Genomic DNA, 59,690 nt, shown 5'->3' with positions numbered 1-59,690 from the left:
ACGGACGAATGTCCTGGTTTAAGCTCATTCCTTTGATTCGCCGGATGCTTCTGCAACACTTTTAGGCATGGAGGAGAAAGAAGAAATGCTTGGGGGTATTTTCGGAATAATACATATAAATATATATCACTTGTTTGCACATGTTACATTAAGGGCATTTTTGTCACAAAAGTCACATTGGCAAAGCAATTGTTAATCACGCGCTGGGTTAACGGCCCCATTTGACAGAATTGGGGTAAAATGACAACGTTATAATATTATTGGGAGTTTTTAAAACTGGTTGGGGTTTTATGATCTGATAGTTTTGGGGGTTTTGAAAAAATTGCCCATTTTTAAATGTAGAACTGTAAAAAAAAAATTTGTGTCGCCAAAGCAATTTTTTATAAAATGAAAACACAAACAAAATTTATCTTTCCCTTTAGAATTAACCTTTCTTTCAATGTCATGGACCACAAAATAGCTCCATATCCTTCTCTTCCTTCAACTTTGATATACGTTGGTTTATTTGAGAAGTAATGAAAATTCAATATCAATTAATTTTAATTAAATGTATTTGATAATTTATGAAAAATGTATTAAAAATTTAATTCAGTTAATAAAAATTTAAAATTCACATTAAATAAAATTGGGAGTGAATTGAATAGACACTCTAACCTCTATTCGTGTGAGAGCTCGTATCCAACCCACACCTTCCTCTCCCCAGCCTTGACAGGTAAAATTTAAAAAGGTTTAATTATCAATTAAGTTTAGCATACTTAAATATGTTGCACACTTGCACCACTGATTTCACAATTTTAAAGTAATATGCAAAATTTTTACTTGTATTGTACGTGTTGATCATTAGTAAATGTTACATTTAGAAAAAGGTTAAGTGCACCTTGTTTTTTTGATGACCTGGTGAAGTGCACTTTACATCCTTGTTATATGCTCCAATAGTTACTTTTACGCCTAAATTTTAAAAAATGTACGGTGATTTAAAAATTATGCAAAAATCTCGCTCAAATCAATTTACCCACAAAATCTGACATAAAGCAATAGTAGTATGTCCGTTTCGCCTTTTTGACCTTTATGAAAATGACCTAGTGGTGCTTATTCTTGTTCGTTCTCTGTATATATTTTCCCTATAGCTTATTACTTGTATTTATTTCATCGTAGCAATGTATTTTCTCTTTCTTTCGGTTCCCACTTTCTATAATAACCTCTCGTGACATTACCTTCAACTTTAATGTGTCAGGTAAAACTTATTTGTATTTTTTTTATAAAGAAATTAGGAGTTTTTTTTTTTCACATGATGGGATTGATAGGCATTGTAAAGATATCACAAGGGTGTTAAGTGCATTTTTCTTTTTTTAAAATAATGTGAAAATTGTATATATAAGAATAATTTGGTCAATGTATTTTTTTAATGTGGCGGGGAGGAACTTATTTGCACATTTTTTCAAATTGGATGTGTACTTTTTGTGCACATGAGGGAATATTATATGCATTGTAAGGATATCATGAGAGTCTTGAATGCACTTTACCCTTTAAAAAACCTTGAACGAACTTGACCACCAAAGCGGGTATTATGTTATGTTTGTAGCTTGAAATTCGTGTGCAAGAATTAGTTTTCTTTTCCAAATGGAACTTTCTAAATGGCCTGAATGAAATTGTTTTTTATTGGGATGCTTCTATTTTATAGTGGTATATTTAATAATGTGAGAATGGTCTATATTCTCCAATTTAACTTTTTTTTTATTTTTTTTCCCCTCATTCTTCACTTTTTGTTTCCCTTATTCCTTGCTTATTTTTCCTTATCTGTCAATATGGGTCTCCATCTTCCCTATTTACAACTTTTTTTCTCTTCTCCACTCAATGCCCATTAACAATTTTCAATTTCATTATAAGATTTTGAACACGCTTTTAATTTTTTTCTAAATTAGCTTCTATTATTCTTTAACTTATATTATTTTGTAATTTTATTGATTTTTTTATCATAAATTGTATAGTTTGTTTGTGAGTTGTGAACATTTTTATTTATATGGTTGAATGTCTAATAGAAAATATGAATATATAAAAAAATTAAGAAGAAAAGAAAATTACATAAATTAATTCAATCTCAAAAAGGAGATATTTGATAAATTTGTTACTAATAATAATGAAAACATAAAAAAAAAATTAAAAATTCAACAACTGAACAACCAAATCTTCTAAAATAATTAGAAAATAATACAATAATAGTAAACCAACTCTATATTAGTGACTTCATTCATAATGATAATCAGATTTGTGATACGAAAAATCTTTATAAATAACAAATTTTTTGGAAGAAAGTGAAATAAGGAAAAAAAAAAAATCTTAATTAAAAGGTTACTTTTATATTTTTGGCCAAGGCTTCAAATTACATTGAGCCGACCCTGCTCTCCATCTCTTGTGTGTAGCAATTCACACTTTTCGTTTGAGAGAGTGGATTGACAGAGGTCAACGCCGGAGGTCGGCACTTATAGTAATTATTAATATTAATATTCATATCATAATATAATTAATAATTAATAATTGATTAATATTAATATTATAACTGATTTGCCCCTTGGAACTAAACCCAAGCTATAATGTGAGAGTGAGAGTGAGAGTGGGAGCAAGGTATTTTTTGGTCATTTGACAACAAATAAGGGTAGTCTTGGTATTTTATTTTGTTACTCACTTCTAAGTTGACTAAGACCATCTCCAATGCAAAATGTCATTTTTGCATGCCAAATCTATATTTTGAAAGAAGTTGCAGTATTAAAATGTTATATTTTAGTAATTCTGCTCCAATAGTGCATTTAATGTAAAATTCTATTTTTTGACACAACTACCATTAATTAGCAATTCTACTCCAATGGTGCATTTCATGTAAAATGCTATTTTTTTACACAACTATCATTATTTTTCAATTACCATTTCCAACTATCAATTCTCAACAACCATTTTTTTTTTTTTTTTGTTTTTTTGTGAATGTTTGTATTTTATTTAACTTATTTGCCTTATTAAAAAACTATAATAATAATAATAATAATGATCAAATCCAACTTAATCTTGAAATTTAGGCAACTTTTTGGATTAACAGACACATATATATATATATAAACACAGACATATATATACACACATATATACCAACATTAACATATATATACACACAAGCACAACACCAAACTACAAAATCTATAAGAATCATAAATTCAAAACCCATATATTTCAGTTTGACGGAAGCAATAGCAATAGCTATAGTTTGTGTTATATTTGACACAAGATTTGACAAAATTATATTTTGGCAACCCATTTAACAACACAGGAGAGCCCATCCTAAACCCACCTACTATATTTTGAGATTAACATCCCATTTGACAATCATTGGAATTGCTCTGAGACATAGTTATTTGCAGGGGAGATTTGGTAAAGTCAGCCGGACCTCATGAAAGGTTGACCAACTTTGTTTTACAAGTTTAAGCCCTAGATAATACGTTGTAATTAAAATCCCGAGTGGGTGTGGGAAAATATCAAAATAATGAGCGTCTCTTAGTTAGAGGTACCATGTAGGAGAATTAGTGTCCCCCTAAATTACTAAGTATGTACCCCCCCCCCCCCCCCCCCCCCCCAACTCTTCAAATTCTTATAAATTTTAATTTTTTAATAAGTTACATTCCAATTTCCCTTTCGTCAATCAAATCCTAGTTTTTTCGCTTCAAAATTCTCTCATTTTTTTTTTCTTTTATTTTTTTCTTCTTTTTTTCCGTGTACCTTTTTTTTATTTTATTTATTTAGATTTATTGTTGTAATTTTATGAACTTAATGTGTTTAATTTCATGCATCATTTTCAAAATAAAACTATAATTTTTTTATGTTTTTTGAATTTTTTTTTTTAATCAAGTACATTATGCCTCCCTAAGATTAAATACGGGCTTTAACCCTGCCCCTTGGTTGTTGTACCTCATACGTTTTTCTCGGCTTCCGTTTGGTTAGATGGAAATAAACAAGAAATAGAAAGTGAAAGAAAGTAAAGTGTATGAAAAGAAAAAAGATTTTCTAGCATACATTTGGTTTAGCATAAAAATTTATCTAAGAAAATTATAGAAAAATATTAGTTTGTTAGTTTGGATAGTATGAAAGTGAAAAGAAAGTAATTATACATACTAAAACTACCCTTATGAGGTAAAATGACGAATTATTAAATTCAAATATATAATTGTTTATATTCATTTATATTTAGAATAAGGCTTCATAATATTTTCTTTAGGAAAACTAATTATTAGTTTAAGATAAATAAGTTAAAAAAAATAAAAAATTGGAGATAAAGCAGCAATACTACTCTTTGGGAGAAAAATTAAATATTTCACCGTATAAAATATATATATATATATATATATATGTATGGGTTATGAGTGGATAGAATTGCAACGTAGAACAGACAATTAAAATAAAATAAACTTTTTATTTAGAAGCAGGATCTATTTTGAACAATTTTACCCAAATTATCATTGATATTATGTATATATAACTTTATAATTTGCATTGGAACTTACCTCATAATAGAAATAGAAGATAATTTTTAGAAAACTTTGCACGATTAAATTACTGGGTAAAATATAAACTACAAATAAATAGGCACCTTCTTTCACATGAAAATAAAAATTTTAAAAATTTTATTTCCTTTATTTTCTAGCTATTTCCATCTTATCAAACAAAGCCCTAATGTTTCGTTTGGTAGGAGAGAAAAATAAAATAAGCTCACAATTTACTGTATTCATTCATTAGGAGGGAATTAGGAAAGAGAAAGTTTTGATTTAGGATAGTAGTAATTTACTGTTTTTGTATATCTTCTCTCTTTTCTTTTTTTCATATTTGGAGGAATAAAAATTTGTAAATAAAGAATGATGACGTATCCTCTTATTATCTTTTCTCTCCCTGTATCCTCTGTACTGAACTAATAAAGTTTGTACATTCTTTTTAATATTCCCTCCACACCTTTTCATTTCCATAATTGCAATATATATATATATAAATATATTTAAAAAAGGACAAATTTTAAAATTTTAAAAAATAGATAAATTTGAAATTATATATCTAGAAGAATCTCAAAAAAAAAAAAAAAACCCAGCTAAAAATTGTGCAGTACAATGTATCTCGAATGGATAATGATTTTAGAGCAGATGCAATGCACCGAATGGGATAATCGAATGGTGCTCTTTGATTAGATTATTGAAGTGACTCAGCTTCAAATGAACAATCGCTTTATAATAAACCTTCTAATAGTCACATTAAAGGTTCATTATAAACGTGATTTAAATTTTACTTTCTTTTGTTCTTTCGTTTTTGTGAGGGAATGTAAAGCAAATATCCACGCGAGGAACTCTTTATTTCACCACCGCCAATAATAATTCACAGAAGTCAAGAGCAAAGACATTACCTTAATTATTGCATTCAGAAAATCGACAAGACCACATGCAAGAACTAGATTCCCGATTTAAATTATTAAATTTAAAATTGTGCTAATTACAGTCGGGACAATAATAACATACAAGTACTGGATCCCAGAAGTGCAATACCTTAAATAAAGACACATTTAAATTCAACAAGATCGAAAAAGGAGAGTTTGTTTGATTTGTAAATATGAAAATAATTTTTTATTCTCGAAAAATTGAAAATTATACAAAAAAAAAAAAAATTTATTTGATTCAGTTTTTTTAAAATTATTTTTCTGAAAACTCAATTATAAAAATATGTATTTTCAAATAATAATTCTCTGTTTTCTAATTTTTTAAAAATTATTTTTAGAATTATAAACCAAACAAACTCCAATTTTTTACAAATTTCAATCGAAATTCTGAACCCAAACAATTGCATTGACACAGGCGGTGGAGCCGAACCCGGCTTCGGATTCCACCAGTTGATGCAAGTCCGCGGTCCGAGGGGGTAAATGGCAATGTCCCATCTTAAAATGGAGGACCCATTGCATGAGGTATGTTATCCCTTCGGACCCTTCCATTATATATATATATATATAGGGTCCCTTATTAGCCTGTACACGTTTCCGCATATGGACAAGTTCTACTTTATTGCTTTGAAAAAATAATACAGTATATGACCCAATTTGGAGTTATGCAATTGTTGTAGATAATTGATATACAGTATATAAAGATTGTACACAGAGTGTAGGACACCAAATGATATAAATTTTGAATACTGATTTGATTTGTCCTTGGTAGATTGGTTCAAGTTTTAACCTGTAGACCATATAATTATCTGGAAAAAGAATGGTGTTAAATTAACTTGTATACCAATTCATCTAGTGTAGGATCAGACTTGAGAATTTTATTTTTTATTTTTTAAAATCAAGTTTCCATCCCTAGTCGCTTAATTAAAAGAGTAATGTGTTGTTTGAAAACTATTATCACTTAAAACAGTAAACCTTACTTAAAATAGAATCACAAAAACAGTAAACCTTATTTAAAATGGAGTCACAATAACAATAAACCTTACCTAAAATGGAGTTTCTTTTTAAGTGACGGAGACATCATTTATCACTGAACGTTAATTGCTAAAAATTCAAAAAATACTTAAAAAATATTTATTTTTAATTACTACTTAAAGACTTGGCACCTAAAATTTAACTCTTAAAATTTTATTTATATAATTTTCAATTTTATAAAAAAAACAAACACCTAAGCCATCTTGTTAAAACATCCAATAATGACCATTTCGACTGCTAGAAGTCCAAATAGTGGGGCAAACGCGATTTTCAATATAATTTCGATAAGTCCAGCTTGGCTCATAGAGACCTATTATGTTCTTGATTGTAAATCGTCAGACTAATATTATAGTCACTAGTTTTGCTCTTGACATAAATCGAATTTGGTCCACCTTTACCCCATATTTTGCATTTTCAATGTTACATAAGTTGTCTAATTTTTCAAATTTTTTGTTATATATTTTTCATTTCATTTTCATTTTCATTCCTATATACCATACACAACATTATAAAATTTTAAAGTCTCGACGAACACGTTAATTGTTACTTCATCAAAAAGCAAAAACGACATTCTTAAAGATTTGCTTTGTATCTCTTGGTAAGATTTTTTTTGAATGGTTATCTCTTGGTAGGATTGAACTCCTTTACAGGGGCAGACGGTAGCATTCAAGTAAGAAATTTTTTTCCCTTAGAAATTTATTTCCCTTTCCTACTCGGATCGAAAACCTACCCTTCATTAATTGTAGTTTATGTGAACGTTTGGTACTGCTCAAACTTTTTATTACTCCGTAGATTCTAAGTCCCTATGTACAATGTACGTGTACAAACAATGTTGTTTTAATGTAACGAAACATATACATGATTTTAAACAAATAAGTTTGATCAAATATTATATTCAATTGCCTCAGGGGTTTGGCAGAGTTGGTAAGGCAACGGCCTGGGGTGCCATATGTCCCAAATTCGAGCCCGTCCATCTCCATTATATTTCCTGACTGAAATTAGTGTTGAGGTGTGGGACCGTAAACAGAATCCCCATATTTGTAACTTAGGGTGGGTCTTGAAGGAGCCTTACTTAGGGGAGTTCCTGGTGCCATAAAAAAAAAAAAAAAAAAATTATATTCAATCATTTTTCAAAAATAACTATCACTCACGTTATAAATGTTTAGTTCAGTTTTCACTTACATTCCAAAAGTTACTTTTCAAGTATTATATATCTTTTTGCATATAAAATTACATTGCTAACCTTCTAACTATATGCTGGCTTAAAAAAAAAAGAGTTGAAATGACTTGAATACCTTTTGACCTTCATTAAATAAATTTAAAATTATTCTATATATATATATATATATATTTCTCATTATTTACACCAACCAAATTATAATTATAAATTTATAATTATTTTTAAAACCAAATTTGTAATTATAAACTTATAATTATTTTTTAAAACTAGCCAATTTATAAATATATATAAACCAGCCAATTTATATTATATATCTATATATATATATCACCATGTACACAAAAAAATATATGTTTATGGAGAAAAGAGCGAGACGAAGAGTTTTGGGGTGACAGAGTAGAAAATGAGAGTAATTTGGTTATTTCAGGATTTTAATATTTTAGATTAAAAAAAAAAAAAAAAAGAATAAATTTGTCATTTTGTACCTTTTTAATCGAAAAAATAACATAAAAGTAAATTAGAATATGAATTATAGTTAATTTCAAAAAATATTTGATCAAATATGAGATAGTAACATTAAAATTAACCTATATACAAATATGCAAAAAAACCCTTTGTGATGGCATGCTTAGTTGTTTTTTTGTTTTTATGTATCTCGATGGTAGAAAAGTGAAAATTGGCACGTAAAATTAACCCTAAAAATTGACAACACGAGCACGACTGAGATGCTTTTACAGGTGTAAATTTCCTTTTGCAAAGATTACTGCTACGTTAAATGGAATTCTGTACATTGTTAGACAAAGTTCAAAATTTTATTATTCTTTTTTTCTTCCTCCCATGTCTTGGTACTATTAACGCCAGCAATAATAGTCTGACATTATCTTGGTTGGTTGCCAACTCTTGTACTCTCGTCAGTCATAATTTCAGGCCTTCGTTAAAAATATCTACCCACTCAACCATCACAAATGATTTCAAATTTTAAATAACTGAACAAAATATATATATATATATATATATATATATTTATGTGCAATGCTTGGGTCCTGCCTTATCAGGACAAGATTTGTCCTCCAAGCTGACTTGGCCGAATAGGAATTTGCCACATCTCCATTCTTCAAAATACCCAACAGCCGACTTTAGACTTGCCGACTTCCTCATCTTCGCCGGCAGCTTCGCCGGAACCTCACCCGACGCCGGCTTGGTGTCAGTTATCGTCCTCCAACAACAGGGTTTTCTGGTGTTTCTGGTGTCAGTCATCGTCCTCCCTGAGACGATGGGGTTTTCTGGTGGTTCCTTCAACGGCGGCCGATATATATGAGTCGGCAGCGAAGGCTTCGGAGCTGAGAGTTTGCGGCGGCGAATCGAGGAGGAGACGAGAGAGATCCGGCAGAGAGTTTTGAGATCGAGGGCTCGGCCGTGATGGAGCCGGTCGGCGGTGAGCTTGCCGGTGGAGGGCTCGGCTTCGGATGATGGCGGCCATGATAGGCGCGGCTGACTGACAATGGCAGTGACGGGCTGACTTTGGACGGTGGCGAGGACGGCTCGGCTAAGGACAACTCGGATGTGGAGAGCTCGGCCGTGAATAATCTGACTGGCGGTGGCGGTGGCGGTGGCGATGGCAGACCGGTGAGGACGAAGATGGTGTGGGCTTGCGGCGGTGCTTGGAGAGAAGAAGAGAGGAAGAACTGAAGCAGAGAAAATGGGTTTGTTTGATGGATTCTACTCCCAATTTGATTCAGTATGACAGGTGTCAAGTTTTCATAGGCTGGAGGACAAATCTTGTCTTGATAGGACAAGATCCAAGAATTGCTTTTTATTGATATATATATACTGTTACATACACACTCACCAAGAGATAAAGATATACTTGATTTGATATAAAGTCTAAATTTATATCTCTGCCCACTCAACCATCACAAATGATTTCAAATTTTAAATCACCGACCAATATATATATATATATATACTGTTACATACACACGCACCAAGCGATAAATATATACTTGATTTGATATAAAGTCTAAATTTATAAAAATTTGACAAAAATATTTTACTACAAGTTTGTTTGGTTAGCGTGAATTAAATTTTTTTTTTTTTTTTAGTTTAATTAGCAAGATATTAATTTTTTTTAAATAAAATAAAATTCTCGCATATGATGATTTTTCTCTAAAATAATTCTCACATAAAACATAGAAAAGTTTTCACTTTTCCGGCCACAACCGTCGTTTTATATTTCATTTTTCTATTCTGTTCCAGGACTATTTCTCCATCATGGCTACTTCTTTTAGCAAACTCGATATAGATCTACATATAACCAGTTTAGATATAAATAATTATATTATTATTTTAATAATCATCGCCAATAAAAAAAAATAAAAATTAATAATCCATATCTTACTAACCCTTTGCTAAAATAAAAAATTGAATATACAGATTATTCATTTAACACAAATTTATTTATTTTTTTAGTATTTGAAATTGTAAGAGTATTTTGGTAAGTAAAATTAATCATTTTTTTTTCTTTTCCGTACTATAAAAACTAACAAAATAATATTTTCTCACACTTTCATTAAAAACATTTCTCCTAACCAAGTGAATGATGGAAATTTAATTTTTTTTACCAACCAAACGGGCCTTATAGTAAAAATAGAAGATTACAAATTTCAACCCCAAATCCTATGCATCTCTCTTTCTCTAAAAAGACCCCCACCTGAACTCGTGGTTCGGGTCACCTTGTTTATTCAGGTTGTAGACCTGGTCGCCTTTCGAACTTGGCGGTGGTGTGACAGTGTGACATTGGATCAATGACTGAGTTTAGCCTGATATCATTTGTAACGAATGGGTGTTTCGTGATCCGATTTAAAAGTTTAAGCTATTATATGGGGCTAACACCCAACCCATATATATCCATTCATTTTTTTTTTCGAATTCGATGTAAAACAAGCAATTTCTTGTTACATCTACTTCGCTATATAATTGATAAATTGTTTTAATTGAAAAAATTAAAGTGTGTGCCTAGGGATAAATGCATGGTACGAGTCCCGAAATTGGAATTACAAGATAGGAGTATAAGTTTAGCACGAATAGTAACAAAGTTGGGGATTTTGTAGAGGTTTAGCACGAATAGGAGCAAAGTTGGGGATTTTGTAGAGTCAAAAGAATCGTAGAGGCAATAATTTTGATACAAATATTTGATTATTTGTATTGTGGACTTTGTTGGAATTCAATTAATGAGCTTGAAACTTAAAAGACATGTAACATGTGGCTCACTTAAATGTCTATAAAATGTGGTGGAGATGTGGACGGAGAGATTATAGACAAGTCACTCAAATCCAAACATGTCCCAAAAAATAAAAAAATTCAATTATTCACACCCACCGTGATTCACTTTGCCCTAAAGCTGTGATGGGTTGAGGTTGTACTGCCGAGCATAATTAGAACATTATATATATATATATATATATATATATATATATATATTTCAAAACTTTAGAACATTAAATTCAATTCTACACAATTCCAGTTAAATATAATGAAATAGTTAACAATTACAGTCATCAATTTTGTTAGTGCTCAAGTTATAAATATGAATAATCATGGAAATAAAAGCTCAATAATAAATTATTGATTTATGTATATTTTTAAAACTAATTGGAAAGTCGAGGCGAAACATATTTTGACTGTCATTTCCAAAACCACCGCTAATATGATTAAAATGAACTTTGTGAGTTAGTAGAAGTTGTGTGAAGTGTTTGATCTCAAACGAAAGATCTTAGGGTAAATAGGTCTAGCTTGCTTTTTTGATTAAATTTTAAATTATTTTAATTTTACAAAATTAAAACTAAATAAAAGATAATAAATTAAAGTACAGTGAAAGGTGATACCATGATTTTTTTAATGTGAAAATCTCATAGGAAAAAATTCATGAAGCCTAGCCTTTTCGGATGAAACAATCCACTTTCACTAAGTAAAGTTACACCAACTCAGTCTCAAACCCACAAGATATTGTCAAGAACTAGTTGTAGAATAATTTAGATTGATTCCTGCGACTCTTCGTCTAGTTGTTGTGGATTTCAGGCTTACTATTCAATTCTTGTATATTGGTAGCTAGAAGAACTATCCCATTTGTGGTAATTAATTTGCCTTCCTTGCAATCACGAATATGAAAGAAAAAAACAAAACCTATATCATTCTTTTCATTTTATATATTGGTCATAAAATGAAATATATAAAGTTATTTGGGTCTCATGTAGGGAAGAGTGTTCATTGGGAGATATATTTTTTTAATTAATTTTATGCGAGTAAAAATTGACTTAATACCATGAAATTGTTGCACTTCACTTTGACTCCAACACGACTGAAACAACAAAGCACAGAGTTAAAAGTCAAATTGAATTAACTTTAAGTCTTTCACTGATTCAGTAATTGGCCGAAAGAATTTTACAAGTTGAGTCTAATATTATATAGCATCAAGAGGATATCTTGAGATTTTTTTATAATTGCGCAAACCTATCCTCTTATTATAACAAAATTACAATACATGTTTTTTTTTTTTCAGCAAGTTTTCTAACAGATTTCTCTCTATTAGTGGTCATCAACGAATTTTTTTTTTTTTTTTGCAAAGGTCCACAATTTAAAATTTCATAATATCAACTATGCCCTTATCCTTGTAAAACCAATTTTAATTTTAAACTTTATCAAAAGTATGGCTATAACTTAGGACCATGATAGTAAAACGACAAGTCCCATAATGCTATGATGCGACAAAAATTTATGACAAAACAGATCAGTCTATAAATAAAAATATAAAAATAAAAATAAAACAAAAAAAAAGCATCTTTGTAATTTCAATAAACTTCAAGAAGATAAACATGTTTAACCAATTCACTAGTATATTTACATGTGTCACTAGTATATTTACATGTGTGTGTAAATTTTGTTCATACATCCAATGATGTTTGAATTTTTGACCTACTTTAAAAAAAAAATTACGACATGGTATAATTTGATCATTGACCCAGTGATATATTTGTAGGTAATTTTCACGTGCCTGCAATGAATTTATCTAATGGAGAACATGGCCAAATTCATGGCCCCCATCTCTCTCGTCTCTCATCTATATAAGGACAGCTTGGCCTCAACAAGTGACATATCTTAGCCAAGACACCCTTCTCTACCAAGTGGCAACCAAAACAATGATGTTGAAAGCACCAGTGGTTCACCAGTCAAGCCAGTCTGCTAAAACCCTATTCCCAATATGGCACAAACCCTTCCTCTCCGGCAACCAAACCGCTTCTTCTTCCCTCCGGCCGAAGCCGGATTGCCGTAGAACCCAAAAGAACTTTCGTGTCAGCTATGTTCCCGGCAACATTAAGGCCGTAGCAAGTGCTACTGAGAAGTCCGTTCGCGTTAAAGCTGCTGTTACCGCCAAACGGAGTGGAACTATATTGGCTGATTTGATTGGTCGCACTTTCACTTTGGAGCTTGTTAGCTCTGTGGTCGATCCTAGTAAGCATTTTTATTTTCTTTTATTAGAGTAACACAACTATTATCTTTGTTTTATTCGATTCGTGGTAGGGGCATCTTGCACAGGTTCGTTGATTATCAGAAAAACAAAATCTTTGTTTTTTGTTTTCTACACCAAGTAAATTCTTTTCTAGATTTCGAACCGTGTTCAAAAGGTTGAAGTATAAATAGACTTCAAATTCAAACAGCAACAGGCTTGTAAGGACTGGTATTTATTTTTGGTTTTCTCGTTAAAGATTGAACGCTTCAAATTATTCTTTGTTTGAAAAAGAAAAAGTTAAATTTACTCTCTAAAATTGGGTCGTTTATAGAACATTTTTTTAGATATTTTTCTAACTTTTTTTCTTTTCTTGTTCTCAATAATGACAATTCCAAACAAAAACCCCATAAAGTTCTTACGTTCCTACATTTTTTCCCGAAGTGTGTATGTTTTTTCAACATATCTAACTACAATTTTTTTTTTTTTTTTTTTTTTACAGATCTCAATTATTACACTCAGCTAAGACTTGCCAAAGTCTTAATTGGGTGCTATATAGATATCATGTATGGTTCATAGTTATCAAAAAAATTTAATTTCAAATTATTTGATCAGCTGTAGTAATTTTAGTGAATTAATTTTTCAAAATTTAACAAATGTTTTAGTAGTGTAAAACCCACATGGAATATGCAAAAAAAGAGAATGCGTTTGGGAGTACGAAATTCGTGGTATAAATTTAGAATTAGAAGATATTAGTTAAAATTTTGAGTTAAATTTATTTTAATCTCAATTTTAAAACAATGATTCGGTACACCAAAACATAACATAATAATAATTCGTTTTTTATTAGTGCGCTTATTTTGAAGCTTCTCCATTGATTGGAGTGAGAATCCATCAATCTACCAATTGGGTCATGACATTTTTCGCTTAGTGTCATCCTTTCAGCTTGCAAATGAGAGGGTGGTCCATATTAAATGTCACCAGCATTTCTGATTTTTGTTTTTTTTCATTACAAGTCAAAATTTGATTGATGCACTGAATATATAAAAAGTGGCAAATTAAGCCATCTCTATTAAACTTTTAAATCAATCCAGAGAAAAGAAAAACCTAAAGGTCATTGTGTTGAAAATATTTACACCCTCAACTTTCAATATATATATATATATTTACACATTTTTCTATCCACATGCTTATCATGCGTGTCAAAGTAAAGTCACTGACTGGACCCAACTACTGACGATGGTGAAAATGAAAGTTGACAATGACTAAATTGAAGAGTACATCATATATATATATATATATTAAAAAAAGAAAGAAAGAAGAGGGTACATCTTATTGGTTCCTTTTCCCTTTCTTTCAATTTAGCTAAGTGATTTTTTATTTCTTTGATTTTCCAAAACCGAGCTCAAAAGTAAGGATCTATTTGATTTAATTTTCTAAAAGTAGATATTAATAATTGAAAAAACATAAAAATATTTTCAGAGATATATAAAAAATAATTATATGAAAACAATCATTTTCTTTTACGTTCTTCTGATTTTTCATTTTCATTAAAAAAAAAAAAATACTAACAAAACTATTATCAAAAACTAAACCAAATCTGACCTTAATTACATACGAAACTAATATTTGTTTCCGATCATTTATTGTTTTGAAGAGACGGGACAGGAGAAGCCTCCGATCAAGGTGCATGTTAAACGGGCCAGCGATGATGATGAAGATGAAGTGAAGTATGAGACTGAGTTCTCAGTTCCAGGAGACTTTGGACAAATTGGTGCAGTGTTTGTACAAAATGAACACAGCAAGGAGATGTATCTCAAGAACATAGAGCTAACTGGTTTCGCAAATGGCCCTGTTCATGTCACATGCAATTCCTACGTTCAGCCAAATTCTGATAGTTCCGATAAAAGGATCTTCTTCTCCAATAAGGTGAGACCATTTTCTAACCACACACACACAAAGTAATATCTTCTGCTAGTATATACATACATACATATATATATATATATATATTGTATTGAACTTTGCTCCTTAGTGTAACATATGATAATATGTTAATAATAGTCTATATTTGTTGGTCTGACAAGGTACAGGTTATGAATTTTGCAATTACTTATTCCTTACAACTATTACTAGAACTTGAAAAACAGTGTCTATATATATATTTTTGTATAGAAGTGGTCCTAGCGATGGATTGATTGGACCATTTTGCAAGATTCTAAGTAGTGGTCACGAGGAAGAAGATATATAGGGTAAAGAAGAGAATATGATCAACCACATCAATATGTATCGTCACATAGTAAAGCGTTCCACAAATTTTGTCCCTTAATCGACTAGGCTGTATAGCACCATCATGATGAAAGTACGGCAGACTGAGGTTACATAAGAACTGAAACGAAAAGAAAGAGCTTATGCTTTTAGATGTGATAGGTCAGTCAAGCCATTAATTATTATATACAATTAATTATTACTTTATGGGGTCCACTAATACATACCATATACGTATCTATTACGTATTGTTTAGCCGTGGTCCATATATTGTTGTAATAACCCTAACAATGGATTGATGGGACCATTTGGTTGTGGTCACGAGGAAAATACAAGGGTGGAAATATTATTAATGGAGTATTCAGGATCATATCTCTCACAACCACCATCATCATTGTGTTTTTTTAGATTAATGATATTTATTAGGGAAAATTACATATAAATGGAGTTAAAGTTTCATATTTACTTAGAGACTGAGTCAAAGTTTCATATTTCTCTAAAATGGATTGATGAGGTGGCACATGGTTTTTTACTGTTTAGAAAATTGTGGTGCCTAAAATGCCCTTCCCTAACAAAAAAGTAGTACCTTCAGTTCAAAAAAGTAGTACCTTCAGTTCAAAAAAGTAGTACCTTCAGTTCAAAAAAGTAATACCTTCGCGGGTGTTTAAAAAACATGGTACCTGGACACCAAAAAGTAGTACCTTCAGTTCAAAAAAGTAGTACCTTCGAAGAAAAAGTAATACCTTCGCGGAAGGGTATTTTAGGCATTACAATTTCTAAACAGTAAAAAACCATGTGCCACCTCAGCAATCCATTTTAGAGAGATATGAAACTTTGACTCAGCCTCTAAGTAAATATGGAACTTTGACTCCATTTATATGTAATTTTCCCTATTTATTACATAATTTCTTATTTTATTTATTATTTATTGTTAATAAGTCAAAATTTTGTTATATTTAGTGTTTTAAAAATATTTTTAATTATTTCATCTTATATGAGTTTAAATCCCTGAAGCCTAAATTTTTACATTATATTTCTTTTGACTTAATTTAATTAAATTAAACTGTCTTCTTTGAACCAAATTGGGCTCATAATTTTCATAAAAGTCCGTGTCATTGAAAAGTAAAAATACAAATAATTTTTTTTTTTTTGTTTTTGAATGGTAAAAATACAAATAATTAATTTACTCTTTCTTGTCTCTCTTTCTTTGTATTTTGAGTTAATACATATACTCGTGTGATTATATAAGAAAATAAGAGAATGTTTAGTTAGACAAAATGATGATGAGAAAATGGTGGCAGTTGTGACAAAGTTGTGTCTCACTTCTTTTTGTTGTTTCCATGAATATATTTATATAATTGCAGTCATACTTGCCATCCCAAACACCAGATGGGTTGAAGAGGCTAAGACAGGAAGAGCTTGAAAACCTCCGTGGTAATGGCCAAGGGGAGCGCCAGAGCGAAGACAGGATCTACGATTACGATGTCTATAATGATCTCGGCAATCCTGACAGCAGTGATGACTTGGCTCGGCCGGTACTCGGTGGAAAAGAGCATCCATATCCAAGACGTTGTAGAACCGGTCGCGAACGTTGCAAGACAGGTTTCAAATTTAACAAAACATCTCTCTTCCCTGTCAAATAATTATAGTAATCAAAATCACTTTAAGAACTCTTGTGAGTTACAATTTTCGGAGTCAAACTTTTAATCTGCCACATAGATGATTTTTGATCTAATAGTAATCGTTCTTAAAAATGATTTGACTTGATTTAATGCATTTCCTTTGCGGGTCCAAAAGCGATTAATTACTTATGTTTTGAAAATGTTGTGCGAATTTTAGCTATTCAATAGGATTGTGACAGCTTGCTGAGATGATGAGATACGAATTTATTTCATATTTTAACTTTCGGACACATGGTGGGTGGTTAAGGTGTCAATTAATCATTCTTAAAAAATGATTTGATTTCATATTTATAATGCATTTTCTTTGCGGGTCCAAAAGCAATTAATTAAAAACAATAATGGATCTTGATGTAGCTATTCAATAGAATTGTGACAGCTTGCTGAGATGGTGAGATACGAATTTATTTCATGTTTTAACTTTCGGACACATGTTTATTTCATGTTTTACTTTCGGACACGTGTTTACTTCATGTTTTAACTTTCGGACACGACACGTGGTGGTTAAGGTGTCCAGTACAGAACGTGGTAGGGTAAATTCAAATTTCTCTTCATCGATGATAGATGCTTTAAGTTTACTCGAATTTCTATAATTTTACGTAAAAATTTAAATTATTTAATGGTATTATGTAACTGCTCCTTTAAACCCTTGATTCCCATCTAAATATAACACGAGACAAAAAAAAATCAAATACATTCTATTATATTTATGTGATTGGTGAAATGACTTCAAATTTAAGTAAAACAAAAAATAAAAAAAAAGGTTGGATCTTGGATGCTTTATCACTACTACAGTAACTATAGTTGAATGTGTCCTGATTCTAGGATTGGGTACTTTATTGTTTTACATGCTATGACTGATACAATATAATTATTTCCAAGTTTATCAGTTATTATGGATTAGTTTGGTACTGTTTAGCAATGAATGGTGAAAAAAAATTTGTTTCATAAAAATCATTTTATTTTTGACAGTGCCCAAACATTTAGTGAATAGTCACCAAAAATAGAAATACCAATTTGGTATTTTTATATGTTATTGTTAAGGGTGTTCAAATAATTCGCTAGTCCGTTAAACCCATTCTTGTAAATATCCATCACTCATTTTCTTATTATTTTTTTTAGATTACATGTGTTACAACAGAGTGTTTTGATAGATTTATTGTTTGACTGAGTCATAATTAAAATAGTAAAATATAATTATATATTGGGCTGGGCATAACTACAATATAATTATATTGAGTTATTTGAAAAAGCTCAATCCGTGGGAACCGAACCAAACCAATCCGTTATTTCATGGTTCGGTTTGGTTTGGATTGAAAGTCTTTACGGATCGGTTCGGTTTCAGATTTAGTCAATCAGTGAGGACCGGATTGGTTTGAATTTTACCCAAAACCGAACTGATCCGATCTGTGATCAGCCCTAGTTTTTGCACATTAATGTTTAGTTCATTTCAGATGAACAATATTTTTTTTTTTTTTTGAAAAACTCATAAATGACATTTTAAAACTAACTATAATAATTTTCAAACTTGCAATAATTTTTTATCAAACACGTTTTTATGTTTTTTGCTTACAAAAATATTGCAACAAATGGACGTTTTGTTTTGCTTACAATAACAAAATGCCAAAAACAAAACTTGTACCAGGCCCTATATGTATGAATTGATTTATGTGAATATTGGATGCAGATAAATTATCCGAGTCAAAAAGCGCCACCGTTTATGTGCCAAGGGATGAAGCATTTTCAGCCGTGAAGAGTGCAACATTCTCAGCGAAGACCGTATACTCGGCGTTTCATGCAGTTGTGCCGGCCCTGCAGACAGCAATTGTGGATAAAGACCTTGGATTTCCATACTTCACAGCAATAGATTCATTGTACAATGAAGGGATTAACCTACCTGCGCTTAGTAAAAATGGGATCCTCGATATCATACCCAGGATTGCCAAGTTTATTAGTGACAGCGGACAAAGTGTCTTGCGCTTTGAGACCCCAGAAATGATTGAGAGTAAGCACAATATTTAAGTTATCATATGAGTTATGATAGGAACACAAGTCTTTCTGGTGAGACTCGTGTGAATTTCAGATAAAAGCATTCAGCGATACTGGAGTATTGGAAGAGCCAATCATCTTTCTTATTATTTATATATAATTAATTTTTTTGGGATTGCAGGAGACAAATTTTCTTGGTTTAGAGATGAGGAGTTTTCTCGACAGACTCTTGCTGGTATCAACCCATATACTATAGAGTTGGTCACGGTATGAAACACAACTTCCTAGAAATATATAAGTAAGAAAATACCTGTATTTTTGGTTCTATTTCGGAGAATAATTTCTATTTTTTGAAAAAGTGAAATAATTAATTAATTATTTATTTAAAATATGTATTAAAAGTTTCAGAAACTATTTTCTGAAAATTCATTTAAAAAAATTATTTTAAGAGAATTGGTGTTTATAATTGTCTATTTTTTGAACTGATTTTAGTAAATTGAACCAACTAGGCTCATACTTTTCAAAATGAAAAAAAAAATAAAAAAATAGCTGATTAATGAACTTAAAAAAATAATAAAAAAATTATAATATTGTTCATAGGCAAATTCATGTGAAACTAAACCAAAATTAATGACATTTTAAAATGACTATAAAGGCTGAAACCCTTAATAGGGGTGAGAGGAAAAAAAACAGAAGAAGGAAGATATGAAATCATTTGACACCCACATGAATGTCTACAATTATTGTGTTTGAGTGGATTTGTAGAGTCTACGTACCTATTTAATGGGCTTTTATGTCAATATTGTGCAGGAATGGCCATTGAAGAGCAAACTTGATCCCAACGTCTACGGCCCAGATGAATCAGCAATCACCAAAGAGATAGTGGAGAGGGAGATCAGAGGCTTCTGTACCATTGAAGAGGTAATTTATATAGATTGCAAAATCCAATCAAGCATGGTAGCATTACTCTTGTACATACATATATATTTTTGAAACTCATATTCACTCTATCGAACTTGAACTTTCACATTCTAATTTAGAAGGTATGAGCAAGTACCACTAAACCATAGTCCTTGATAAAGCATTGTGAATTATAATTTATTTTACATTTGGAAGACACCGAATTGGTTTTTTAGGTTTGGGATTTCAAAAAATTTAGTTTAAAGTTGTCAGTAGCAATTCCAAATCTAAATGCCAATTCGGTACTGACAAACATAAAATTAGTAAACGTCAAACGCAACAAAATCGGATTATTATCATGAAATTTTAAAATAGTAAGATTTTGGTTACATGCAAACACAGTTACCACTTGAATTTCTAAGTTGTCAAATACTATTGATGGTTACATGCAGGCTGTGAAAAATAAGAGGCTGTACATGCTAGATTACCATGATCTGCTGTTACCATATGTGAACAAAGTTAGAGCGCTGGACAACATGATCACAACGCTCTATGGATCAAGGACATTGTTCTTCCTCACCCCCGACGGCACGTTGAGGCCGCTAGCCATTGAGTTGACTCGGCCACCATCGGATGACAAGCCTCATTGGAGGCAAGTGTTCACGCCCGATTGGACAGCCACAGGCTCCTGGCTTTGGAGACTAGCCAAGGCTCATGTCTGTGCTCATGACTCTGGTATTCACCAGCTAGTCAGTCACTGGTAAGCACTATTATATGGTTCAACACAACACTTGGTTACTAAATTTAATCAAATTAGATTAATATATATGATATTGTAAATAAACTTTCTTGGTGCACTTTTGCAGGCTAAGAACTCACTGTTGTGTGGAGCCTTATGTAATTGCAACTAATCGCCAACTTAGCTCAATGCACCCTGTTTATAGACTGTTGCACCCTCATTTTCGGTACACAATGGAGATCAATGCTTTGGCACGAAACTTCCTCATTAATGCAGGTGGGATTATCGAGTCATCATTCTCACCCGGCAAATATTCTATGGAACTTTGCTCTGCTGCCTATGCGGCGCAATGGCGATTCGATTTGCAGGGACTTCCAGCAGACCTAATTAACAGGTAAATGCCTTATCTGCAGGCATAACATAGTACAAATTTACTAAACGTCACACCATTTCTAATAACTTGACCTTTTAAAGTAGATGGTGATAAATCTTGTATCAGAATCGACAACATCCTGAATCCTGAATTTAAATATTCCATCCGTCTCAAAACAAGTGTCTCTGACAGCTTAAACTATAAGAGTAAATGGTGGTTAATAGATACAAGTACCAATATACTAATCTACTATGGCCTTGTTACTCTGGTGTTAATTAGGGGATTGGCTGTGGAGGATCCAAGCGCGCCGCATGGCCTGAAGTTGGCAATTGAAGATTACCCTTTTGCCAACGACGGTCTCCTCCTTTGGGATGCCATTAAAGGTTGGGTTACTGAATATGTCAACTACTACTACCCAAATGCAAGTGTAGTAGAGTCTGACGAAGAGCTCCAAGCATGGTGGAATGAAATAAAAACAGTAGGCCATGGCGACATAAAGGACGGGTGGCCGGAGCTCAAAACCCCTCAAGATCTGATCGGAATTCTCACCACTATGATATGGGTACCGTCGGGTCACCATGCAGCTGTGAACTTTGGTCAGTATGACTATGCTGGCTATTTCCCCAGTAGGCCTACCATTGCTAGGAAGAATATGCCTACCGAAGAGCCAACCGAAGAAATGTGGAAGTTTTTCTTGGAGAAGCCTGAGGTTATTATGTTGATGATGTTCCCTTCCCAAGTTCAAGCTTCAACAGTTCTGACCATTTTGGATGTGTTGTCCAACCATTCTCCGGACGAGGAGTATCTTGGCGGTGAGCCTGAGGCAGCCTGGACTGAGGAACCGGCTATAAAGGCCGCCTTCGAGAGGTTTAATGGGCAGTTGAAGAAACTTGAAGGGATTATTGATTCTAGGAACATTGACAGTAATTTGAGGAATAGAAGTGGAGCTGGGGTTGTTCCATATGAGCTGCTGAAACCATTTTCGGACTCTGGAGTGACAGGGAAGGGAGTTCCTAATAGCATCTCAATTTGATGATAGAATGGTATCATACCTGAGTTGAGATACTATGTTTTGAAAATAAAAGGAAGAGAGGTGAAACTTGTAGCTCACATAAAGTATTGCTGGCTTGTTTCTTCTTGAATAACATGAGAATAAAGTTTCAAATTAATGGGGTTGACTCCAAATAATAGTTTAAAGTTTGTTCAACTTTGCTGTTGTTTGTATGTACTTTTCATTTTTTCTAATAGTAAGGTTTACAATACCTGTAAGGTTTATAATACCCGGTATTGTATTCCGGTCCGAAAAAAAATAAAGTGATTTTTTAATAGAATCTACTCATGTGTTTATATTAATATTATACTCATTAATTGTTTTACAATTTTTAAACTTAGCACTAAGATGTCTTCAATCTCTTGTTCCATGGTTAGTTAATTGGCTTGTGCCATTTTTTTAGGCCTTTTCCCATTATTGTATAATCTTTTAATTCCTATAGATGACTTAATTATTCATTTAATGAATTTTCTCTTAAATTTGTTTGTTATGTTTTAATTATTAGTTGTAACAAATTAATGAGTAGCTCATTTTTTTATATTGAATTAGCTTATCTATTCTTCTCATCTTTTTTTACCAACAGGCCAGTGATTTAACGGTATCAAACCCTTACTTCTCGAAGAGAGATCAGGGGTTCGAGCCTAAGTGAAGCATATGTGTGTGAGTTTCAACTAGGAAAAAAAAAAAGATTCTTCTCATCTTTTAAGTTTTTCAAAACCTGATTCATATTTTCTTTAGACATACTCAACAACATAAATAAAAATGATGGCAACTCACAAACAAAATATATAATTTATGAAAAAAAAAATAAAAAAATAAAAAAATAATTAAGTTATAAAATCATAGGGAAAAATTCAGTCTAATGCTCCAGAAAATTCTTCTATAGAATTAAAATTATATTCAAAATCTTTCGAAAGATTGTAACGAGTACTAAAAAAAGTTGATAGAATGATAGAAATATTTTTGGCCCACTATTAAATTTCTCTCTTGATTTAGTTTTAATAATAGAAGTAAATAATTTTTTTTAGGTAAGTTATAATATATAAAGAAAAAAAATATTGGGGCTTCCAAAATAAAGAAGGTGAGAATTAAAGGATGTAAATTTTTTAGGGCTCACTATCAAATCTTTTTATTAGTACACGTTTAATACTTGAATAAAATATATATATATATTTTTTAAAATTATAATATATAAAGAAAAGCAAATTTTTGGGACCTTAGGCAGCCTTCGGCCCTGTTTCAAATCTCCTAGTCATTGGATCATCTATCATGTTAGTTTTGCTATCATGTCCAATGAAAGACCCTCCTTTCTAATCTACCAAATCCCTTTAATAAATTACGACCATGATAGTAAAATTAACAACAAATCCCGTTAATGCTACATTTTAACAAAAATTTCAAACGAAAGAAATCAACCTAATATTCACAAAAATAAAAGGGGCATATTGTAATTTCAAAATTTCAATATAAGATAAAAAAGTACTATATACACAATAACGGGAAGTATTGGGAGCTTTGCCCCAACTAATTCTTAGAACTCAGGACGCCTTCCAACCATTATTCGTAGTCGCGATATGTCGCGGTCGCAGTGTAACGAACTCGGACGAATGTTAGTGTAAATCGGCCTTATAGAGGTATGTAACGAAATAGGTCGCGTATCGACCGATACGACAAGTCATGTTTACACCGTATTATACTTTTAATGTATTTTGCACGTGCAACTTATAGTGCATACGAGAATATTATTGGCCGCCTCTATCTCATCTATTTAAAAGAAAGTTTGGCGTCTACTAAGGACATATCCTAGGCCATTCCAGTTCTAAGAAATCTAGCTAACACACCCTTCTCTAGCAATTAGCAACCACTAGTCTAATTGTCCCAAAAACTCACATGTTGAAAACACCAGTAGTTCACCAGTCAACCCAGTCTGCTAAAACATTATTTCTATGGCACAAACCCTTCCTCTCCGGCAACAGAACCACTTCTTTTTCCCACCGGCCAAAGCCGGATTGCCGGAGATCCCAGAAAAGCTTTCGTGTCAGCTTTGTTCCGGGCAACATTAAGGCGATAGCAACAAGTGATAATGAGAAGCCCATTGGGATTAAAGCTGTTGTTACCACCAAACCTAGTGGGGGGTTATTGGCTGATCTCATCGGTCACACGCTCAGTTTGGAGCTTGTTAGCTCAGTGCTCGATCCTAGTAAGCATTTTTAATTGTATTCTTTTATTAGAGTAATGCTATTCAAATAAATATTATTAAATGCTATAATCTCATCATCATTATCAATTGTTCTATTTTTCTTTAATATGATTTCGTTATGTTTTGGTTTCCAAGGTAGAAGAAAAAAGAAGAGAGAATTTGTTTCTTTTGCTATTGCAGTGAAGAACTGAACAGGGTATATTACCATTTTTATTATTAATTTTTTTTTTGGTTTTTGTTTTGTTTTCACTAAAGCTCTTCAAATTACTCTTTGTTTGAAAAACAAAAAATATATAACTATTCTCTAAAATAGGGTCTTTTAGAACAACTTTTACATAATTTTCAAATTTACTTTTTTTGTTCTCAGAAATGAAAATTCAAAACAAAAATCCCCAGAAGTTCTTTTGTGGCCGCATTTTTTTCAAAGTCTTAAAATATTTCATTTTAAAACATAAACAAGAAAGTCATAAACTTATAGAATCACATCTTAATAACTAGCACACAATACAATATATTATTATCAAAATAATAGAGAGGGGTAATGAAAAACCATTGTATAAGGAAGACAAATAAAATTTAAAGATTAAATCTCACAAATTCAATATATATATATATATATATATATATATATATATAATATTTGTCACAAATCCAACAGTTTTAGGAAAATAAAAGACAAAGAATCAGGGGAGACAGCTACCTTTGTGGCCTTAACAAATGCTCCGCCCCTGGATAATATTTGTATGGATTGTAGTGTTTCTCAAAATCAATCTTCTAGCTTTTCTACGCATTTGCATGTGTTGCTAAAAATCAAGAAAATATTTTCCAATAATTTGATCAGCTGTGGTTATATTTGTGAATTAATTTTGATTATTTTTTTTAAAAAATGTTTCACCAGTGTAAAATCTAGAAAATATGCAGAAAAAAAGTATTTCAATAATTCCGACGCCATATAATAATTTTTCCAATTTTAATTAGTCCCGCTTAACATGAAGCATTGTATGGATTGCAGGGTTTTTCAAAATCGATCCTCTAGATTTGCTATGCATTTGCATGTGTTGCCAAAAATCAAGAAAATATTTTCCAATTCTTTGATCAGCTGTAGTTATATTTGTAAATTAATTTTGATTATTTTAAAAAAATGTTTCACCAATGTAAAATTTAGAAAATATGCAGAAAAAAAATTATTTCACTAATTCCGAGACCATATAACAATTTTTCCGATTTTGATTAGTCCCGCTTAGCATGAAGCATTTGTATGGATTGTAGGGTTTCTCAAAATCAACCCTCTAGCTTTGCCACACATTTGCATGTGTTGCTACAAATCAAGAAAATATTTTTCAATTATTTGATCAGCTGTGATTATATTTGTGAATTAATTTTGATTATTTAAAAAAAAATTTCACCAGTGTAAAATTTAAAAAAATATACAAAAAAAAAAAAAATTTATTTCAATAATTCCGAGACCATATAACAATTTTTCCAATTTTGATTAGTCCCACTTAGCATGAAGCATTTGTATGGATTGTAGGGTTTCTCAAAATCAATCCTCTAGCTTTGCTACCATTTGCATGTGTTACTAAAAATCAAGAAAATAATTTTCAATTATTTGATCAGCTGTGGTTATATTTGGAATTAATTTTGATTACTTTAAAAAATATTTCACTAGTGTAAAATTTAGAAAAAATATAAAAATAAAATATATTTTAATAATTTATAATCATATAATAACTTTTTTCGAATTTCAAGTCCAAATGATGGTTTTCCATTAGGCGAGATTTATGAGATTCCATCTGTCATTCCAACTGGGAAAGATATTTTAGTGTCACGTGTTTTAGCTTTTAGGTGAGATGGAGACCATTCATATTTCATCCTAAGGTTTTGGATCAGACAGTCCCCTAAGTGGCACTACCATGAAATGTCACTACCGTTTCTGATTTTCGTCTGGTTTATGAGAAGTCAAATTTTCATTTGATAAATTGGATTAAAAGTGCCAAAGCCATAAACGTCCAAACGGAATAAAAAAGAAAAAAATTATCTGATGGTCACTGTTTTGAATAATTTTCACCAATTTTCAATATTATTCTACGCACATGCTCATACTTGTCAAAGTGAAGGCAAAGTAGACAAGTGGACTGACGTTGACTTATCTCTATTAGCGACCATCTAGAGTTGCACCACTAGGCACTAACCAAATTGACGAAAATGAAAGCTGGCGATGACTAAATTGATGGGGCCTACATTTTGTTAGGGTTACCGGCCCAAAATTTTAAACGTATATAACATTTTAAACGTTTTGAAAAAATTTTAATATTTAAATTTTGAATAAATAAAGACTTAAATATTGAAAAAATTAAAATGTTTCTCTATAACTAAATAAAAAAATAATTAAATGTGAAATGACTAAAGATTTTCTCATTTTTTTTCTTCTTCTTCTTATATATAAGTACATTATTAAAAGATAAAAATGTATTTTTAGAATTTTATATCTTAAAAATGTCATGTGCAATGCACATGAATAAATTTGTAGCAAAACAGTGAATTCAAATCATTTTTGATAAAATTTTCAAACGTAATGCACTTATACACACTAAAAAAGCATTAGAGGTGATATTTGGCCAAAATTTAAACATTGGAGGTATTTTTCTCACTCTGCCCTTTTGTTAATTTCTTCTTCCTTTCCCTCTATCTAGCTAATCAATCTTTTATATCTCTTATTTTTAAAAATTTCAATTGAAATTAAATAATAGTATCTAGTTCATTAATTCTGTTTTCTAAGAAACATTTCTCAGCAACTCAAAAAACAAAAATTGTATAAAAAATTATTATGAAATCAAAAATAGTTTTCAGAAAACAAAGTCAAATAGACCCTAAAAACTTACTTCATATAAAACTAATTTTTGGTTAGGATTATTTATTATTTTGAAGGAACGGGACTAGAGAAGAAACCAATCAAGGTGAATGTTAGTCGGAGCAGTGCAGATGAACATGAAGTGAAGTATGAGACTGAATTTTCAGTTGAAGAAGACTTTGGAGAAGTTGGTGCAGTCTTGGTAAGAAATGAACACAACAATGAGGTGTATCTCAAGAACATAGAGCTTGTTGGTTTCCCTAATGGCCCTGTTCACATCACCTGCAACTCGTATGTTCAACCCATGGCCGATACCTCTGAGAAAAGGATCTTCTTCTCCAATAAGGTGAACCCTGTCATATTTTCAGCTACATTTGCGATACTGCGTTGACTATTAGTTTTGAATAATATTGTAGTTTGAAATTAGACTTACTCAGATAAGTTAGCCAGTAGGCTTATGAAAATATAATTAGTGTCCCTAGTATACAAGCGAAAATACTCTGTTTAAAAACTAAAAGATATATCCTGACAAATAAGGAGGAATAAGAGACTCGAACACGACACATCCTAGAGAGTTAGACATTATACCTATTGGATTATTCCCTTTTGAAAGATGAATATGTGCTTGTACAATGATTAATTCTGTAAAAAGAAAAAAATAAAAAAAATAACAATAATTAATTACGCGGTCCCATGCCAAATTTTTGTTCAGAGGTGGTCCACTATGATGAATTGACCTAACCAGTTTGCTAGATTATTAGAGCATCCGGCCACACTCGTTAGAGTATATTTGTGTCAGGAAAAATGGTATGGTGAGAGAAGTGGAGTATCTGTCTTGTGGGACTTACAATCGTTGTTTAAGCCTTTGCCCACATATAGAGAAGTCTTTGAAGGACACTCTATTTTTTGTTTCCTTTGTTTAATCAGTCTGACTGAAGGGAAAAAAGCAAAAGGCAGATATGGATGAGATAAATTAATAAAATAATAAAATAATAATAAATAGAGAATGAGATAATTGGGTTTCACACCATGGCACATATGAATTAAGAAAAATAGAATATTACATCATCACTTTTTAATTTACGTGACACTCTACTTTTTAAAAAGTAGATAGATAACTTGTATTGCCCACACCGAATGCTCTTAGTTGTGGCCACGAGAAAGAAGATAATATAGGGTTTCGAAAGTCCAATGAGGAGAGATGATAATGTACAAAATCAGACATCATTCACGGTGTGGACCGTCAAAAGGAGTGCAACACGTGTGTACTAGGATCATCTTTGGCTCACCACTTACCACTTTTTTTTTTTTTTGAATGGAATTAATCATTTAAATGATATTCTTCCAAATTTTCTTTTATTATATGCCAATTTTTTTGGTTATCTTATATGAGTTTATGCCAGCCTAAAATTGTCTCTGTCATCTTAAGTAAAAAAAGTTAGGATGGTCATATTTGCTGGGGCTCTGCTATTTTTATTTTAATTATACAAAAATATCAGGATGAATATATGTATTATTTGTTCAATTTTTGAAAATAAATAATATTCTATTAAACTGTGTTTTCAAAAGTGTTAGCATTAACCAAACGCATAGAGTCTGAAGTTTGTACAAAAGCTCACTTGAAGTAGATATCATGGATCGACCAAAATTTTACATTATATTTCTTTAATTTGACTAAATTTACCTAAATTAAGGAAAAAAATCCTCTCTAGTTATTTTCTAGAGATCAAGTGAGTATCTAATAGTGATGATTAACGCCACTTCCTAATCATAATCTTGTTATCACCAAGTCAGCGCCAAGTCAGCAAGTTAAAAAAAATTTACTTTTGTTTTACCATATGTACGAATACCACTCTATACATTATACTTTATACAATATATTATAAATCGTATAAAATTAAAATAAAATCAAATCGCAAAATAATCTAACTTTAAAACAATTTAACAAAAATTAAAATATGTATACATAATGTGAGTCGTACGCAGAAGAAAATACTTAGAAAGTTTTGTTTGTTTTAAAACAGATCTGTGTCGTTACCAACTTACTTGTTTTAGTAATTAAACAATTAATCACATGCATATAAAATAAAGCAAAATATAAGTTAGAGATGACACCAGGATTTTAGTGAGGAAGCCCCAATTGATAAAATACGTCAACTTTTATGGGAAAACCTTGTGAATTGTGTAGTCTAAAGTAAACCAATCCATTATGCTTGAAACAAAGCATACCGAACTTTGACTCTGGCTCACACCTTATTGTTCTACCAAACACCAACTGCTGACAATCCTCTGACTTTGCGACTCCCCGTCCAACAGCTACTTGACCTCAAGCTTATGCTTGATATTTGTAGAAGAATAGCAGGTAGATTAGACAACACTCTTCGAATGATCCAACCCTTTCAAGGTGTGATTGTTTTTACTTCTGTTCTTCAATCGTCTGAATGATGTAGAAGAAGATCTGCTTTTGTCAGATTTTTGTAGATGCAACCGTATGATCACGATCAGGATTTGAACTTCACAACTCTAAACTCACTATGTGTTTATGTGTATGTGTTCTAGAGAGATGACAGAAAAATCAACTCTGATTTTCTATAAAAATAATCTTCCTAAGGCTGTTAAAAATAATGACTTTGTATAACAAAAGCTGTGAATAAATCAATGTATATGACATGGTTTATATAAAGGTTTGCAAAGTCCTATTCCTTCAGAAAATAAAGGAAAATTTGTGCATAGAACTTGGAAGGAAAGTTGGATCGAAAAGGTATTAAACATAACAAGGAAACTGGAAACCTTTTACAATCAGGACTTGTGGAATCGGTTCCTAATCTTGGTACCGGTTCCCAAAGGATAGAGAGTTGTTCTCGAATATAACTTCTGAACTGGTTCCCAAATCTTGGTACTGGTTCCCACTTGACATAATCCAATATGAACTTGGAAATTCTGTATTTTTGGAACTCTGAAATATATACCATGTATATCAGTGTGTCCTCAGTGGGAAACGATGTCCTAATCGTTGTTCTTTCCTTTTGATGATCAACAGTACTTTCCTCTTTTGAACAAACTTTCAATTCCGCAGTCGATGTCAAGTCGGATATGATGACAGAAATTATAACTTGACTAGGACTTGTTTTGTTACCAAAATATGCCAATTTACAAAAATATATCTCACACATAACATGCTACTTAAACAAAATTACAAAGAACAACAAATCATATAATTACGGGTTATTAGGGTTAATATACGTACCTTATCTTAAAAATAGATTCAAATCACTCGATTCTCAAATTTTCTCCAAACCGAAAATTTCGAATCACAGTTGCATAGGATTCAGTCGAATTGAACAAATTTAATTCTTGCATCACAAACTAAATCTTACCCCCTAAGCTTAAATTCTAAAAGAGAAGGATTGGACAAAATCTGGTTATTACGATTCCGCGTTCTTCAATTTTTTTATTCCCTTTTTATTTATTTATTTTTATTATTATTATTATTTTTCCACATCTTTCCTTATATATACACAAAATATGTGCCAAAGAAATCAAGGCAAACAAAATTAGCACATATATATATTTTGCTATAAATAACTACATCATTTCCTGTAGTTCTTCTTCTGTTCTGGGTTATTTTCTTGGGTTCTTATTCTTTTTTAGGGTTTTATTTTTTTGGATGTTCAAATTTCAACCAATTGGGACCCATGAAGTGAAAATTAATTCATTAAATAATAGATAAGTTGCATATGGAAGTTATATGTATATATTTAAATTTTGGTAAATATAAATTTAACTCAACTCTCAACCGCTAAGTCAGCTTTTGTACCCTTCACTGGACCAATCCAGTGAGAGAGTAACTGGAGATGATTTTTTTTCCTAAATTAAACTATCTTGTTTGTTACGAAATAAGGATCGAATAGGATTTTATGAGAATAAAGAGAAAAAGTAATGACAAGAAAATAAATAGGCACACACATAAACGAGACAAGGATTTACATGATAAGGCTATCCCTATGTCCATGGGGAGAATATAGAACAATATTTTACTATGAAAATAAAGAGATACAAAACAAAGTGGCTCTCACCCTAAACCCAATTTACACCCACAAGCTTTTACTCTCTAACTGATATTACAAACTCAATTGATGATTTTGGATGACTGAGGCTTGAGATATTCTCGGCTATTTATAGCCAAACAGATACTTGGTGCCCAAGTATAATGAAGAGAGTCAATTAATCACTCAAATGAATCAAATTTGTTTCCTTACAATGACACAGCTATATTATAAAGCTATATGAGCCGTAAAATTAAGGAGGCTATTGATAACCAACAAATCAGCATATATATTATATATATATATATAGTAGCTTAAACCAATCAAGGCTGGCACAAATTCCATAGTGGGTTAGAAAAATTTAATATGGAATACCATGATTTTTGCTCCACGAATGACTGAGTCGGTGCAAGTTGGCAACATATTTTTTAGCCATAATATTCTAACAAATCACCAACATGGCGAAAAAATTCTGAGTAAGCCACTGTATCTTTGTCAAACAAACTGTCTTTTCCACAAAACAAATTAATTAAGAATTTTAGTTAAGTTTGAGTTATCCTTAAATTTAACCCTCTGGCACTTATTCTTCAACCCATGCATGTATTGGGCAGCAACAAAGATACTTCCAGTATTTCTGTCAAACTCTAAGCGCTTACCAAAAACACCATCAGAAACTATAAGTTTGACATCTCCTTCAACAACCTTCTCCAAACGCCTACAAACCACCGGTTGGTAATGAAAAGTCATCTTCTCACTGTTGTGGAGAACATGACGTCCTTGACTTTTCTTCATATCACTATTATGACCAACTACTTGCCTGTTACGCATCTTAATGACACTCGAATGGATTATCTCATTGCCACCAAGATTATTGCAAGTTAATATCATACCTGTCCTCATGGGTCTGCCTCCTTGTAATGACTACTGTAATTTCGGTTGCCATCTGAAAACAGATTTCATTCTCCCATTCTGTTGTGTAATCCCTTTACAACCCTTTTGAGCACTAGGATCGTCGTTCCGCTTTTTAACTCTTCCTTTGCCAAGACCTAAATGCAGATTTCTGTGAACTGTAGAAGATCTTGTAGTAGCTCCACCTGTTATTGTATTCCCTTGGAGAAGATACAAAATTTTCACCTTGGTGCCCTATAGCACCATAAAAGAATCCATCAGGACCATCGTTGCTCCACTCACTGTTACAACTTTGTTACCTTTGGAGTCTAGCACACTTATTGAAATAAGATTCATCTTCAGATCTGATACATGTCGCATATCTGATAATGTTCTCACCAACCCATTGTGCGTCTTGATCTTGGTTGTTCCAATTCCCAAAAGTTTGAAAGCTTTTCTGTCCACTGTCAAAATAAAACCACCTTTCACCCCTTTATAAGAGGAGAAAGAATCCCTATTGGGACACATACGAATGGAAAAACCAGAATAAAGAATCCAACTGTCATTAAATAACATACTTGAACATAAGGTTGTCATGAGAACATATTCGTTACTTTCCAAATCACTCGTTGTAGCAGCTGCCGCAGAAGTTGCTTCTTGAACCTTCTCTTTGTCATTCCCATTCTTTACCTTTAGTTTGGGACAATGCCTAATGATGTGCCCAGTCTCGTTATAATAGTAACATTCCAAATTTTTATGAGAACTAGATTTGTCCCTACTACCAGAACCCTTTGTCTCACTTTTGCCTCTTACAAATAAACCCGCGGCCTGTTCATCTTTAATATTCCCAGACACCTTTTTCCTCAACTCCTGAGAGTTCAATGAGGATTTAAAATCCTCCATACTAATAGTGTCTTTTCCATAGAGCAATTTGGTAATAAAATAGTCATAGGATGGAGGCAAAGAACACAACAAAATAAGGGTTTGATCATTGTCATCAATTTTAATATCAATATTTTTCAAATCCATAATAATATAATTGAAATTATCAATATGCTCCTTAAGAGGCATACTTTCCTTCATACGAAGGGTATAGGGTCTCTGTTTCAGGTAGAGTCTGTTGGTGAGAGACTTCGTCATGTACCGACTCTCCAATTTCAGCAATAACTTTGCCGCGGTGTCTTCATCAATAACTTCACGCAGCACCTCATCAACTAGATTCAAAAGAATCGATCTGGGTGCCCTTTCATCGATCTCATCCTTGTCTTCATTAGATATAGTTGTTGGTAACTTTTCCTTCCCGAACACTACATTTTTTAGACCTTACTAAGTCAGCAAGGCTTACATTTTAATGAGTTTATGAGAATAAAGAGAAAAATTAATGACAAGAAAATAAATAGGCACACACACAAACGAGATAAGGATTTACGTGATTTGGCTATGCCTATATCCACGGCGAGAAGACAAAACAATATTTTACTATGTAAATAAAGAGATACAAAACAAAGTGGCTCACATCCAAAACCCAATAGATACAAATAAAGTGGCTCACATCCAAAACCTAAACTCTCATTCTCTAACTGATATTACAAACTCAATTGATGATTTTGGATGATTGAGGCTTGAAATATTCTCGGCTATTTACAGGCAAACAGATACTTAGTGCCCAAGTATAACGAAGAAAGTCAACTAATCACGCCAATCAATCAAATTTGTTTCCTTATAATGATACAACTATATTATATAGCTATATGAGATATTCGTTTCCTTTGTTCACAAGAAAAGCTATTGATAACCAACATATTAGTATATATATCACACACACACACACACACACACACATATATGTTAGCTTAAACCAATCAAGGTTGGCACAAATTCTATAGTGGGCTGGAAAACTTAAATATGGAATACCATGATTTTTGGTCCACAAATGATGGAGTCAGTGCAAGTTGGCAACATATTTTTGAGCCATAATATTCTAACATTGTTTGACTCAGTTTTTTATTATATATATATATATATATATTGTATAATGTAATTACAAAGATGGTTAGGCTACAATAAAAGGACCGATAGCCAGATGCTACCAAGATAGACCGTACAAGCCCAAGGGGAAATATGTGGCCCAAAAGCAGACTTTGATTCGACCATCATGGTTCCCTATTTTGTTGAGAAGACGAAAACAGATCCGGTGCATCAAGAAACTTAGCTTCTTGATAACAAGAACATTTGCAGTTGAAACATACCTGAGGTTTTCATTAGAATTCTACAATGATATCAATGAGCTTATCCCGGGAAACTTTGAGTTTGAACTTTTTAACAAAAGGCTTTGAGGCATTCATTTCCAAGTAGATTCTCGTAAAGCTAATTCTCTCTTATTATTCTTCTTTTTATTTTTTATTTTTATTCTGCAAGTTTGTTTGCAAAAATAGGGCTATTAACAACACTAGCAATGTAGCCAAAGCCAATAGCCGTGCATAATTCGAGTGGAATGTTGTAGAACTTAATCCATATAGGGATAAGGCTACAAGCCTCTTTGTTGAGTTCTAAGCTTTTTTTGCCATTTCTTCAAAATAAGAGGTCTACCAATAATCATACAAGGACCGCTAGCCAAGATGCTACTATAGTTCATTTTATTTGAGAATTTAAAGATGAAGAATCTCTTCTCGTATGCAAGGATTTCTTTTAGACCTTTATTACTTCACATTCTCATAACATTGGCCTGAATCAAGGAGAATGTAATGTAGGACAGAATTCTGAACAATTCGATAAGTCCATTTCTAAATAGAATGGAGTGTTGTTTTGGGTGGAAATGATGCATTAAGAAAAACCCAGTAGCTTTAACTTGTGGGTCATGTTGGTTTTCCACTGAAAACCTTTATTTAGGGCTTTGAAATTGCATTGACATTGGAATATTTTGTGATTTTTGTTGGAGGTTGAAACGAAATCTGATTGTCAAATTTCGGATTTAGTAGTTTTTTATTGATTAGGTTTCTTCATATATATTTTTTAGAATTTTTAGGGAAACTTTATTTTCCTTTTGCTATTAGGTTTCTTTAGTTTTTAGTTTCCTTCTAGTTAGGTTTTCTTTTATTATAAATACGTGTACTGCAAAGAGCAGAATAAAATTTATTCATTCAATTATCAATATAATATCAGATTTCTTGTGAATATATCTCTTACTTTGTGGATTCAAAGTACACCTATTCCTTATGAACAAACCTATTACTTTTCGCTACATCAATTGGTATCACAGACTTTATTTACCATGGGTTGATGACGATTGCTCATTTAGGTAGCAACCACTTTGTTGACGCTAATCGTAGAGTGAAGGCCCCTTGGCCGGAAGCTATAAATACTCAAGAATGGTTCGTTGCAACTGGTTTTGGGATTGGTGGCAACCGGGTTTATGGATTAGTTCGAGTTCGCGTTGATCATGTGTCTCACAGCCAACTGAATATGGGTTATGTTCTTATTTATCCATGTAGACCTCCAACCTATGCAAATTATTCCGATGATAAGGATTTTAGATTTAGTGATCGAGGTAGACGCGACAATCATGAGTTTCAAGCAAAACTTGATCTACTTACTTTCAATGGAAGTTTTATTATTGACGATGCCTTGGACTAGCTTAAAGAAGTTGAAGAATTTTTTTTAGTATTTTGATGTACCTAAAAACAAGCAAGTTCTGCTTCTTGGTTTCCAGCTTAAATGATAGGTACAATTTTATTGAAGGAGGGAAGGATCACAGCCTATGCGGTCATGGTACAAGGTGAAATAACTGTTTAAGGCTAAAATTCTACTAGCAAATTATTAGGAGATATTTTTCAGCATTGTCGGAACGAGAGTCCATATGTCAAAAAGCCTACAAAGAGATTCACAAAAAAAGATATTGGCACCAAGGATAATCATAATTTTGTTGAGGCAACGATTGATATAATTGAGGTATTGATCAAGAGCAAAATTATGTTACTTCACCTATTATAGTTGAAGAAGATGAAGTCAAGAATGTGAAAACATTAATTCCTTTGCACAAGTTGGTAGATGCAGAAAGGGATTTTAGCACAACAAAAGAAAAAGATGGTGATAAGAAGTTCGATACTGAAATTGAGCAACAAAAATTAATTGATGATTAGCAGGTTAATGATTTTTCCAAATTAGATGTCCAAGATGGTCTAGAAGAATTCGGGTTTCAAATTGGTGAAGTATCAATATTTGAGAAAATTGCAAGTGAAGAAGTCTTTATTCCGAAAGGTGTAATGAATATATTTTGATGATGTGTTTTGGAGGTTCTAATGGCAGTGAACAATATGATTTTGTGGTCGGAAATACTTCATTCTTGAGGATGAGTTTTTTTTGAAGTGGAAGAGAATGATGTATGATAGAATCTTGGATAGAATTCTGAACAGTTCGACAATCTGTTTTGACCCGATGGGTGGAAACGATACATTGAGAAAAACCCACTAGCTTGAACTTGTGGGCCATGTTAGATTTCAGTTGAAAACCTTTGTTTAGGGTTTCAAAATTGTGTTTTTTAATATGTAAGAGACATCAAAATATTTTGTGATTTTTGTTAAAGGCTGAACAAAATTCGATTGCTCTCAAATTTTAGATTTAGTAGTTTTTGTTTACTAGGTTTCTTACTCTAGTTTTTGAGAATTCTTTGACAAATTTTATTTTTAACATTATTTTTAGTATTTTTTTTTTTGGTTAATGGTAAGCTTTAATAAAACAAAAAAAGAATATACAAGAGACAACCCAAATAAGGGTACAACCAGTACAAAGCAGCCAACACAACAAAGGTAATACAACATCAACCTTCCTAAAAAGTGCAAACATCACACCCAACCCAAGCAGTAAACAACTTCCCTATACAAACATAACATCCTATTCATCTAGGCACCAAGTTTGTCCACCTGCAAATGAACAGCCTTGTAAATACAACTGCAATAAGTCATCCTGAGTTCCCAGCACTCTGAGTTGACCTCCATTCCTTAGTTTCATAGATGCCAGCTTCACTCTAACACAACTTTTAATGCTGCAAATAATTTAATGTGGATAATTGGTCTTGTTCCTAAAGATCCTTGCATTCCTTTTCATCCATATAAAATAAATTGTAGCATTGAGGAGAAGCTTATGGATAAAGAAGTTCTTAGAGCCCCATGTGATAGAATACCAATTAATTAAGTCACCCTAACTATCTGGAGCAATGTAAAACCCTGCTATATACTGAATAAACACCTAAATGTGAGCACTGAAGCTGCACTAAAAAAAAGAGATGATCTAGTGATTTATTACGAGTAAGACAAAGGAAACATGTGTTAACATAGTGCTTGTTCCTCATTGGCTTTGAATTTAGTGTGTATAGCGTACTCCTGCAGGCAAGCCATACAATCACACTATGCTTTGAGATGTTGTTCTTAAACCAAACCAGATAAGACCATGCAAAGGCTATTGAGGGTGGTGCTAGGTATTTGATTGTATGAGCTAGTGAGTACTGATTGTTGGGACTTGGGATCCATATCACATTATCCCTTTCAGCACTAAGTAAGGGAAGACTCTACAGTTGGGATATGAACTTTTGTGAATGAAAGAACTGTAGATGCTAAGATGAAGTTGGGATTGCCCACTGATAGCTGGAAATTAGGTTATCAACTGTGACATAAGGATCCAATTGAAGAATTTCCACATCAGATAGGTTAAGCTGTGAACAAATTGGTCCATCTGGTAACCAATAATCAAGTCACATCATGGTGTCAGTGCCTTCCCCAACTCTATGCCTCATCAGTCCTCTAGCCATCCCACTCAAGTGAAGTAACCTCCTCCAAAACCCAGAACTCAAGGTAGATGCCTTAACAGTCCAAAATGATTTTGCTTTTATAAGATACCTGTGAGCCCAAGCAACCCAAAGGCTATCCTTTCTAGCAAACAGATTCCAAATATGTTTGAGACTTGCAACCAAATTGACCATTTCAAGATCAGGAAACCCCATACCCCCTAATCATTTTAGTTTGCAAATAGAGGTCTAAGCTACCTTGGCATTACTTTTCTTCAGCTCAACACCAGACCAGAAAAAGGATCTGAGAACCTGGTTAACCTGCTCAATCACAGCCTTGGGAAGAATAAATTTTCGAGGCCAATACGCATTCATGGAGCAGAGAATTGACTTAATAAACACTGCCCTACCAGCATAGGATAGGAATCTTGAGGTCCATTTACCTATTCTTCTTGTGATCCTATGCACCAATGTTTTACAATCCTTAGCATTAATTGAAGTTGATGAGAGAGGCAAGCCAAGGTATGTGACTGTGAGGGAGCCAACATTACACTGGTACAGGGAAAGAATGGCAGCCCTAGTAGATTGATCCACTCCTGTGAAGAAAACAAGACTCTTGCTGCAATTAATTGAAAGTCCTGAGCAACTGAAGAACCTCTCCATAGCTCAAGTTAAAATTTGAACTAAGGCAAGATTCCTATGTGAGAATAATAGCACATCATCAGCAAAAGTTAGGTGAGTTAGGGACAACTTGCTGCATCTCCAATGGAACTTGAAGGTGGGGTTTTGAATAGTGGCATTATTAATAGACAGTGAAAGGACCTCCATAGCAATAACAAACAACATAGGGGAAATGGGATCCCCCTACCTCAGGTCTCTCTTCCCTTTAAAGAAACCAAACATCTCCTCATTCAAAGATAAGGAATATGATGGTGTGGTGATGCATTGTGAAATCTAATGGACAAAAATATTTGGAAAACCAAACAGTGAGAGGACATCCAAAATAAACTGCCAATGAATTGAATCAAAAGCTTTCTTGAGGTTCACCTTGATTGTACAATTAGGGATATGTGATGCTCTATGGTATCCATTGAGATGCTCATGTACCATGATAATGTTTTTAGTGATGTTTCTTCCCTTAACAAATGCATTCTGATTAGACCTTATGATTAAAGGAAGAACAAGTCTGAGTTTTGTGGCTAGTAGCTTGGATATGGATTTATATACGAGGTTACAGCATGATATAGGTCTGAAATCATTGACTGAGGTTGGGTTGGCTGTTTTGGGAACTAAGGCTATATAAGCATAATTTACCTCTGAGAGCATCCTACCAGAGGTGAAAAAGTCCTTAATTGCAGCAATAATATCATGTCATAATGGTCCAAGCATGTTTGAAAAAACAAGCATTGAAACCATCAGGGCTGGGCTCTTAAATGGGTGAAATGAAAGAATAAACTTCTGAATCTCTATATCTGAGGGAATGGCACTGAGAGATGACAGCAGATGACTTGGAACAGTCTTAGTGATCAGTTTAGAAAAAGAGGATATACCGGGATAAGTAGATGAGCTCTGGCCTAATAGATTCTGGAAGTGGATGAGTAATGCATTTTGCAACTCCTGTTCTTGTAGCACATCTCCATTGGGGTCCTCAAGAGACAACACTTTCTTTCTATTGGCTTTGGATGAAAAACTCTTCATGAAATATGATGTGTTCTAGTCACCTTCTTTCAACCAATGTATTTGTGCCTTTTGTTTGTAAAAAATTTCCTCAACAAGACAAAGAGAAGAGAATTTGGCAGTAAGCTCCTTCTCAATACTCCTCAACTGATCATTTGCAGGATTAAGGTCCAAACTTTGTTGACACTGGTACAGCTCACTCCTACAGACTTCCACCCTTTCTGAAATAGCACCAAATTCATTCTTGTTCAGGAGCCTAAGTGGTTGCTTAAGAGCCCTAAGCTTCTTAACCACACAATACATCATTGTACCAGACACTTCCAGGCTTCCAACTTTGAGCCACAATTTTTAGAAATTTAATACTTTTTGCTATTAGATTTCTTTATGTTTTTAGTTTCCTTGTTAGGTTTTTATTTATTATCAATACATGTACTATAAAGAACACAATAAATTTATTAATTCAATTATTAATACAATATCAAATTTTCTCTATTCAAAGTAAATCTGAGAAAATTACTAGCTGTCCACGGGGGGAATTCAAACTCCATAGTTGGAGCATCATTTTGAGGTTCCGAAGCTACAGTAGCCTAGTTGGTGTGGTTATCATTGTGCATAACATAGCTAGGAATAACTCGGAAGGGTTTTTGACTTTTCCATAACTATCTATTTGGGGAGGGAAAAAATAGTTTAATTAGTAAGTTCAGAATTATATGAGTTAACGATTTTTTTTTCTTCTTGAAATACCTTTAATGTATTTTTATTAAAATAAATTCCAAACTATTTTGAGTTTATATATGTGCGAGAGAAAAATTTTAAATTAGACAATGATGATCAGAAAATGGTGACTGTTGTGACAAAAGTGTCTCTATTCTTCTTTATGTGTTTCCATGAACAATTGCAGTCATTCTTGCCATTCCAAACACCAAGTGGGTTGAAGAGGCTAAGACAAGAAGAGCTTGAAAACCTACGTGGTAATGGCCAAGGGGAGCGTAAGAGCACAGACAGGATCTATGATTACGATGTATACAACGATCTCGGTAATCCTGACAGTGACGCTGAGTTGGCTCGACCTGTACTTGGTGGAAAGGAGCATCCATATCCAAGGCGTTGTAGAACCGGCCGCGCACGGTGCAAGACAGGTATCAAAATTGACAAATCATGCATATATTTATGTTATCAAAATTGACAAATCATGCATATATTTATGTGTATATATTATATCCACATCAAGTAATAGTGAAAAGATTAAAAAATGAAGGTGATAAATTCATGACAATATGTTTTTTAGTTTAAAAAAAAGTAAAGTTAAAAACCGTGCACAAATAAGAAAAAAAAAATGTGATACATTCACCATTTTTCTTAAACAATACCGATGATAAATATAATAGTCATAGGATTGCGATAACATGTCACTAAAGTTTGTTTTACTTGGCATGTATTTGCTTGTCATTGGATTGCGGTAACATGTCACTAAAGTTTGTTTTACTTGGCATATATTTGCTTAGATGGGTCTTTTCTTAACAAGACTTGAGACGGCGTTTGGTTGGATGTGACAATTTCAAAAGTGAAAGAATATCAAGTTAATTGCCATTTGCTATTACACTCACCCTAAAAAAAAAGTATTTACGTTATATTGCTCAAAAATTAATGTCACATATTAATTTAACTCAATTCAATATATTATTTATATTGTTATTTAAATTTAAATTTTACTAAAAAAATATATAGGAACCAATTTTTTATTTTTTATTTTTTTTATTAGGTTAATTTAAAGACTTTCATCTTAAGATTAAAGTAACTTTAGAGAACAAATAAAATACTCTATGAATCTCAAAATAATGAAAAGAGCCACGATTTTATTTTATTTTATTTTATTTTTATTTTTATTATTATTTTTTTTCAAGTATAAAAAAAAAACATACATCTAGTTATTATCTAAAAGTGAACCATGAAATTCTTTTATAGGATTCCTGTTACTTTCGTATCATTGGGTTATCGAAACAAACCTTGACAAAGTTCGATATTAATTGTCGTTTGTTCGCTCACCACCTTCACCCTCAAAAGAAGGTATTCACATAGAGCCGAATAATTAATGTCACACATAAATCTAACTCAATCCAACATATTATTTATTTTGTTATTTAAAGTTAAATTTTAACACAAAAAAATAAAGAATCCTAAAAATCACTATTGAAACTTTGAAAGTGTGAACAATTGGCAATTAAGTCAACATTCTTCACTTAGACCATCTCTAATGCAAAATGTCATTTTTGCTTGCCAAATCTATATTTTGAGAGGAGTATAATATTAAAATGCTATATTTTAGCAATTCTGCTCTAATGGTGTATTTTTAAAATGCTATTTTTTGACATAACAACCATTATTTTTCAACTACCATTCCCAACTACAATTTTCAATAACCCTTTTTTTTTGAATGTTTGTATTTTATTTAGCTTATTTACCTTATTAAAAATAAATAAATAAAACACTGACATATATATATATATACACACACAAACACAACAGACATATATATACATATATATATATATATACACACACAACAGACATATACATATATATACACACAACACTAGCATATATATACAAGCACAACTGACATATATATGTACACAAGCATAACACCAAATTGGCAGCCCATGCGAGAGAGGAGAGAAGGAAGAGAGTAATAACAGATTTGGTAATAGCTATATGTTGTGTTATATTTGGCACAACATTTGGCAAAGTTATATTTTGGCAGCCCATTTGGCATGCCATTGGAGAGCTCATTTTAAACTCATATACTATATTTTGAAAATAGCAGCCCAAATAGTAGCCCATTGGAGTTGCTTTTATATGCCAAATAACTTTAGCGAACTTCGTGGCAACTTGCGCCCACTGAGTTGAGCTACCAATTTATTTCATTTTCTTGAGATTCCTTCATGGGGTCAGGAATGTGGTAAGGTAGTAAGGTAGTTTTGGATGTCGATCATATAGAGAATATCGTCCAATATCACTCTCGCTCTCAATGTAAAGAAAAATATAAATAGAGAAATCAAGAATAAATTTTCTCCTTTAACTAAAAAAAAAAAACAATAAATTTTCTCAACAAAAAAGAAAACTCTTACAAATAGTCTAATAGAGAAAAAAAATCTATATTTGTGTTCTTAAAATCCTGATGAGTAGAGGATTTATAAAGCCATGCCAAGAGAGTTCATGTAAAAGGAAGAAGAAGGTGTTTTTTAAAAATCTCATTAGACGTCTCTAAAAGTTTAGGGCTCGTTTGGTATGTGTTATGTTCTCGGGCATTTTATTTTAGCCTAGAACAGAACAAGTGTTTTGTAATGGAATGTACTGAGATGAGAACAAAACATGTTTGGCAAAGAATTATTTTTTTTTTTTTTTTTTTTTTTTTTTTTTTTTTCCACCTTTGGCTGAAAAGTGAAAATCAAGAACAAAATGGGCCATATCCATTTTCATGGTTAACCCGAAAGAAGACAAGGATGCCATTGTTGATCCATAAACTTCATTTATCTCATTTGCTTGTTTCTGTGATCTGATTAGATTATGCTTATGGATTGATTTGTTTCTTTTTTTAAATACTTTTCTTCAGGAGAGAGAGAGAGATTAGCTGGTTGGTTAGAGAGAGATACACAATTATCAGATCTAATGAAGAGAGAGAGAGAGAGAGAGATTTTTTGGTTTAGTAGAGAGAGAAACACGAGAATTCTGCTGGAGATAGAGTGATTAGTTGGTTGGGGGCGTTTCTAGTTCTGCTAGAGAGAGGGATTTTTCAGAATTACAATATTACATGCTGATACAGTTGTAAATGATATGCCGATATAGGTTTTGATTTTTTGAACAATCTAAAATGATATGCCGATATGGGTTTTGATATATGTAATAGGTTTTGAACTTTTGATTCTTGCAGATAGATAGATAAACTGAAATATATGGGCTTTGAACTTCTGATTCTTGTAGATTTTGTAGTTTGCAAAGGCAGAGAGAGAGAGAGAGAGAGAGGTCAAGTTCAGAGTTGAGAACGAGAATAGAGATGGAGGCGGGTTTCGAACTTCTGATTCTTGTAGTTTACAGTTGCAGAAAGAGAGGGTAAGTTCAGAGTTGAGAACGAGAGTAGAGATGGAAGCGATTGGGAGGTTGAAATGATTTGCCCTAAATTTTTTTAATTTTTTTCCCCGCTACAGTAAAAAATGGGCCGGTCCATTTATGGAAAAACATAAAACACCATTTTCTTGTTCTAGCTTTTGGCCTATATTTTGAAAGTTGTTCTAACACTATTGAAAGCAACACAAACCTCCCCAAACATGTTTTGGGCCTCAATAGTGGTACTGTAGTGGGCCTAGAACGAAACATTATAAAACATTACATATACCAAATAGGGCCTTAGTCTCTTGCACATATTGGGACAAGTCGAATCGGTTGGTAATTTTCCAACCATTAGACTTTGCAGGTAGGCAAAAGTGCATAATTCTCGAGAGCACTTTTAACCCATTAATATTTACTAACGCATTGAACTTTTACGGAATATTATGATTTATGAGAAAACCCCAACCCGTTGTAAATTTGCCCGTTAGAACTTTGCAAGATGAAATCTCTTAGTACTTAGGCCTGTCGGAAAGTTTTCAACTCGTTAGACTTTCAGAAAATGGAAAAATAACCTTTAAAACATATTTTTCGAAGTCCTAATCCAACCAAATTTGTTGTGCTTTGTGTACTCACACACCTGTTCTAGTAAAGGTCTGATCAAATCAATGGCATCCGTACATTTGCTATTCAACTTGAACGCTTAAGACAAAATTAAATAAAAAATTATAACTCGATCAATCTAGGTTTGGACACCAAAATATGCCAACTAAAATTAAGTTTATCACAATCTTCCCTTTTGACAATTTGATGGCAAACATCTAGACAATTGTAAAAATAAAAAAAATAGTTGAACCAATTGAAACTACACACTGCACTTGAGTTTTTAGCAAATATGATGAACACCAATATTTCACAATATGATGAAAAATTATTAAAAAAGTGGACTTTGGGAGGTTTTATTACTTAGAGATGGAGTCAAAGTTAACACTTTTCAAATTCATGGACTTTGATCAAAATCTGATGTGGACTTGAAAAATACTATTCATTTGCCCAATCTACCCTTAGCATCTTCGAGTACCACTTTTGTGCATGTAAGTACTATTTTTGTGCACAAAGGTACCATTTTTGTGATCAAAGGTACCACTCTTGTGGTCAGAGGTACTACTTTTGTGCATAAATGTATCACTTTTATGTAGGTAAGTACTACTTTTTTTATAGAGGTGCCACGTTTGTGCATGTAAGTATCACTTTTGTGCACAAATGTATCGATATATGTGGAGAGTATTTTGATTACATTGTTTGCACGAAAATAATACATGTGTGCACAAAAGTGGTACATTTGTGCACAAAAGTTGTACTTGCACACACAAAAGTAGTGCTGAAGATGTGAGTTGTGCAGCGGAAGATTACTTGTGTAGAAAGTTTTAGATTTTAAAAACAGATTTGTATCTATCCAACTTTACTTATTTTAGCAATTAATCAATTAATCTCATGTAAGACAAAATAAAGTAAAGTAAATAGAGTTAGAGATGACACCAGGATTTTTAGCGAGGAAACCCCAATTGGTAGAATAGACCAACTACTGCGGGAAAAATCTCGTGGACTGTGCAGTCTAAAGTAAATCAATCCACTATATTTGAAACAAAATACAATGGACTTTGACTCAGGTTCACACCTTATCGTTCTACCAAATACCAATTCCTGACAATCTTCTGGCATTGCGACGTCCCGTCTAATAGCTCTTGACTTTAGGCTTACTCTTGATCTTTGTAAAAGGATTGCTGGTAGATTAAATAACACTCCTCGAATGCTTAACCCTTTCAAAGTGTGATCGCTTCACCTCTATTCTTCAAGATCTGAATTTGATCATAATCGTTGTAGATACAATATTCAATAAACTTTGATCACGATCAAGAATTTGAACAACACCCTAAAATCACTATTGTGTTTATGTGTGTGTTCTAGAAAGAAAGACAGAAAAACCAGATTTGATTTTCTGCAATATATCTCTCAAATAGGCTTTTAAGAAATCTGAAGATGTATTGCAAAAGCCGTATCAACCTAGATGTAAATTAAGGTTTATATAGAATTTTCAAAGACCTAGATATGCATAGGAAAAGGTAATTTTTGGGTACAGGACTTTTGGAAGAATTCTAAACCAATTAGAAAGAATAATCAGAACAAGAAACAAAAGTTACTAAACTTGTCTGAAAGCCTTGAATTAGTTCAAGGAAAGCAGAACCGGTTTAAGATGGCCAGTGAAAATTTTGAAAGATTCTTTGATTCTTGAACCGGTTCTAAAAAGCTTGAACCGGTTCAAGATGGCCAGTCTTGAACTGTAAAGGCCTGCCACTGAGGAAAAAATCTGTTTTGGTAAGTTTGAATAAGTTACCAAGTATGAAAGTGTCCAAACCTTCTAACTCATTTTCCTAAAGTGTAGTTCATACCTTTTTCATAGATCTTAATATATCATACTTGAACAAATTTCCAATTCCGCAGTTGATCTCAATCTCGAATTTTAAACTTAAAATTATAACTCGATTGATCGGACTTGTTTTGACACCGAAATTAGCCAATTACAAAATTTATATCTCACAAAAGATAGTATGGGTAGTTTGGGCAAATGAACAGCGTTTTTCCATGTTTACATCAAATTTTGGTTAAAGTACATGAATTTGAAAATTGTTGACTTTGACTTTATCTCTAAGAAATAAAACCTCTCAAAATCATCTTTTTATTTTATTTTAATTTATTTTACAATTTTCCTTTATTTGTATACATATTGAACAATAGTTGCCTCCATACTGATGAGGAGGAACCTCATACATACACTATTGTGACATAATCATAGAATGACGTGTTGATTTTGAATTTTAAATATAAGAGAGAAAGTTGAGATTTCGTTTACTCTTCCATTTAGTAGTTAGGGTAAATTGTAGTGAACCCCCCCCCCCCCCAGGTTTATCTAAAAGACAGGTAGATACAACTTGGGGAGAATGTGATCCACTTGCCTCCTCAGGTTTGCAAACTTGAACATTAACACCCCATTTTATAAATAAGGAGCCAAATACAGCCTTTAGTGACATAAAATGTCTAATATACCTTGAGATGTATTTTCATCCTCACCTAAAATGACCAAACTGCCCTCAATAATAGACGTGTATACATTTTGACGACTACAACTTTACTCTCTCTCTCTCTCCCTCTCTCAATCTTCTCATCTCTCCATTTCTTTTCCTGCGACGGACAATTGGTGAAGTTCTGTTTCTTGTAGTTCTCGGATAGTTTCTTAGTAATTTTGTCATCGGCATCGTGGCTTAACGTTGTCCGGAGGAAAAGCACCGACGACGAAGAAAATGAACCATAAGATGTAAAAATTAAACGATACAGTTAGTGGATCCCCGGATTCGCACAGTCAAAAATAGAACCTTGCTTGCTATTCACTCAACCGAGTTGTCAAAATCACGACTAATTCATAGCACACTTTCATTCCTTATCGCCGAAATCATGAATAAGTTCTCATTTTTTTGTGGCCCTCTCTTCTTTTCCTTCTACAAAGAGAAGAAGGACATCACAATTAGCAAGAACATTGCCGTTGTAGTTGTGGAGGTCAAATGCCTTAGCATCCTGATCATGAATGAACCCTAGGTTTCTCTATCATTGCCCTTACTAACCCCGACTCACTTTCTTCACACAATACTCACTGTGTCTTTATTTCTTTCTTCCTTTTAGCTTAAAATCCTCATTTTTTTTTTTGGTTAATTATTGAGTGATTAGAAATGCGTTTGGATGGAAGTTCATTTGGAATATTGGGTCTTTGTTTGTTTTGGGGTTTCTTTATGTGGTAATGAATGTGGTGGAGTTGCTCGTACCAGCGGCAGTTGTGGTGTTGACGCTTATGGTGATGTGGTTATGTATATGTGTATATACATATTTACGTGTGTACGTGTATATGTATAAATGAGAAGAAATGGAAGGTGATGGCGATGATGGTTGTGGACGGTGGTAAATAAGGCCTAATTTGGGGTGGTTGTGGATGATGGTGGTGGTGGAGGGGAAGATGGGTGGTGTTGGTGGGCCTAAGTTAGGGTGGTTATGGAGTTTGCGGTGGTGGTTACTGGTGAGTGATGGTTGTGTAGGTTGCAGTAGTGATTGGTGAGTGGAGAGAGAAGAAGTATGCATGTGATATGTCTATATTGACTGAGGCTACTGTTATGAAAAAATAATCGAATAGGATTTTATGAGAACAAAGAGAAAAATTAATGACAAGAAAAATAAATAGCACACACACAAACGAGATAAGGATTTATGAGGTTCGGCTATGCCTACGTCCACGGGGAGAAGACAGAACAATATTTCACTATGAAAGTAAAGAGATATAAAACAAAGTGGTTCACACCTAAAACTCAAATACACCCAAGGCCCCTCACTCCAAATGATATTGATACATTCACTCAATTGATTTTGGATGCTTTAACACCATGGAGAACAAGGCTATTTATAGAAAAAAAAATGGTCACCAAATATTTGCTGATCAAGTACATATGCCAACTTACTGACCATGCCTAAAAGCTTATTGATCACACTCTTTGGCTGCTAAGAAAACTGATGTAAGTGGTGATGTGAAACAATGTTGAGTTGGCAATTTTAAGCCACAATATTCAACAAATCTCCATGTTGGTGAAAAATTTAAATAAGTCACTGTATCTCTACAAAACAAACTGTCTTTTACACAAAGCAAATTAATTAAAATTTTTAGTTAAGTTTGATTCATCCTTAAACTTAACCCTCTGGCTCTCATTCTTCAACCCATGTATGCCTTGCGTAGCCATAAGCATACCTCCAGTATCTTTGTTAAACTTTAAACCCTTACCTAAAGTAACCTTGAAAACTCTAAGTTTGATATCTCCTTCAGCAACCTTCTCCAACCGCCCACAAACCACCGGTTGGTAATGAAAAATCATCTTCTCACCCTTGTGGAGAATATGACGTCTTTGACTTTTCCTTGTATCTCTATTGTGACCAACCACTTGCCTCTCATATATCTTAATGGCACTTGAATGGACTATCTCATTGCCACCAAGATTATTGCAAGTCAATATCACACCTGTCCTCATAGGTCTGCCTCCCTGTAAGAACTGCTGCAATTTTGATTGCTATCTAAAAATGGATTTCATTCTCCCATCACGTTGTGCAGTCCCCTCACAATCCTTTTGAGAACTAGGATCGTAACTCCTCTTTCTAACTCTTCTTTTGCCAAGACCCAAACGCATATTTCTGCTAACTATAAAAAACCATGTAGAAGCTCCACCTGTTATTGTATTCTCTTGGAGAAGATACAAAATTTTCACCTTGGTGCCTTGTAGCACCACAAGAGAATCCATCACGACCAACATTACTCCACCCTTTGTTATAACCTTGTAACCGGCCTTTGGAGTCTGCTAGCACACCTACTAAAATAAGATTCATCTTCAGATCCGGTACATGCCACACATCTGACGATGTTCTCACCAACCTATTATGGGTTTTGATCTTGACTGTTCTAATTCTCAAAATTTTGAAAGCTTTCTTGTCCGCCGTCAAAATCTAACCACCTTTTACCTCTTTATAGGAAGAGAAATAATCCCTACTGAGATACATATGAACGAAACAACCAGAATCAAGAATCCAACTGTCATTAAATGATATACCTGAACACACTGTTGTCATGAGCACATAATTATCACTTTCCGAGTCACTCGTATTAATAGTTGCCACAGAAGCTGCTTCTTGAACCTTTTCTTTGCCATTCCAATTCTTTGCCTTTAGTTTGGGACAGTGCTTGATGATGTTCCCTATCTCATAATAGTGGTAACTTCTACAGTTTTATGAGATCTAGATTTGCCCCTATTACTAGAACCCTTTGTCTCACTTTTGCCTCTTACAAATAGACCCTCGGCCTGTTCATCTCCAATATTCCCAGAAACCTTTTTCCTCAATTCCTGAGAGTTCAATAAGGATTTAATATCCTCTATACTAATAGTGTCTTTTCCATAGAGCAATGCGGTGACAAAATGCTCACAGGAAGGAGGCAAAGAACATAACAAAATAAGGGCTTGATCATCGTCATCAATTTTAATATCAGTATTTTTCAAATCCATAATAATAGAATTGAAATTATCAATATGCTTCTTAAGAGGTATACCTAAATTCATACGAAGGGTGTATAGTCTTTGTTTCAGGTAGAGTTTATTGGTGAGAGACTTCGTCATATACAGATTTTCCAATTTTAGCCATAACTTTGCCGCCGTGTCTTCATCAATAACTTCATGCAGCACCTCATCAGCTAGATTCAAAATAATCGCACTACACGCCTTTTCATCGACATAGTTGTTGGCAACTTGTTCTTCCCGAACAGCACCTTCTTTAGACCTTGCTGAGTCAGCAGGGCCTGTATCTTAATGCGCCATAGATTGAAGCTAATCTTACCATCAAATTTCTCAATCTCATATCTGGTTGACATTTAAAAAAACTCCCCAAAAATTACTAGGTGAATAGTATTGTATTTGTGAATAGTATCCGAATAGTATATGTGAAAAGTACCGTAAGTGTGAACAGTATTTGTACATAATATACATGAACCCAAGCTCTGATACCAGTTTGTTATGAAAAAGGGATTGAATAGGAGTTTATGAGAACAAAGAGAAAAATTAATGACAAGAAAAATAAATAGCACACACACAAATGAGACAAGGATTCATCTGGTTTGGCTATATATGCCTACGTCAACGAGGAAAAGACAAAATAATATTTCACTATGAAAATAAAGAGATACAAAACAAAATGGCTCACACCCAAAATCCAAATACACCAAAGGCCCCTCACTCTAAATGATACTAATATACTCACTCAATTGATTTCGGATGTTTCAACACCATGGAGAGCAAAGCTATTTATAGCCAAAAAATGGTCACCAAATACTTGCTGATTAAGTACATATGCCAACTTGTTGACCACGCCTAAAAGCTTACTGATCACACTCCTTGGCTGCCAAGAAAGCTGATGTAAGTGGTGATGCAAAACAATGCTGATTTGGTAATTTTGAGCCACAATATTCAACAGCTACTTTGGTCATTTTAGATGGTGAAAGGGTAAATATGTACTTTCATCATGTTTGGGGTGTCTTTGTTTATTTTTCCAAACTAGGGAAGTGTCATTGTCCAAAAAATGCCTAAGTTATATCTACTTGTCTTTATGACAAACTTGGGGGTATGACTACAATTTACCCTAATAGTTATATTTTCAGTGTTCTAACTTTTCACGGGAACATGCGTTAACCTTTTTGGAATTCTCAAGTCACCATTTGAAGTTGAAATATGTATTTTCCAAGTTCGGAAAATTTTGAAAACGTAGAGAATATTTATGAAAAACTGCATTTATCTCACTTTGTGTTTTTACATGAAACAAAAAGTATTTGGGATAGCCAAAACAAGATCGATTGACTATTAAATTGGGAAGTATTGAAGCTTTATTTTTTATTTAAATTGAAGAAAGGACAAATGCCACTCTCTTTCTAAGGTCCTTTATTTATTTATTTTTTTAAAAAGAAATTTATTATTTTGTGACCGAACTTAAAAGTAAAAGCAGTCTTAATTAAACCAGACAAGTTTATCGATCATTTTTCTAAAAATAATTGTCACACAATGACCATAGTAAGTCTAGTGCAATGCTTAATATGAACTCGGATTTCTCTTGTTTAGGGAATCATTTGCATAGGTGCAACACAGTTACATTACAGTGAACATACCTATATCCCAATGTAACGCAGTTATATGACAAAATGCGGCATCTATGCAAGAACTTTAAAAAATTGTGCAATACACTTATATCCATGTTAACACTACCTATTCAATTTATTACATCGGGTTGGAATGTAATAACACTATTAAATCAAGAATTTAACAATTGCTGCATTGTTGGTTAAAATTGTTGCATTCAGTATTAAAAGTTGTTGTATTAGGCACAAGATGTGCGAAAATAGCACAGGATCCTCATTTTGCTTAATATGCATATGAAATCATTGGTCACATTTATTGTTTTACATGCAATCACCACCATGTATCACTGAAAAACTTAATTATTTCTAAGTTTAAGAACTACGTACTATACATACATACATATATACATACATATGTACATATATATATATATATATATGTATGTATGTATGTATGTATGTATTGATTTATTGCATGCAGATCCATTATCGGAGACAAGAAGCAGCAGCATTTATGTGCCAAGGGATGAAGCATTTTCAGACGTGAAGGGTGCAACATTCTCAGCGAAGACCATATACTCGGTGTTTCATGCAGTTGTACCAGCGATACAGACAGTAATTGTGGATAAAGACCTTGGATTTCCATACTTCACAACCATAGATTTATTGTACAATGAAGGAATTAACCTACCCGCGCTTAGCAAAAATGGGGTTCTCGATATCATACCAAGGATTGTCAAGTTTATTGTTGATGGTCAGCAAAGTATCTTACGCTTTGAGACCCCAGAAATGCTTGAGAGTAAGCGCAACAATTATGCTATATTTGAAAGTATCGAATTAGCCCTTTAAAATTGAAGATAATTTAGTTAAAATATTACATATAATTTTCTCCAATTTCAAATTTAATGTGTTAGTTTGGTGCTCCTTAACACAACATTATAGATGGCTCTTTCCCTCTCTTAATTTAATGTCTTCCAATCGCAGGGGATAAATTTTCTTGGTTTAGAGACGAGGAGTTTTCTAGACAGATTCTTGCTGGTATCAACCCATATACCATAAAGTTGGTCACGGTATGACGTACAAAACTTCCTAAAAATATACAAGACGGAAAATATGAGCATATCTAGTTTAGTTTACTGAGTAATCGAAATTGGATAATTGTAGACAGAAAAAAATGTTTGATTAAAGTATTCAAAAATGTTTTGAAAACTCTAAAAAAAAAAAAGACTTGTTCTCAAGGAACTCTCTTTTATAATTATAATTATTTGTCTTCTAAATTTTTGAAAACTGCCCTTTTATATGTTTGTATGTAATTATTCTAAAGATAGAGAAACAAATGCTACATACACTCATAATACAAGAAATTGTGCAGGAATGGCCATTGAAGAGCAAACTTGATCCGAAAGTCTACGGCCCACCTGAATCAGCAATCACCAAAGAGCTGGTGGAGCGAGAGATAGGAGGCATCTGTACCATTGAAGAGGTAAATTATATATATTGGAAAACCCATTAACTATTCATAATCCTTACTAAACTTGATTTGAAATCATATCTTCCCGGAAATTTGATTTCATAAAGGTAAAAGGAAATGAAATTCTATTTTGAGTTTTGAATAAGGTGAAATTTAAGACCGTATAAAATATTTTCTTTTAAAAACTTATACACTCATTTTATCTTTACAGGGACTTGAACCTTGGACAAACTAAAACCACAGCCATTTCTTACTTTAGTAAATTTCAAATGGAAAAAAAAATTTAAAACACTACATTTTGGTTATATGCAAAGAAAGTTACCTCTCAAATGTTAAGTTATCAAATATTGATGGTTAATTTCCGAAACAAAAAAAAATATTGATGGTTACATGCAGGCTGTGGAAAAAAAGAGGCTGTTCATGCTAGATTACCACGATCTGTTGTTACCATATGTGAACAAAGTAAGAGCTCTATCGCCGTCATTCAAAACTACACTTTACGGATCAAGGACATTGTTCTTCCTCACCCACGATGGCACGCTGAGGCCGCTAGCCATTGAGCTGACTCGGCCACCAGCGGATGGGAAGCCTCATTGGAGGCAAGTGTTCACGCCCGATTGGACAGCCACAGGCTGCTGGCTTTGGAGACTAGCCAAGGCTCATGTCCTTGCTCATGACTCTGGTGTTCACGAGCTAATCACTCACTGGTAGGCATGCACTAATTTTCTTATCAGTTTATAGGCTTGTATATGGTTCATACAACATTTGGGTATTAAATTTAATCAAATTTAATTAAAAGTTATCAAAATTCAGATTAATATGATATTAAAAGTCAGCTTATAATGGATAATATATGCTCTTTATACATATATCTAATGTAATATGAACTTTCAGCTATATATATGAATGTATAAATGATACTGAAATGGGGCTTCCATTGTGCACTTGTGCAGGCTAAGAACTCACGCTTGTGTGGAGCCTTATGTAATTGCAACTAATCGGCAACTTAGCGCAATGCACCCTATTTATAGACTGTTACACCCTCATTTACGGTACACAATGGAGATCAATGCTTTGGCACGAAACTTCCTCATCAGTGGAGCTGGGATTATCGAGTCATCATTCTCACCTGGCAAATATTCTATGGAGCTTAGCTCAGCTGCCTATGACCAGCAATGGCGATTCGATTTGCAAGCACTTCCAGCAGACCTAATTAACAGGTAAATTACTTATTGGCAGGCTCAAGAAAATAAAGTAAAAGCTAACTACTTATATATCAAGATAAATGTTAAAGTGATACGGTCTCTAGTAACTTAAGTTTTAAAGCACATAGTGGTTAATATGGTATCAGAGCACACAAGATCCTGAATTTTGAATTTAAGTATTAAAATTACACAGTCACTAATAGTTTAAACTTTTAGAACAGATGGTGCATGGTTTAGTACAGACTACAAGTAACCAATATACTAATCTACTATGGCCTTGTTGCTTTGGTGTTGTTGACCTAATTAGGGGAATGGCTGTGGAGGATCCAAGCGCTCCGCATGGTTTGAAGCTGGCAATTGAAGATTACCCTTTTGCCAACGACGGTCTCCTTCTTTGGGATGCCATTAAACAATGGGTTACTGAGTATGTTAATTTCTACTACCCAAAGGCAAGTCTAGTAGAGTCTGACGAAGAGCTCCAAGCATGGTGGACAGAAATAAAAACAGTTGGCCACGGTGACAAAAAGGAAGGGTGGCCGGAGCTCAAAACCCCCGAAGATCTGATTGGCATTCTCACAACTATGATATGGGTACCATCTGGTCACCATTCAGCTGTGAACTTTGGTCAATATGACTATGCTGGTTACTTCCCCAATAGGCCTTCCATTGCTAGGCAGAACATGCCTACCGAAGAGCCAACTGAGGAAGAATTGAATTTTTTCATGGAGAAGCCTGATGTTACTCTATTGATGACGTTCCCTTCGCAAGTTCAAGCCGCGATAGTTATGGCCATTTTGGATGTGTTGTCCAATCATTCTCCGGAGGAGGAGTATATTGGTGAGAAGCCTGAGGCAGCCTGGGCTGAGGAACCGGCTATAAACGCAGCCTTTGAGAGGTTTAATGGGGAGATGAGGAAACTTGAAGGGATTATAGATTCTAGGAACATTGACAAGAATTTGAGGAATAGAAATGGAGCTGGGGTGGTGCCATATGAGCTACTGAAGCCATTTTCGGGTTCTGGAGTGACAGGGAAGGGAGTTCCTAATAGCATCTCAATTTGAAGACAGTTTGTACCAGAGTTGAGATACTATACTTTGAATAAAAATGACAATAAGGTTTCAGATCAATGGGGTTGACCCTTCAGTAATGTGTTGCCATTGCAAGAGATGAATCACCCGAGTCAATGTCATTAATTAACAGTACATATATAATATATAGCCCAATTCAGTTCACCTACTTGCACCTCTCTGCTCTTCAAATTTTAGCAATGATTGGACCTATTAGGGGATCCAAATGACAAACTATTTGAGTTCTAAAGTTCGGGGCGTAAGTGCTAGATTGTGGCCCTTGAGCACTCCCTTATGTAATCAATGGTTAAAATAAGGTCCATGCGCAAGTCTCTTCAACTCTAGATATATACACCTTCTCAGATATATATATATATACACTATTATATATTATTAAAAGTGTAAAGAGTTTTAGTATTTCACTATTTATTTATTAATATAAAAAAGTATTTATTAATTGATATAAAAAGAGTTTTTAAATAGTTGCTATAAAACTCTAATACAAATTACCTATTTATCTATTTATTATAAAATTCTAAGAGTTTTTATAAAACTATAACACAAATTATCAATTTATAGTTTTTATTTATTTTTAATTAATATAAGGTGTTTAAAAGAGTTTTTTAAATTACCTATTTATTATGAGTTCTTTAATATCCATATTTCAATATTTATTTATTAATATAAAAAAATATTTATTAATTAATATAAAAAGAGTTTTTAAAATAGTTGCTATAAAACTTTAAGAGTTTCAGAAAACTATAACACAAATTACCTATTTATCTATTTATTATGAGTTATTATTATTTTTAATTAATATAAAATGTTTAGAAGAGTTTCTCAAATTACGAGTTTTTTAATAGAAGGAAATAAAGTGCTTAGATATTTTGAGTTTTTTTCATAAAGAAAATCTAAGTATACAATCTAAAAAACTCTACCACAAATTATCTATTTTATTTTCTATACACTAATAGTTAGTGTTCATCTGGTAAATTTAACTTGGATTGTTAATTTTTTTTCTTTACTTTTTCTTTTTAGAAGCATTATTATTTTTGTTTTGTTTTTTTCTTTTCTTTTATTTTTATTTTTCTCTTTCTAGCTGATGTTTAGAAGTAGTTGATTTGTTTAATTTTTATTTTTCTCTTTCTAATTGATGTTTAGAAGTGTTTGATTTGGTAAGTTTGCTTTGGATTATGATTTTTTTTCTTCATTTTTTTATTTTCTATTTTGGGTTCATTCTTAATTTATTATTATTTTGAGTCATTATTGTTATTTTTTTTTCTTTACTTTTTATTTTTTAGAAGTACCATTCTTCTTTATTATTTAGTTTTTATTTTTATTTTGGTCTTTGTAAGTTTATTTTGGATTGTAATTTTTTTTCTCCAGTTTTTATTTTTTATTCATTCTTAATTTAATATTTTGAGTCCGCGTTTCAATGTTTTTTGAGTTTGGGTTGGACTTGATTTTGAATTGAATTTGTTACTAAATTTTTTTTATATGTTAAATAATTTTTTTTTCTTTTCTTTTATTTTTCTTTTTATTTATTTTTATTTCTCTCTTTCTAATTGATGTTTAGAAGTAGTTGTGTAAAACTCTTAGCTTTCGTATATTATATTATATTATTTAGTATTTAGTATTTGAACGATATATTAGAGATAATTGATTTTTTAAAAGTTAAATTTTAAAAAGGAATCTTAAACTATCTCAACTATAAGTTATAATTATCCTTTTATAGCTAACGTTGAATCAGTGCTAGGGGTATGGTATTTTGTAGAAAAAAAAAAAAAAAATAGTAGTCGAAAGAAGAATCGGTGGCCAAGGATTTGCGTAAGCAAGTTAATCTTGTTTGTACTCTTCTATTATATTTGTGACTGGGTAGGCAAATAGTTATTTAAGGTTTTATATCATAGGAATTTATAGTAACAAGATTTAATTTAAACATGCCAAGGTGAATCTTGATTACGAAAATTATTTTAGCATGTTTGTTGAATTGTGGTAAATTATTTTAAAGACAATTAAGAATAGATTGGGAGACTATGTATAGTTTTAATTCAATAATTTTAAACCATCATGCTTTGAGTTGTCTTGAATCCCAATAGATGTCATGTATCTACCGTATGAATATGAAATCTAGTTGGCAGTATTGTTGAGCAATGAATAGGGTGATGATATGCGTGTGTATATATGACTCCGTATATGTATGTGTTTGTACGTGTGAGTATATATATATATATATATATATATATATATATATGTAATTTACATATATTAACACTCCACTTTTGTACAATTACACATTTTTTTTTAGAAAAAGAAATGACAAGAAGGCCTTAATCTCATTAATATATCATCACTTATTTTACAATACCACATCTACCTCTTTTCAACATAAATTTGTTCTTCTTACCTTATTTACTTTCTTTACTTCTTTTTTTTTTTTTTTACAAAATTCATAGTCTTTTAATTTTATTGTCAGAATAATTAGGACTTCCTTCATCAACAAGTATAACATAAAATTAAATATTCAACTAAATTCTAAATTAAATTTTAAAAATAACATCAAAGAAAAAAAATCAAACTAAACTCAAAGCATAAAATAAAAAAAATTAAAAAATACCATTCCCATCACCATCCAAATTAAATCTTAAAAATCACATTAGGAAAAAAAAAAAAAATTCTAAACGTAAACTCAAAGCGTAAAACAGAAAAGAAAAATAAAATAAAAAACAATTTACCATTCCCATCACTATTATCATCAAAGGAGTTTAATGGTTCATTAAATTTTAATATTTATTTAATATTTTATTTATGCTAACAAGACCAACTACATCGTTCTTAACTCTTACTTTTTTTTTCATTTGTGACATATTTCATTATTACTTGTAAAGATCAATATCAAACCCTAACGAGAGAGATAATAGAAAGTTAATACAAAATATAGAAATAGTTTAGAAAATGTAGGATGCAAGAGAAAAAGAGAGATTAACAAAAAACACAAAAAACATAAGATACCAAAAACGTTAATGGAAAAGAGGGGAGACAAAAAGATCTTACCATAATTGAAAGGTGTAATTGTGATATTTGAGAAAAATAATTATTAATTTTTAAAGTTAAGATCAGAGCATCTCTAGCGGTAGTATATATATTTTTGTGTAAATCTGATGTGTCAGAGTAGATTTACACAAAAATTTTGTACTACCTATTTTTAGCTCCAATGGTTATTTTATACCTTTTGTGTACAAAAATATCCTCCAATAATAACCCACCACGTGTCATACCCAAGGCCCAACATAACTTTTACAAACCTACTTGATTCACTCTACTTTTTGGCGATTAAACCTCATGTCTTAATATTCCTCAATTAGGAAAAAAATAATAATTTCCCTCTATATTTCATTTTCCCATCCCGCCAAAAGAAAACTTTCTCACCAGAATTATGACTTAATAATAAATAACCAGCATACGATTTAGGGTTTAATTGAGTAAATCACCAAGAAAGAAAAAAGAAAATCATTTGTTTAACTGCGATTGACAATAATTATATAAAACATTAGAATTTATGGCGATTATTGCAGAAGATAAAATCAAACAAAGTGACAAATCAAACAAAGTTTATTAAAAATAAATAAATAAATAAATAAATAAATAAAAGATGTTTAAGCAGTTCTTACCTTGCCGCCAGTTGCAGATTCTTTTCTATGGTGCTCTAAAACAGTGGGAAATAAAAAGGCATGAAATAATGGGAGAGAAGAAAGATAAACGCGGGTGGGAAAGGGGGAAGAGAGAGAAACTATTCTTACATGGTTATTTAAAAGGGTTGTGTATTTTACACAACCCGTTTACACATTGGTGATGTGGCAATGTATATTAACAGATTGTTGGAGATGAAAAAAATTTACAATTTTTATGTGGCAGTGTATATTTTACACAAAAATATTTTTTAACATACCACTGGAGATGCTATTAGAGATGTCAATTTCTTTAAAAGTAGAGTGCGAATATCGCCTCTCTGTTAATATATATATATATATATATATATATATATATATATATATATATATATATAAATATGTATGTAAGTATACACACGAATTAATAATTAAAGGACGTATTATTAGTTTGGGTAGATATAGGTTACTGGTTATATTGGTGGTAGATTTAATTTTAGAATTAATTGGTTAAGGGAAATTGCAGAGAATGTTTGAGTGTAGGGAGACCCATTTTTGGGTCTTATGTACAAAGCCACTCTCGGTGCAGGAGAGTGGAGAAAGGTGAGTAGTCGTGGGACAACGGTTTGACTATTGAAAATTATCATTGGAATCCACTTACCAGGCCTAATCTGTAGGGCTCACACCCGGGTTCAACCGAAATAAAATAATATATTTAACTAAATTTTTATATTAGTTTTAAATTAGAATATTAAGGAAAAATATTTTTAGTATTCCAAAAATTATTGAAAATTCAAGAATAT

The 59,690-nt window shown here is 32.5% G+C and overlaps 2 protein-coding genes across 2 annotated transcripts; both read left to right on the top strand.

Moving 5' to 3' along the window:
* Positions 1–12,806: 12,806 nt before the first annotated feature.
* LOC132271483 (linoleate 13S-lipoxygenase 2-1, chloroplastic-like) lies at positions 12,807–22,328 on the top strand. The gene is made up of 9 exons (XM_059772868.1): positions 12,807–13,178; positions 14,831–15,102; positions 16,806–17,043; positions 18,808–19,125; positions 19,291–19,376; positions 19,920–20,030; positions 20,462–20,769; positions 20,876–21,142; positions 21,401–22,328. Exons 1-9 carry the CDS (start codon positions 12,866–12,868, stop codon positions 22,152–22,154), a joined length of 2,667 nt encoding a protein of 888 aa, XP_059628851.1. The 5' UTR covers positions 12,807–12,865; the 3' UTR covers positions 22,155–22,328.
* Positions 22,329–23,963: 1,635 nt separating this feature from the next.
* LOC132271482 (linoleate 13S-lipoxygenase 2-1, chloroplastic-like) lies at positions 23,964–55,384 on the top strand. The gene is made up of 9 exons (XM_059772867.1): positions 23,964–24,372; positions 27,301–27,569; positions 40,515–40,752; positions 51,958–52,275; positions 52,461–52,546; positions 52,849–52,959; positions 53,344–53,654; positions 53,901–54,167; positions 54,460–55,384. Exons 1-9 carry the CDS (start codon positions 24,063–24,065, stop codon positions 55,211–55,213), a joined length of 2,664 nt encoding a protein of 887 aa, XP_059628850.1. The 5' UTR covers positions 23,964–24,062; the 3' UTR covers positions 55,214–55,384.
* Positions 55,385–59,690: the final 4,306 nt, after the last annotated feature.

Source organism: Cornus florida, unplaced genomic scaffold, assembly GCF_030987335.1.
Source record: "Cornus florida cultivar Cherokee Brave unplaced genomic scaffold, ASM3098733v1 CherokeeBrave_3.0.0_Hap2_Chr08, whole genome shotgun sequence".
NCBI classification, from domain to species: Eukaryota; Viridiplantae; Streptophyta; class Magnoliopsida; order Cornales; family Cornaceae; genus Cornus; species Cornus florida.
The sequence above is the reverse complement of the archived record's forward strand: the minus strand, read 5'-3'. Positions and strand labels throughout refer to the sequence as shown.

Coding starts and splice junctions, on each gene's coding strand:
- LOC132271483 (XM_059772868.1), top strand. CDS start 12,866: ATGATGTTGAAAGCACCAGTGGTTCACCAGTCAAGCCAGTCTGCTAAA. Junction 13,179..14,830: donor TAGCTCTGTGGTCGATCCTA/GTAAGCATTTTT, acceptor ATTGTTTTGAAG/AGACGGGACAGGAGAAGCCT. Junction 17,044..18,807: donor TCGCGAACGTTGCAAGACAG/GTTTCAAATTTA, acceptor TATTGGATGCAG/ATAAATTATCCGAGTCAAAA.
- LOC132271482 (XM_059772867.1), top strand. CDS start 24,063: ATGTTGAAAACACCAGTAGTTCACCAGTCAACCCAGTCTGCTAAAACA. Junction 52,276..52,460: donor GACCCCAGAAATGCTTGAGA/GTAAGCGCAACA, acceptor TTCCAATCGCAG/GGGATAAATTTTCTTGGTTT. Junction 53,655..53,900: donor CACGAGCTAATCACTCACTG/GTAGGCATGCAC, acceptor GCACTTGTGCAG/GCTAAGAACTCACGCTTGTG.